Source organism: Cupressus sempervirens, chromosome 1 (assembly GCF_028749045.1).
Source record: "Cupressus sempervirens isolate cs-2001-9-10 chromosome 1, ASM2874904v1, whole genome shotgun sequence".
Taxonomy (NCBI): Eukaryota; Viridiplantae; Streptophyta; class Pinopsida; order Cupressales; family Cupressaceae; genus Cupressus; species Cupressus sempervirens.
In genome coordinates this window covers 312922588-312994676 of record NC_143118.1, presented here as the reverse complement: position 1 = coordinate 312994676, position 72089 = coordinate 312922588, and the positions used below count along the sequence as shown (strand labels likewise).

The following is a 72089-nucleotide window of genomic DNA, read 5'->3' as shown; positions in this document are numbered from 1 at the left end:
AACAAACAACCAAACTGTTGACAGTCATGAACAACATCTTGTCCCCTGTGGGGAGCTATGAGCACATCTCCCACATTATACAAACAAAGAGGGTGAGAAAAAAGGCTAGGGAGTCAAAAATAATGATGAGCATATAAGAGACGAGGGGTATAAGCAGACGGTTCCTTTGATCATCGTGTAGATGACGAGGGTTAGGAGCAGGGCTCGCTTCATTCTCTTTTTCAGGACTCTCACCACAGCCATGAGCTCTGCATTGCGTCCATCTTCGTAGGCTTTGTTTACCATGAGCCTCGCTTTCACGTACATTTTATGGCTCACCTTTGGTGGCCAGTACATGAATCGCTTGGGCTTCCCTCTAAAATCTCTGAGCCTTCTTATTGTCCTGAAAAATTCATGGTACTCCGTGGCCTCTTTGGCTATTTCAAACGGCATCTTGCCCTTGCTGTTGCAAACAAGCTTACTCACCCAGCGAACCTTCAGCAGCAATTTTACCATGTACACACCAAAAATAAGCAAAAAGAAAAGAAGGAAGGACAATTAGTTGTCTGATTATTTCTCGTTATAAGTTAGGCTTATTTGTGAATGTTCCATAAAACTATTAGACTTGTAAAACACAAAAATGCCCTAAAAAAATCATTAATAGTTAAACATAAGATTCACGTGTTCGAAACATTTTACATGCAAGAATTTATGTTAGGTGGGCAGAGGTACAGTAAAATATGAAACACAATAAATGTGTTGAGGCACAATATTTGATAATCTTTTTCTTGATTGATTAAAAATGAATACACAACACTCTTTTTATAGGCAAGTTTATATTCTCTAGAAATCTCTAACATTTGCCGACAAGACAATAATCTACAAGATTCTGGAAACTACTATAGCCGACAACTTAAACCTAAACTTCTAGAAACATTTAATGACGGGTTAGAGTAGAAATTATTAATTCTAACACTCCCCCCTAATTTCTACTATCATTTACAAAACTTCTTTAATATTTTTGTTCTTCTTTTTGAAAATTATTTCTGCCTCTTCCTCTTCCTCTAAATCCATCATTTCCTCTTCCTCTGCCAAATGTCATTTGTGTTTTGAATGCATTCTCCAGTGAATTACTATTACGCTTGTTCAACCTGTCTTCATGATTATACAGGGATCCGAAAACCTCATCTATAGACAATGTTGTTAAATCCTTAGATTCTTCAATTGCAACCACAACATCATAAAAAATTAGGAGGCAAACTTCTTAAAATCTTTTCTACAACTTTTGGTCAGAAAGCTCATCAACATTCATCCTTACTTGATTAACCACATTTATAACACGATTTGAAAATTGTTCTACAGAGTCAGACTCCTTCATTTGTAAATTCTTAAATTCTCTTTTGAGTGCTCGCAATTTGACTATCTTTACCTTATACCTTGATATGAAGTCTCAAGAATGTCCCAAGCTTGCTTCGCTATAATAGTTGGCTTAATTTTTCCAAAAACTGAGTCATCCAGAGATTGTCCAATAATCTGCAAAGCTTTCTTACTCTTCTACCTATTCTGATCAAGCTTTTTCTTTTGGTCAGCATTTAAAGTAGACTCATCTACAGGTTCAGCATAACCAGTTAAGATTATATCTAATAACTCATAGGAATCAAATATAAGCTTCATTCTAAAAGCCCAATCATCATAATTCTTTCCAGAGAACATAGGAATTGAAGCCTGAAAACTCCCTAAAGCCATGCTCGACGAATACTTATAAACAATATTCATAGATATAACAAACCCTAAATAGGGTAATAAGAAACTTATAGATCTCACAATAACTTTCTCTACTACAGTCCTCCTTATGTACAATCTTTCAAACACCTCTTCTTAACTTGGCTCTGATACCACTTGTTAGGTGGGTAGAGGCATAGTAAAATATGAAATACAATAAATGTGTTGTGGCACAATATTTGATTATCTTTTTCTTGATTGATTAAAAATGAATACACAACACTCCTTTTATAGGAAAGTTTACATTCTCTAGAAATCTCTGACATTTGCCGACAAGACAATAATCTACAAGATTCTAGAAACTGCTATAGCCGAAAACCTAAACCTAACCTAAACCTAAATTTCTAGAAACATTTAATGACGGGTTAGAGTAGAAATTATTATTTCTAACAATTTATTCCTTGCTGTGAGCTGCAGAGGTTTGTCACCTTGTCGAACAATTGGCTGGTCATCTTGGGTATCTGCGTCATTCGAGTTTTTCTCTCCAGCCCTCTTTTTGTTCCTCAAAGGACTTTGTGAAATCTTGCCTCCTCCACTGCCAAAAGTATTTTGGGGATATTTCTCCCCTGGATGATACTGATCCTCTTCATCAATTGTCTGGACATTCTGGGGTGGAACGATTACCTTCATTACGGCTTATTGAGAGGATTTAAATAGAGAATAAAAATGTCACAATAAGAAGAAATACACAACATAATATTTATCCTGGTTCACCACAATAGTGGCTATGTCCAGACTGCAGAATATTAGATTAATGTGTAAAAGTTAATTAGAAATGAGCAGGAGCAGCATATAAATGAGCTCCAATAATATTACGAATGAAGAGTCTTTGGAAACCAAGAGACTCGATTATTGGAGGGAACAATGACTTGATTGTTGGCCTTCACAATATCAACAAACTCCCACCTGAAGGACAACCAATGCTGCAACTAATCACCCAATACCCTACTCAAAGAATGATCTATCTTTTCTTCACAAGCCCAAGAGAAGTTCTAGCACATTCAAACTTCTCTTTGGCAAAAACCTTCATGAATATATTAGTTAGATTGATCTTAGTATCAATCTTGACAACATTCAGCTTGCCCTCTTCGACTGCATGATGAAAAAAGTGAGCATGTGCATCAACATGCTTGGAGTGACGTTGTGATGATTGATTATGTGCCATGAAGATCGCACTATGGCTGTCACAAAATATATTATATTCATTTTGATGAACTTTCAAGTCACCAAGTAACTGCTGAAGCCAAATCATTTCCCTTGCACCTTCGGAAAGAGCTAAGTATTTAGCTTCAGCTAAAGAAAGAGCAATGCAATGTTGCAACTGCAAAGCCCAACTAATCGTAGCTCTAGCAAATGTGAAGGTGTAACCTATGGTAGACCTTCGCTTGTCAAAGTCTTCAGAAAGATCAGCATTAGTGTAACCTTGTAGTTGAACTTTTTTTCCGCCAAAACATAAAACATAATATAAAGTACCTTTTAGAAACCTTAGTATCCATTTGACGGCTTTCCAATGAGCTTTTCTGAGATGCTCATGAACCTACTCACAACTCCCACCACATGAGCAATGTCGGGGTGAGTATAAACCATAGCATACATAACGCTACCAATGGCTGATTTGTAGGGAATTTCCTCCATAAATTCTTTTTTCTTTTCTTGTGTTTTAGGACATAATTCAGAACTTAATCAAAAAATTACCAGCAAGAGAAATAGGAGTTACTTTTGCATCAAACATGCCAAATCTTTCAACAACTTTGTCAATGTATTGTTTTTTAGACAAAGTGATTTCCCTCTTTTTCATATCCCTTGTGATTGTCATGCCAATAATCTTTTTAGCCACCCCTAAGTCTTTCATTACAAACTTGCTTGCCAATTTTTGCTTCAACACATTAACTATTCTTTTGTTTGTGCTAGCTACTAACATATCATCCACATAAAGGAGAAGGATGACAAACTCACCACTTGGAAGTTTCTTGAAGTAAACACATGGGTCTGATTCACATCTTGTGAAATTATGCTTAGTCATGAAGCGATCAAATTTTACATACCACTATCTTGGGGCTTGTTTCAGGCCATACAACCTCCAATTTAATCTGCAATAAAGATGTTCATGTCCCTTCTTTATGAATCCTTGAGGCTGCTCCATGTAAAGTTGTTCTTCTACATCACCATGTACGAATGTGGTTTTCACATCAAGCTATTCTAACTCAAGATACCACGCTACTGCTAATCCTAAAACAGTTTGGATAGTCATCATCTTGATAATTAGTGAGAAGATTTCATTGAAATATATTCCTTTTTCTTGATCAAATCCTTTTACCACCAATCTAGTTTTGAAGCATTTATTGCCTTCTGCTTCGTCTTTCACACGATATATCCACTTGCTCCTAAGTGGTCTTTGATTAGGTGGAAGAGAGACCAAATCCCAGGTTCAATTCTTGAGTAGAGAATCCATTTCTTTACGCATCGTTGTTTGCCATTTATCACTATTGACATCTTTGAGAGTTGCTTTGTATGTAGATGGTTCTAAAAATTTTGAAACTAGAATTGAAGGCTCTGTTTCTTCAACGTACAATAATTCATAATCTGAGTGTTTAGCTGGCATTCTCCTTTCTCTAGTGGATCTTCTCATTTGGGGTTCTATATTCTCTAGTTGAACCAATTCAAATGGAGAACTAGTTACACTAGTTCGTTGGTTTAAATTTTGAATGCCCTCTCTACTGCTGGAGAATAGATTATTATCAATTTTATTAATATGACTTTGGGAAATGATGGCATTTGGATTTGTGGGCTCTGAATTTCCTTTAACTTCCCTATTAGATGTCCCAGTCTCACTAGTAAAATCCCTTGAAAAAATGTGCATATTCTGTGTCTTGAGCGATCTCAAATTGTCATGGGAGCAAGTGTTACTAATGTTTGTCAACTATTGGTTCAAAGGCTTAGCATTAGTTGTTTGCAATCCATTGTGTTGAGTGTGCACATCATTGAGGGGTGTTTGAACACATTGAACCTGTTCATCAGAGATTGTGATGCCAGCAGGTGATTGCAGGTCTTTACCGCTATTTTGAAGTGTGGAATTGTAATTGCCCTACATTTGAGTTTGGTTTTTATTTTCCCCTTGCGGATTATGTGCAGGCTGCAAATTAGTTGGACCCTGTGAATTTCATGGCATATTACCTACACTCTGAAACTGCCCTTGTGTATTGCCAAGGATGTGGCCTATGTTCCCACCATAGCCTATGCTCCCACCGTGTATTGCCAAGGGTGACACATGTTCACCGTAATTACCCTGCAGATTAGTTTATATACCATGTGAAATGGCTCTAATGCCCTGTGTGTTGTTATTCTGCGAATCTAATTGCCTAGCTTGTGTTTGTGGATGAGCATTAAAATTGGACATATAGTCCCTCCCAATGCTATACTATAGGTTTTTAGTGTTGCCCACACTATGTTGTGCATCCCATTCATTGTTTGGGTGCATTTCTTTGGGAGTTACAAAATACTACGAGTATGAAGGGTCATCCCTTGACTAATAGCCCTGCGTAGTAAAAGGATCCCTTGAACTTTGGTTTGAAAAACTTTCATAGACTTGATCATGATGCAGAGACAAATTCCTATCATGAGAAGAGATATCTAAAAACTCTTGCGAAAAACTATCATCATATCTTGTATTCCTAGGAGTGGAAGAAGATGATAAATTTGGAAGTAGTAAAGAGGTGGGACTATATGAGATAGTCTTAGGAACTGTTTGTGGATTCAATGCAACATTCCTTTGTGCAGCGATTGGCACAAATTCTTTTTCAGACATTTCTTGAGAATGTAATGCTGGAAATGTTTTCTCATTGAAAACAAAATCTTTGCTTCTAATAATTTTTTTATTAGTCAAACTCCAAAGCCTTAAGCCAAATTGATCCTCTCCATATCCAAAAAATATGCAAGGCTCGGATTTAGGATCCAACTTGCTTCTCTTTTCTTTGGGCACATGTGCGAAAGATTGACAACCAAAAACTTTAAGATGAGAGTAAGAAATTCTTCTACCTTTCCAAAGTTCAACCTTGAAGAAGGACTTTGATTAATGAGATATACAGCTATGTTACATGCCTCAGCCCAGAATTCTTTGCCTAATCCTGTATTAGAAAGCATACACCGAGCTTTCTCCAGTATTGTCCTGTTGAGTCTTTCCACTACCCCATTTTCTTGAGGGGTGTAGGGTACAACTTTCACCCTACGAATACCATTATCTACACAATAATTGTTGAACTCCAATGAACAAAACTCACCTCCATTATCCATTTTTAAACATTTGATATTATGGCTCCTTTGGTTTTCAACAAGAGCTTTGAAAACTTTAAACTTAGAAAAAACTTTAGATTTATTTGCCATCATATATATCCATACTTTCCTAGTACAGTCATCAAGGAAAGTGACAAAAAATTTTGAACCTCCTAAAGAGCTTACCTCAACTGGACCAAAGAAATCCGAGTGTACAAGTTCTAATGGTTTCTCTTGAGATTATGTCCATCTTTCAAGAAGCTGGCCCACTTTTGTTTTCCGTAAAGGCAATGTTCAAAAAATTCAAAATTTTTTGATTGGAGACCCAGTAGTTGATCCCTTTTGAGCATTATCTCAAGGCCCTTTTTGCTCATGTAGCCTAATCTTTGATGCCAAAGTGTTGCATTGCTGCCCATAACTGTCATAGCAGCCCCTATTTTAGTAGGCTTCTCAAGGAGATAAAGATTACCAACTTGGCAATTATTCTTGAACCCTTGGTAACTTTCCAAGTATCCGGATATAAGAATGGATAATATCCTTGGGCAAAGAGTTGACTAACCAAAATCAGGTTTTTCTTTAATTTGGGAACATGGTGAACATCTTTTAACAACCATTTCCCTCCATCTTCCAGCTGTAACAAAATGTCACCTTTGCCAACTATTTCGCAGGATTTGTTGTCTCCAAGAAATACCTCTCCAAATTGACCTTCATGGTAGTTTGAGAAACAATCCATACATGAAGTAGCATAGAAAGAAGCTCCAGAATCTATCACTCAATAATCTAATTTTGTGTCACTTGTAGAAAGAACTAAAGCACTATCATCTTTCTCATAGGTTATATTTTCTTCCATGTTTCTCACATTTTCTTGTGCTTTCTTGTAAGCTTGACAATTTCTCTTTGTGTGGCCAGACTTACCACAAAACCAACATTCACCATTCCTACCTCTTGACCTTGAATGATTGGGTGACTTTGATCTTCGTTGATTGTAATTATTATTTCCTCTATGATCCCTTTGTCCTCTTCTCTCAGTGCTAACCATAGTGAGAGCATCACCATATGAGGAATCTTTGTTACTTCTTCTCATGTCTTCACTTAATACAGTGGCAACAACTTCATCGTAGGCCAGCTTTGACTTTGTAGAGTTTGAAGTACTTATAGCTGTAACTACGAGATCCCAACTATCAGAGAAAGAACATAACAAGATGATTGCTTTGGATTCATCATATGGAGTCATATCGACCAAGCTTTCTTGACATAATAGAGTGTTCAAATCAATTATATGATTTGACATTGCAGTCGCTTCCTTCATTTTCAGTTTGTAGAGTTTCTTCATAATGAAGATTTTGTTTGCAGCTGACGCTGTTTGATACATATTCTGAAGTTTGTCCCAAATGTCTTTCATTGACTTCTCATTTGAGACATTGAACAAGACTTTTTTTGCTAGTGAGAGAAAAATGGATGCCATCGCCTTCTCATCCATCTTTTCCCAATCTTCATCAGTCGTCGTAGATGGTTTCTTAGATTTTCCTTTGATTGTAAATTTTCCTTTGAATGTAAATTTCTCTATTTTCAAATCCTCCATCTTTTTGGAAAATTCAACACCGAATTCCCAATCTTCACACCTTGTTGCTCTGATACCCATTGAAAAGATTTAAACAAAGAATAAAAATGTCACAATAAGAAGAAATACACAACAACAGATTTATCTTGGTTCACCACAATAGTGGCTACATCCAGATTGCAGAGTATTAGATTAATGTGTAAAATTTAATTACAAATGAGCAAGAGCAACATATAAAAGGGCTCCAATAATATTACAAATGAAGAGTCTTTGGAAACCAAGAGACTCAATTATTGGAGGGAATAATGACTTGACTATTGGCCTTCATAATATCAACACTTATTGATAAGTTTTAACAAGTCTACTTCTCTCTCCTAATTAGATTTTTAATAATGCAGTGCAAGGCGTTTGAAGTGTAAGTGAGTGAGTAATAACTCTACGCCTTTGTATAACCCCAAACATACTTCCAATTTTAGTGGAGTTTCTCCCTCGTTATTGGCAATATCACACAAACTGCCATCCAAGTCAGCCAAAAATTTTACCAGCTTTTGGTAATCTTCCCTTACAGCCAAATGTCCTTTATCATCAATATTTTAAAAACTTTATTTGGTTGATGAAACCTGCAGGAACCACCTCATCAAGCAAGAAAAATAAAGTAAACAGCTTTTAATTTAAATAAAAGGTTGTAAGTGTTAATTTCCTATTTACAGATTAATTGCGCAATAAATTTAGACAAAGAAACTCAATCTGATTTATAACAATTATTACTCTAGGTTAATTAACAGAAATAAATAGTAAAAGACAATAGTAGAAATCAATCAGATATAGACAATAACATAGATATACCCAAGAAACCCCAATTTGGGGAAAAACTTGCAATCGCTGGATCTTCTATTCCACATCAGAGCAAACTTTTTCTTCCACAATACAATGGAGTTTTCTACATAAACTACACACACACACACACACACACACACACACACCCACCAACTGCTTTACTCAACAAGCGAAGAAAGAAACCTTCCTTGCTTTTTTACATAAAATCACTCTTTCTTTATGCAACCTCACAAGCTCATAATTATCCTATTTAAAGAATAAAAACTAAAGTTGTTGCTAAACATCCAACTCAAGTTGCTTTAAAGAAGCTCCACTTTTCAAGCCACACAAAAAAAAAAAAATCAAGATTCCATCTTAGTGAGAAAGGTGTTCTGCACAACACCCAGCTTATCCGTAAAGAATACAAAATTATTCTTCACCAAAGCTTTTCTCATGATGTCTTTTATTTGTTCTTCTATAGGTATGTGCCAAAGTTTCACCATCCCCTTCTCGGCACAATCTTTTATGAAGTGGTACTTGATCTCAATGTGCTTTGACTTGTTAAGAACCACTGGATTCTCAAAAATTTTGATGCAACTCTAATTATCACAGTAAATGACTATAGGATCTAGCTTCTTATCAAAGAGCCCAACTAGAAGTTTATGAAGCCAAATAGCCTCATATGCTCCCATACTCAACCTCTACAAGAATGTGTGCAACTAACTTTTGTTTCCTACTGTACCAAGAGACAGCTTCTGATCCCAAATTGAAGCTACACCCTAAAGTGCTCTTCTTGTCATCTGTACTGCCTACCTAATCTACATCAGTAAACCCCTCATGCTTCACTTCATCCTGTTGAACATATTTCAGCCCAAAATTAACTCGGCCTTAGAGATATCTCAAAACATGCTTTGTATCTCTACCCACTGCACACATTTAGGTTCCACCATAAACTAACTGAGAGAATTCACCACAAAACAAATGTCTGGCCTAGTGTTAACCAAATACATAAGAGAGCCTATCAATTGTCTATATAAAGTAGGGCCCACTTCTTCTAATTTAGAAGTATCAACCTTCCTCCAATTTTTCACAAGTGGTGTTGACATGGGCTTACAATTCTCCATCTTGAATCACTTCAAGATATCAATTAAGTATTTCCCCTGTCTAGGGAATATCTCTCCCTCTTTCTGCCACAACTCCAATCCCAGAAAGTAGTGCATCAACACCAAATCCTTCATCTCAAGCTCTCCTACAAGATCTCTCTTGCAATGTGATATGAGCCCCTCTACCCTTATAATAAATAATTCATCAACATACAATAATAGTATGAGAAGTTCACCCTTCACCTAAATATAGTACAAGTTTGAATCTACCTCACTTTTGATGAATCCCACACTATGCAAGTAACTATCAGTATGTGAATACCATGCCCTAGGAGCTTACTTGATTTCATATAGTGCTCTTTTCAACCTATAAACATGAGAATCCCTCCCATATGCTTCAAATCCTTCAAGTTTCTCAATGTAAATTTCTTCCTCAATTATTCCATTGAGAAATGTAGTTTTAATATCCATTTGGTAGATCTTCCACCCCATTTGTATGACCATAAAAATTATAACTCTTATAGAAGATTACCTAGCTATTGGAGAAAATTTCTTGTCATATTCAATTTCTTCCTTTTGAGAAAACCCCTTAGCCATAAAATGGGCTTTTAACTTTTCCACACTAGCATCTGCAACATGCTTAATCTTATACAACCATCTTGATCCCACAACAAACTTCTCTTTTGGTCATGGTACTATCTCCCATACATTATTCTTCATTATGAAAGAATACTCTTCCACCATATCATTCTTCCAAATTTGGTGCTTGGATGCCTCTTGGAAGCTAGAAGGGTCTACTTCAATTAATTCATTGATAAGTGCTACATAATAAGAATAGTGTTTGGAATCCTTTATTACTACCATTTCCCTATTTTAAATCACTTTATGAATCATAATCTTATTTCATTTCCTTGCCTTATTCTACATTCTATGGAAGATGATATTCTAAAAGTTAGGAAGAAAAGGCAAACTGGTAAATCATACACTGTGTTTCACCAAGCCTTCATGTTTTTCCTAGTGTATAATTCTCATTAGGATCTTTGTGTGCCCCACCCCTACCTCATTTCTGCTCAAGTCCTTCCTCCCAACTCTTCACCTTCTACTTCTACTATCCAAATCTCCATGGAAACTATCTTGGTTGTTGACACCAACTGCACCTCCTCCTACATCCTCCAACAAATTAAGTTGGAAAAGGATATCACAACTATTGATTCTAGAGGTCAAAGTGGGTAAAAGAAGATATCTCTAAGGCCTAGATAGAACTTGAAGAGGGGAAATCATAAGGTTAGGAAATATTTCCTTGTTATCTTAGACTCTACTAGTAATGGGAAGAATAACGAACCCATTAAAAGATAGAAAAGTAAAGTTAACATAAAGAAATGTATTAAGGATGTCGAGAGGATTCTTCAAGTAAGGGTCCTCTAAAGTGGGGTGATTTCAATCCTATGGATAGCCATTTGAGCCCCATTCCCTCCCATGTTTCTAAAGGTCTTAAAAATGAGACCCACATCCTAGAGGATACAAATGTTGGGGTGGCAATGGTGATTCTAATACTATCACCTCCCCTTGTCAACAACAACATAAGGATAAGTAAAATTTCAAAGATCATTGGAATAACCCTTAGGTGACTCTGGGAATCAGTATTTAGGGTTGTATTGAGGAGTCTTCTATGCTTGATGAGAACATTAAGAAACTCAGGAGGAGACACGATAACTTGGATCATATATTTGATGTGGTGCCCAACTTTTTTGTAAAGGCAATGCACTTGATAGATGTCACTTTGCATCTCCCTCATATAGTGAAAAGATGGGTTTATTGCCTTTGCTGGCATGGATACTACAAGTTCATTGTACCAATTTTTGTTAGATGGTTGGCTTCGTGTGTTGCTGAAAAGGCCCAATAAAGATAAGAAAGAGAGTTATCTCTCTATGTTTATTTTTTTACTTTATTGATGTGTTTTTTTACTTGCACACTGCCCTAGAGGTCTTTTTCTCTAGTCTTTAGTTTGACATAGTTTAGTTTTATTATTTTGACTTGGTAGATGTTTAAGTTTAGGATATTACTTTACATGTTGACTATAATAGTTTTAGAAAATAGAATACGTTGGTGTGGGGTTTTTTGGTATGAAGTGGGTTGTATGATACTGTGTTTCTAGTGATTTTGTGTTTCAAGTTTTTGTTTCTATGCCAGCCCCCATTTTCAGTTGTTTCTTAATATTAAAACAAATCTAACCACATATTACTTAAGTTTTGTATTGAATGACATGTACAATATTAATACATTTAAACATGCAAAAATTATAAACTTTACCCAACCCTCTCAAAGCTTGAATTTCACATCATTTTATTTGGTAATTCAATCTAGTATCATTTATATAAATCAATTTCAAGAGGTAAGCCCTTCAAAAAGAACAAGATTACAAGTCTATATTGGCAATCCTTAATAGAATTAAGTACATCATTTAGTTGAACATATTATAGGGTTTAACTATTTTTATTGAATCCTCCATGTTTTTGTCTTTTTCATCTTGTCTTTTCTCCTCTTACTTAACTAGTTTATTTGTGTTGTCCTTGCTTTCCTTATATTAATCCACTCTTATTTTCTTTGTGTTGTTTTTGGTAGTTATAAAATAGTTTTTTTTAGGCCCCTAAACTAGTGAAAATTCCAACTTTCCAAGTAGATTCTCTAGTTATCCTTTAGGCCCTAGCTTCTAATCACATTGTATTTTCATCACTTACAAGAAGGAATCACTTTCCTTGGACCATGGTCATGTTAGTGTAGTTTTTTATTTTTCCTCTTTTTCTAGGTTTTTCCTACACTTTTAATAATCTCGCTTAGGTTAATAAAGCATGTCTTATTAGGTGAATGGTTGTGAGGTGTCACCTTCCTACATGTGAGCATCAATTAGCTATCTTGGGAAGATACTTTGCTATCTTTAGTCCAATAGATGGTTGCTCCTTATTGGTTGGTGTTGCCATCTCCTCCCTCTTCCTAGCCTATATAAGCATGCTACCTAGCTTGTATTTGTATCTCTTATTTTTGCATCCTCTTAATGTTATTTTGCTTCCAGCATTTGCATTACTCTCTTGGAGACTAACTCTATGATGCTATTTTGATTTTGTATCATTTGCATTCATAGTTTAGATATTTACTCTTTGCACTAGTTTTCTGGGTTATTAATCTTATCAGATTCTAACATGGTATCAGACCTTTTCTATGTGCAAGAGTAGATTTTAGTTTTCTTATTTATTAGATTTTGGGGGGGGGGGGGGGGCAAATAAACTTTATTGTAGCTTTTTGAAAAACGAAGTATGCTCTTCTCTTGCATCTTTGGATGATCCTGAGAATCAGAAAAGTTTTGATAAAAACAATTTTTCTCTAGGGTTTCAATCTCAAATCTAACAACCAACTTGCATATTTGGAGTTTTCAATCAGTATTGCAGGTTCCAGCATGCCATTGATGGACTTAGGAAACTAATCTAGCATTTTCATGTCATATTTTGGTTGCTGGGGTCATTTTTTGATTTTTGGAGCCATTTTTTACTGTTAAAGGTGTTTGATTTACACTACAACAACATCTTCTATACATCAGCAAGAAAAACGCTTTCTGGGTTTTGTTCGCAGCCTCAAAAAACCATCTGGGTATCTTTTAGATTTTGCATGCAAGCTTTATATTTTGTAGAATCGAGCATGCAAAGCTATAGCCATACCCCTCTCCATTGGCAGTCGCAGGTTTGAACGCAGTTTTCAAATGTCTCATTCTTGCTCATATGGACTCCGATTTTGATGATTCTTGTTATGAACATGGCTATTTTTTTGTGCTTTATCCACTAGTGGAGTTGTTTTTTGATTTTCATGCATGAATTCTTCAGAAATTGCAGATTCTTAGTCATGACTGTGCACAGTTCTCGTTTTAAAAACTTCGGAGGATCATAACTTTCTCATACGACCTCGTATCGAGGCGATTCTTTTTTTGAAAGTGCATATTTTTTGAGTAGATCGCAATGGTGCTATTTATTTCCTTGATTATTGTGCCCAAGTTTCACTTCTAGTAAATGCTCTTCATGAGGCTTTGTAATGCATTAAAATCAAGACCACTAAGTATGTCTTTCTAATGGTAGTTGTAAATGCACTAGAATAAAGTGCCAAATCATATTTTTTTGGAGGGGGGTTCTTTGATTGAGTAAAAGGGGGGGGGCATTGTCATGGCTGGGTTCTCTTCTTTTTAGCATTTCTTCTCTGCATTTCTTCATCATGGATCAAACAAATATGCCCATCCTAACTCCATACAATTATTTTGAGTGGAAATCACGCATGACAATTCACTTAAGGAAAGCTGGATTAAATAGGATAACAATGGGACTTGAAACTAAACCTGCTAAAGATGAAGATAAGCCTAAGTGGTTTAACAAATGTGATGAGGCATTTGGAACATTGTGTTTGTCTGTTTCTCCTGACTTGCTATTTCACATTGAGTCTTTGGATACATCAAATGAAGTATGGACAAAGCTAGAAACACTATTTGGCACACAAGATTCAATGAGGGGTCATATGTTGGAAAATGAATTAATAAGTTTGAGTCCAGGCAATTTCAACACAATTCGAGATTTCTTCACCAAATTGAAATCACTAAGGCTGCAGTTAAAACAATGTGGAATTGAAAAGAAAGATGAACAACTGATTCTTAGTATTCTCTCTAAGCTAAGTTCAGAATATTCTGTGTTTGTCTCTACCTTCTATGCTACTAAGGGTGCACTTGGTACTCAATTCACCATGCCATCTTTAGATGATTTTGCCATCAATCTCACTCGAGAATAGGACAAGCTAATCCACATGGGCATTCTTAAGTCCTCTAAGTCACATGCCTTGGCTGCCAACCAAGGCACAAAAGAACAACAAGGAAAAAGTAGTAACAACAATAGTAAGGACAAGAAACAAAAGAATAGCGAGGAGAAGAAGGATCAGATGCTGGTTTCTTCAAAAGCAACTATTGATACACCATCTTCCAAGGGCGATAAGCCTAAGAAAGAAAAGGTCAAATGTGCTTATTGTAAAAGACCTGGTCATGATGAACATAAATGTTTGCAGAAACAACTTGATCACTTGACATACATTCTTGAGAAGAATAATATCAGTGTTCATGAGTCTATCAAACAAAGTTCTAACGAAGGGTCGAACAAGGAAGAAGAAAATAGCAAGGGGAAAGGAAAGGGCAAGGCCCTTTTTGCAGTTGCTTCCTCACCATCCACTTGGGTTCTTGATTCGGGTGCTTCACACCAAATGGCTTCATCTAAGGAGGAATTTGCATCTTTCGAGCCATGTACTATGCCTTCTATTTTGATGGGTGATAACACTCTTGTTGAGGTGTGTGGGAGAGGGTTTGTTGATGTGGGGGATGGTACATTCCATGATGTTCCTTATGTACCCTCATTGTCAACTAATCTCCAATCGGTACACCAGATCACTCACACAAGTTTAGGCAAGTGGGTTGAGTTCACTCCTAGTTCAGTGGAGATATGTGAGTTGCACAATGATTCTACAGTTGCAGTTGGGAGAGAAGATCATCAGTCATGACTCTATATGCTTTCTCACTTTGTTCCTAATCCTCCTTTGACTGTTTCACTCACTCTCTTTAATGATGTGAGAAAATTATGGTATGAGCGGTTTGGCCATCTTAACTTCCACTACTTGCATCAGCTTAACCAATAGAGCATGGTCACAAGGTTGCCTTCTACTTTGACATTGGAGTCACTTGGAATACATGATAGATCTTCTGATGGGTCAGATTCACTTGAGCAGTCTTCTACCTCCACTTTTGATGCAGAGAGTGATTTAGAGGACTCACCTCCTTCCTCTCCTAGTCATCATTTACAGGTTGATGATTCTCCTCTAGATTCTCCATCTTCTAGTCCACTTTGGGCTAGACAGACCTTGCAGTTTGTAGGTGATTGGGTTGGGGATCCATCAGACACCAAGCAGACTCGTTCACAATTCAAGGATGCTCTACATATCTTCATTGCTACTGCCTCAAATCCACAATCCTTTCATGAGGCTTCTGTTATTTCTGAGTGGGATATAGCTATGCAGGAAGAGTATAGTTCCTTGATGAGGAACCACACTTGGGATGTTGTCCGTTTTCCTAAGGGAAGAAAACTTGTTCGATGTAAGTGGATCTACCGGACAAAATTTGCAAGCTTTGCTAGGGGTGTGGGATGCTTCATCTTTTCGGGGGGCCTCTTCCTCTCACTTGGAGTCCTAATTTTCTTTGGGGAGTCTCTTTTCTCTCTCTTTTGGGGGAATTTTATGTACATGGGTACCTCATCAAGCTTGACTTGTCGGGACCCATTTCTACATCCACCTAAGCTTCGCTTATGTGGGGGTGTTAGTGTAGTTTTTTATTTTTCCTATTTTGCTAGGTTTTTCCTACACTTTTAATAATCTCGCTTAGGTTAATAAAGCATGTCTTATTAGGTGAATGGTTGTGAGGTGTCACCTTCCTACATGTGAGCATCAATTAGCTATCTTGGGAAGATACTTTGCTATCTTTAGTCCGATAGATGGTTGCTCCTTATTGGTTGGTGTTGCCACCTCCTCCCTCTTCCTAGCCTATATAAGCATGCTACCTGGCTTGTATTTGTATCTCTTATTTTTGCATCCTCTTAATGCTATTTTGCTTCCAGCATTTGCATTACTCTCTTGGAGACTAACTCTATGATGCTATTTTGATTTTGTATAATTTGCATTCATAGTTTAGATATTTACTCTTTGCACTAGTTTTCTGGGTTATTAATCTTATCAGATTCTAACAGGTCAGGGTAAAAGAAATCATCTAAAAAATGCTTCAACCAGGGTTTAATATGTGTCATTCCTATGTGATGTTGCGTTTCTACATTTGGTCATCTCTAAATAGCTAGGGTCTTTTTCTCCTTTGACTACCTGCTCATTTATTTTTTACTTTTTAATATGTAGATAATAAACCATTCTCAAATTGTCCTTTTTATAAAAATTGTATTGCATCTCTTGAATTTTTTAAAATGATATCCTGCCAATAGGTACTATTTTAGATTTTTCCTCTTTGATGTATATTGAAATTTCATAAGAATCTGATTATGAATTTACTTCAAATTCTTCTCATTCTTCTTCATAGACTTTGATGCACCTTCAATTTTATTGATTACTTGTGTAGTTTAATTGATTGAGACTTCATTCCTATTCTTTAGGACAATCACTACCACTCATGTTCAAAGGACATGTTTGAGGAGTTTACTTTCCTCTTTGATGGTAGCCAAATTGCACTCATATTTTGAAATCATATTCATATTTGAAGCTTTTTCAACATTATTCTTTGTATATTTCTAGAATGTGACCTACAATTTTGAATGGGAATATAGTTGATTCGACTATGGGATGATTATCATTTGTAGGTAAGAACGTACATGAAAAAACCAGCCAGACTATCACTCTTTATCATGCTTTAATCTTTCAATTCATTTCTCAAATGAGAAGTAATCATGTATGTGTGCCTTGTCTTACCTTTTCCTAACTAGAAACAAGTTATTTGTAAGAATCCTTTCATACTTTTTCTTCGAACACCTTGTCGCAAGAGATTATTCATTATGATGGTCTACATAGTCTCTTTATGCCCCTATTATGTAGGAGACAACAATTCTATCTTTGTAATGAAAGATTTTATGGGGGCATTCATGAGACATCCATACACCACTTATTCAATCACTATTAAATATGAACTACATTTGGATACTCTCTTTTTGGGTGGGGTTATTCTCCAACTAGGTTTTGTCCTCTCTTTTTCTTATTCTTTATTGTATTTGTGAGAGATCATTTGTACATGGGTAACTAACACGGCCTTGTTGTTTAGATCAACCTTTACATCTTGCATTTTTGCATAATGATTCTATCTGCCCATGTTTGCACATAAGAAGGGGTGTTAGAGTGAGTGTTGCTAGTAAATATTCAAAGTAGATTGTACCTTGTAATTGCCTAGTAAGAGGACATATTCACATGTTAACTTAGGTCCTACGCAACATTCTATTAGTTATAATAGGACCATGCTTACCTATTTTACTTCTAGACACATCACCATTTAATATTCACATTAGGCATTTATTTTCTTCCAGAGTGCATTTTGTCATACTATCCCATATCCCATATCTCAATCTTCAATAGAGCTCATTATCTTTCACATTCTTTTATGAAAAAGATCTTTGTTTTTGTTTGTGATATTGAGCTCGGACATTATTAAAATGTGGTCTTACAATGTCCTTCAACAATCTACATGTCCTTAACCTTCTACAACTATATCTAATAATGCTAGAAATATGTTAACAATTATAACACAAATATTATAACAATAATTCTTTTCAAACATTCTAGATAATACTCAATCATTAATCATTATTAACCATTAAGATAAAAGAGAAGGCAAACACATGTACAAATAAAATATTAATTCAGATATTACGTAAACATTTTATTTTTGAAGTATTAGATAGCAGCCAAAAGGACGGGGTGACTCCGGAGTACAAAAAGACCTAACAGATACCAGTTTTACACATAAACCCTTTGTTACATGATCTACGAAATAAACGTTCCTTCCAGACTATATAATTTTATACATAAACACTTTGTTACATGATCTACGAAATAAACGTTCTTTCTGACTATCAAAATCCATACATTAGCTTCACTAAGTCGGTGACCTCAGGACAGAGGTTAACTAGAGATGGAATTTACAAGCCACCTAAAAGGGAGTGGAAAAAAGTGCGAACAATGAAGTTCGCTAAACCGGTGAAGGAGAGGACGAGCCATCTTCACGACCCAGCCCAGAGAACTTGGCATGACCAGCGATATAATCACGGGAAACTTCATCGCCTGAACGGAATATCTCCAGAAGCCCAGACCGTTCTAAAATGCACCACACCTTTTCAACAATGTCATCGAAGAAACAAGACACACCGCACAGCCGGTGGAATCTCGCCCTCGTCACTACAAAATGTAGCGACTGACGGATAAATGCGAGAATGCCACACAAAGTAATAAAAACGAGACTTCCCAAAACCACCCAAGAGAGGGTATCAACTTCAAGAGCCAGCATCGCGTACACCGCAGCAATAAAACCGTAAGCGGTGAATGCAAAGCTCAGGCAAACCACTAAACTGTTGACGATCATGAACAGCATCTTGTCCCCCGTGGTGAGCTCCGAGCTCATCTCCCACATTATACAAACAAAGAGGGAGAGAAAGAAGGCTGTGCAGTCAAAAATGAGGAAGAGCTTAAATGAAATGTAGGATATAAGAATAGGGCTCCCTCGTTCCTCTTTTGCATCAGACTCCGAGTCAAAACCGCCAGGGACGGTGAAAGCAGCAGCACATGTCATGGCGGCCAACAGCGTTGCCACAACTAGTTCTGCATTGCGTCTCTCTTCGTAGGCGTTGTTTACCATCTGCCTCGCGTTCATGTACTTTTTATGGCTCACCTGTGGTGCGCAGTACATGAATGGCTTTGGCCTCCTTCTATAATATGCCAACTTTCTTATCATCCTAAAAGGTTCGTGGCAGTCGGTGACTTCTCTTGCAATTTCAAATGGTGTCTTGTCCTCACTGTTCAGCGCAAGCTTGTCCACCCCATCTATCTTCAGCAACAAACTCACCATCTACACCACCAAAAAAGTGAAAAAGGAAAGAAAGAGGGGGAATTAGTTGTCTAAGTATTTCAAAAGGAATTAGTTTCAATAGAAATCCAAAACACAGAGAATAGTGAGATTAAACCCCTAAAATAATCTTACGTGCTCAAATTTATTTCTTGCTGCAATGTGTAAAGGTGTGTCTCCCGCTTCAATTGGCTTTTCACTCTGAGTATCTATATCTTCATCATCATTAGTCCACTTTGTGGTTCCTCTTCCGACAGCCTGGTTATTGCTTCTTTCACCAGATGCTTCTGTGACACATTCATCTCCACCTTGATTTGGCTGGTAAGGCTGATTGATGAGTTTGGACAAGTCTATTTTTTTCTCAATTAAAAAACTGAACAATTTTGACTTGGTTGAGCTTCACAACATAATGGAGGGCGTTTTGGGTGTGGGTTATTAATAACTCCACAGCATCTTTGAATCTCAAACTTATTGCCAGTTTTAATGGAGTTTCTCCTTCTTTATTCTTACAATCACACAAATTGGCATCCATGTCGACCAACTGTTTCGCCAGATCCACGCGATTCTTTCTCACAGCTAAATGCAAAGCCGTCTCGCCTTTGTTGTCCTTCATTGTTATTATTGTGATTAAATCTGCATGAGTCACACAGTTAAACAAGTCAAACAAGCAAAACATAGCCTTTTAATCTAGAAAAAGATTCTAAGAAGATGATGACCTTGGAATGGTATCTTTGCTGCTAGCTCTCGTAACAAATCTGCAGTTCATAAATGAGGTTTAGAATAGCTTCTGATCAGAAAAGCAAATATGAATGAAGAGACAAAACAAAAAAAACCTGGGTCTCCTGCAATTACTGCCACATGGAATCATGTGCTTCCCTCCCACGGCAATAACAAGCTTGGTGGATCCGCAAGTTTTAGCAAGTCTTTCGCAGTTCTTGTATGGCCATTTTGACAAGTCACAAAGAAGCTAATTTCACCAGATTTATTCTCCATGTTAAGGAAAACCTTTCCTCAAATTCCGCTTAAGCCCGTTTCTTACTCGCAAGAAAATACAGCTGTCTGTCATAAACTCTATCTTTGCGTCTCCGTTCTGAGAGGTCCTTTCATTACCAACATTAAAAGCGACAGCATTTATTATGCCCTGTAAACGCCAGCTGAAGAACTGGAAAGTAAACCACAAAATACCATGTCCAGACAGGAGTCAAATGTCTGAAACCATTTTTCTTGTGTAAAATGTGGTCATTGCAATAGCTGTAGCCCCCAGTTGTCATTTCTCTATCAAATCGATAGGCCAATTTAAAAGTCCCATGTTTTTTCTGCCCCTTTTTTCTATTATTTGCAAACAAACATGCCATCACAAATCAACATCAATACCAATAGTCGTTCATTTTTATTTTTTGATTGCTGATTGGTCTACTTGTCCAATAAGTACTATAATGATTATTGGGGGGTCTAAGTGTCGGGTATTGGGCGAATGTTTTAAAACTAAACTTTTAGACCACTTCGTAGTCTATTAGTTCTACAAAGAGCTCCGTAAATGTGGGAAAGCCAAAAGGTTAGCTTTAAGTTCTTTAGTCACATACAGAGTTTCACAAAAAAATTCAGCAAATTTTGACATGTGAATTAGGAAATGTAGATGTACAAAGCTAATCTAGGCAACTACTAGGTCTTTTCCCCTATAGTCTAAGTGTTGTCCAAGCATTTTAAAAGAAAAACAAGAAGACGAAGAAGAAGAAGAAGAAAATGTTATGCAAAGTAGCATAGTCTAATCGTTACCCTACCAATACAAAGAGTTTAAAGAGTAATGAATTCAAAAGTATGTAAGCTCTTTGAAGTTATAAAATTGCACAAAATAAAAAGCTGAAAGTTGACTCATTAAAGAGCCCTCTAAATGGATCCTCCCATCTAGTCAAGAGTGACAAAAATTGGTTTCTTGGAGATTTTTGAAGCTCTTGATGGTTGGTGAGGATTGGACTCAGTTATTTCTCATTTGTGGTTGCTTATGCGTAAGTATCGAAAGGAATTAAAACATGTGCACACGTCAAATGTGAAAGCTGAATATGTGAATTTTTTTATTGGGGATGATTTATTGCCTCTCACAGGATCAATCTTAAAGTTTATTGTTTGATTGAGTCTAATGTTGCTTGTTAATAAAGAAATGCATGCCATTTATATTCCTTTTGTTGAGGCTATTTGTTGTGGTTCCACAACACACACACCATTTTTTATTTCGTAAATGATGGGGACCACATTTTTCATTTCTGAGGGACCTTGACAGTTGATAATTTCTAGGTCATGTTGGGTAGATTTTTGGGTCAAAGTGATTGGTTTCATTTTGTCTTGATTTCTCAGTTTTGTCTAAGTACTTTTTGCACTTGTAAAGTTATGCACTTGCGCACCTCCGCAATTGCACATTTCCTCCTTTTTTCTTTCATTTTGGTAAGTCCCTGTGTGTACTTGTGAAACTAAAAAAACTACACAGGTTTGAACCTTAGCAAGATGTTCAAGTTTGCAAAGTCCATGTATGCACTAGAGAGTTAGTTGAGTTTTAGTTGTTCTCTTCCATAGTTGTTCACATACCCAGGTCTTTATGTGCGCAAAGTGTGCAACTTGAGGTTTGGTCTAGTAGAGTACCAAGTCAGTATTTTTGGTCATTTGATTTTTTCCTCCATATTTTTTTGCGCTTGCACACCTCTGCAAGTTCACAAGTCCAATTCTTTCCTTTTGTTATTTTGTCTAAGTACATATTTGCACACATATGCAGATGCAAAGTTGCATATGTGCATAGAACCACATAGTCTATCTTGTGCATATGAGGGTTAATATGTAGTGTGTTAATAGCTTGCATAGTTCTGCACTTACAGAGGTGCATAGGGGTGACACCTATGCAGGTCTGCATGTGCTTTATTTATTGTTAAGTTCACCATCACATTTCTCATAGCTCCATTCTTGTAGAGGTGCAGAGGTGCGATATTTTGGGTTTTGCTATGTATTTTGGCATGCGAGTGCAAAATTGCACCTACAGAGGTGAACAACTTTGGGATGGCGCTTTTTGTTAGTTTCGAGTCAGCCTTATTAGTCATCTCTAAATGTTTTGGGACTTTAGTTATAGTTTTATTTATTTTTCTTATCTTTTTCCTATGTCATAGTAATTTTCATTTTTAAAGATCTATGGGGCATTTTGAAGTGAATATTGGTCAACAAGATTCTTCACTTGTCCTTTCATTTTTTTCCTTCAAATTTGGGATATATTTCCAATGAAGTAAACAGTTCATAATTTTGAGCTAAGGGGAAGAAGTTACACTTTTTCAAAGTAGACCTAAACTTTTATATAGTTTTCATAATTTTCTAACTTATTTTGCATAAAGTGTTGTTAGCATCTTCTATTTTATTTCCTAGAACATGACATTGATCCTTGCAATCAATTAGACTTAACATAATTTCATAATTTACATAATAACCATGTTAATTTGTTTAGATTAATTTATTGCTTTCAATAAAATAAATTGTTGACAATTCTATTATGTGCGCATATTCAACACACGTCTTCAAAGTTTAGATTGAGCAAAACCCATAAACCATTTTGAAATCTAAGAACTTTGATTTTTTCAAGGTAATTTTGACATTTTCAGTAGTCCACATGTATGCATCTCAACATGTGTACAACTCCTCATTTTCAAAATTTATGAAATTTCTAAGTGAAGTTCATAGTTTTCAACTCTGTACACAGGCAACTTCACAATTTTGGAATTTTGAAGATAAATAGTTAAGTGCCCAATTTTCACCTTCATAGATCCACACATCCGCAACTCCATAAATCCAATGATTTTTTTAAAATTGTAGTTACAATGCTAATTGAATACCAGTTGCTAAATTTAGTATTTTCATGCTTTAATTTCATATTTTTTGAGTTCATTAGCAATTAAGTGCCTTGGGCCTTGTCTCATAAATGGTTAGTCTGATAGGAAGTTTCAATTTCAACTACTTGTACTTCTTCCTTAAATGGAAGATCAACATTCAAAATATGGGGATGATGTGTGCAAAACACCCATCTCATATATCACTTCTTTGTCATAAGGTTCCTGCACACTTCTGGCACACTACAAAATTTATAACTATCATATTTAGGTGGTGGTAAAAGTCTTCTCTATGTACTCATGGAGAGTGATGAGACCATATTGCAAACTGATGGGTATGCATGCAAAATAACAAGAACATATTATTCATAAGACCCTAACGCTCTAGTTTCTTGTTGGAGATGTTTTCCCTCTTATCTTCTTCTTCTATTAACACATTTATGTCTCATGAAGGTGCACACACCATATAATAAAATAAAGGAAAATAAAAGTACATGCATAGCTAGCACATAGATAGATTATCGGTATGTACATAAATAGCTTAATTTTAATAGTTTTAGCATACTTTTTGTATGGGAAAAACCCTAGCTCCAAAAATCACATGATGGAGAGGGTTCCCTATAAATACAATGATGTAAGATTTATTCGAAGCAAGTATTTTGATGTAAATAAGATATGTTATTAGTGCTCTCAATCCATGTGTTGTGTTTCTTGCTAGAATGTGAGTTTCTTTTGTGAATTAATTTTTGCAACTAGCAATAAAGTCAATAGTCTTCTTGTGTTTTAATGCTTGTGCGATCATTTGTTTTTCTACAGTTTGTCATGTATAGCCACATAATACCTCTATAGTGACGAATTGGATAAGGGATGTTTTCTACGATACTTGCATCATGATTTGTCTTGTGTGTGCACACTTTTCGTGGCTACAATATTTGTTGAGTTGTGAAAAACATACAATTCTATTATGATTCCATTGACGATTGCCTCGATGAAGTTTTGGACATGCTCCTCTTGATTTTGTTAGTTTCCTACCACCCTTTGAAAAATTAATTCACAAAAGCATTGCCATTATTCTTATGTCCTTTTAGAAATTTACTTTTAGCAATTGTTTGATGTTTTTTGTTACCTTATCTCTAGAATCTACTTCTCAAAATCAAAGGTTAAATTAGGATATCATATAGTTGTATTATTAAAGAGTGCATTCATTCAAAATTCAGAAAAATAAAAAAATAGTGGGTTGCAATCACGTTTTTCATGTTTTATAGATTTACACATATACCAGCAAAGGCCTCCTTGTGAGCATAAATATTAGTCTTCACTTGAGTTAACCAAGTGGTTTTAAAATAACCTTTTGGAGCCTTGGAGTTGGTTATTTGATCAACTTTTCAAGAGAAAGATTCTCATGAATTTATGTTGCTATCATTGTGCAAAATGATTGCTCAACATTCTCTAATGTCATTCAAGCATTCGAAACCCCTAAAACTCAAAAATCTTAAAAAATCAAACATTCATTAGCCTAAAAATGCTAATAGACATGTATACTGTAAACTAACTAAACCAAGAATAATAAAAATTTGAGTAATGCTTTGAACTAACTGAAATAAGAATAATAACAATCTACTATTGAAAATCATGAATAAATTCTCTTTGAGTGTCAGATTAATGAATTACCTTACAGAAATTAGATCCATACATGTTATTGTGAATATGTTGTTAGGCTTTCTAAAGGGGTTTACAAATATAATGATTAAACATTGGGGGGAGAGAGAGAGTAGTCCTCAAAATATAAATCTTTACAAAGTCTAATGGCATTTTTTTCTAACAATCATGCTCCTCTTTATATGTTTTTAAAAAATTTGATCTTCAATATATTTTCAGTCTACCCATTACACACCAATTGCCTAATTAGAATCATCTATGAAATAAAAATATAAAATTATGAATCATTCATATATTAAACTATTCTATATTATTTTCTTTATCAAAATTTTAAAAACTTTTAAATAATTAAATTGTATATAATATCAAGACATACTTTATTAATAAGAAAATCTCATTAAGATTTATTATTTTATAAATTCAGAATTAAACACCACCTTAGAAATCAATTCTACCATAAAACAACAAAAGTCAATGCTTATCCTCTCCTCTACGAAAATATATAAAATGGTCCATGGCTATACAGCCACGAAAATGCACTTCCTTTACATTCCTTTACATTGCTTTTTATAACTTTTCAAAAAACAAATTCTAAGTCCTCTCCTTCCTAAGGAAGTGCATTTTCGTGGCTGTACAGATGTTGCCAAATAAATGTAGACTAAGTCGAAACTCAATGCTTATCGTCCCCGAGAATATATAAATGTAAAGTCGAGACATACTTTACTGAGGGCGACATCTCATCAACTGAGTAAAATACTACGAAACGAGATCCACGTTTACCCTCTTTCCGAGATGTATGCGACTGTCGGGTCACATCTCACCTAAAACCAATTATTATGAAACGATATGAGGTCAATCTTATCGCAGAACAATTTGTAAACCGGGAGCAGAAAAATCTTGGTATATCCTTAAATTAAATTAGTTCATTGATTTGATGTCTTGGAAATTGACAAGTCTGGTAGAAGTAGACGTCATGGTCAGTAAAATGTTGGGAACTGTTTTCTTTTTCACATTTTCAGTAGCTTTTTATTAGTTAGCATTGGCAGTGCAGAATAGAAACTGTTGACGGGCTCAAGCTGCAATCAGAGCATGGCGAACACAGATAATGTAACGGGATTCTTTGTGGCTTGTCGAAATACCGATATAATGACTGCAAAAGAGCTTCTAAAACATGTCGATCCTTCAAGCTTGTTAACGACATGGGAGGGAAGAACATGCTTTCATGCGGCAGTAATAGCACGAGACCCAGGTTCATTTATTCTCTTCATATATATTTTTTGTTTTATTTCATTAGAATCTATTCTTCAATTGTTTCTCACTTTTAACAAAGTTGATTCATGAAGTGCAGATTTGTTACGAGAGCTAGCAGCAAAGCTACCAGTCCAAGGTCATTCTCTTCTTTCTTTCTTTCTAAAATTTAAAAGGCTATGTTTTGCTGGTTTGTTTTGTTTAACTGTCTGATTCTTGCAGATTTAATCAAAACAATAACTACGAAGGACAACAAAGGCGACACAGCTCTGCATTTAGCTGTCAGGAAAAATCGCGTGGATCTGGCCAAAGAGTTGGTAGGCTTGGATGCCAATTTGTGTGACTTTGTAAATAATGAAAGAGAAACTCCACTGAAAATAGCAGCAAGTTTGGGATTCAAAGAAGCTGTAGAGTTTTTAATAACTCGCACATCAAACGCCCTGCACTACATTGTGGAGCTCAACCAAGTCAAACTTGTTCAAATTTTAATGGAGAGGAATCATGGAAAGTTGTCAGAACTTATCAATAACCCATACCAGCCTACCCCGAATGATCCCGATAGAGAAATCTGTGCTTCAAAGTCATCTGATAATGAAGGTAACTGTTCTACAAACAACCACCGAAACCACCCAATTGTTGTGATTGGGGACACGCCTTTGCACATTGCAACAAGGAACAGATATGACCACGTAAGATTCTTCTAGGGTTTGATGCTCACAGCTCTATTCTCTTTCAGGTTTTATGGGTTTGAGAAGGAACTAATTGTCCCTCTTGTTTTTCCCCTTTTTGCGGTGTAGATGGTGAACTTGTTGCTGAAGGTACGTGGGGTGGACAAGTTTGCCCGAAACAGTGAGGACAAGACACCGTATGAAATTGCGAGAGAAGTGACTGCATACCATGAATCTTTTAGGATTATAAGAAAGCTGGCAGATTGTGGAGCGAGTCCCAAGGCATTCATGGACTGTTCACCACAGGTGACCAATGAAAAGCGGGTGAGAGCGAGGAAAGGGGTGAAGGAAGCGTACAAGGCAAGGCGTGATGCAGAATTAGTTGTGGCGGGACTGTTGGCCACCATGACATGTGCAGCTGCTTTCACTGTCCCTGGCGGCTTCGAATCGGACAAGAATGCGAAAGACCTAGGTAGCCCTAATCTTGTGTCCCTCGTTTCTTTTAAGCTCTTCCTCATTTTTGACTGCGTATCCTTCTTTCTATCCCTCTTTGTTTGTATAATGTGGGAGATGAGCTCGGAGCTTACCACGGGGGACAAGATGTTGTTCATATAATGTGGGAGATGAGCTCGGAGCTTACCACGGGGGACAAGATGTTGTTCATGACTATCAACAGTTTAGTGGTTTGCTTCAGCTTTGGCTTCACGTCTTATGGGTTTATGTGTGCAGTGTACGTGATGCTGCAGCATAAGGTTAAGACTTTCTCTTGGGTTGTTTTGGGAACTCTCATTGCCCTTATATTTTGGGGTCATATCGCGTTTTTCCATCAATCAGCACAGTTTGTAGTGAAACGGGCTAGATTCCACCGCCTTTGCGGTGTATCTCGTCTTTTCGATGATATTGTTGAAAAGGTATGGTTTCAAGTAGAATGATGTGGGCTTCTCAGATGTCTCCGTTCGGGTGATGATGTTTCGCAGGATTTAATCACTGGGCATGCTATGTGTTGTGGTCTTGTGAAATTTCTTCGTTCAAATGATGATGTTAACACTAGTGGGCCGACTTCTGAATATGAGGTTCGCATTAACAACTACCCCATTAGTGCCTACGAGCTTAACTCCCGTTCTGCGTCACCGTTCCTGAACCGTACTTGGTAGACCTGCTCCCGGTCTTCGCCCTGAACTCCTTTAGCTGTAATAGTTCGTTCCCTTGTTTAGCTGTCGCGTGTAAATCTGTCACTCTGAAAACTCTTCGATTTCTGTAGAAGTGGTATTTATAATTTGCTTCGTCGGCTGCTTTTGTTTGCTTGATATATATGTAATTACGGGAAAGAAAGGCTCTGAAAACCCAACTAATTATGGTCGTATGCCTATATTGTAGGTTCTTGCACGTTAAAATTAAAAAATATAACTATTTGTTTGGATTCATGGTTGAAGGGTTTGATCATACATGGCTTGATTCTTTATTTGAAGGGCTGGAGGTTTAGATAAGCATATAGTCATATCTAGCTTCTCAACTGAATTTACAAATGGTTACTTCGTCTTCATGCCGCAAACTTTTTGGTTCTATCATTCAGGCATAAGTTTCAACGCTACATGAAGACTTTTATTTTCATGAATTCCAAGATCAAAGCTTTTACTTTCATGAATTCCAAGGTTGATGTAATGGTTTTAGACCAATTCCTTTGTTGATAAATGGATTATCCATAAAGAGAAGTTTCATAATCTTGGATATCATATTTTCTTTCTGATGCGGTTATCTTCCATCCAAACCGTACAGTTGACCAATTTTCAAAAAATTGAAAACATCATGGATTTTCTGAAAATTTCAATAGTTGATCTCATGATCTGCATAGTTTTTAGTTGAAAACAACAAAAAGAAAAAGAAAAAAGTCATTGTGGTTTCCTGAATTTAGATTAAAAAAAATTTAAAAATTGACTTGTTTTGTCTTCAGTGCATTTTAGATGGAGATTAGCCTATCCCTTTTCTTTCTAGACTTGTAGGTTTCTTATTGGCAAGTTGCTCTAGCCAAGTTTCATAATCTTGGACATCAAATTTTATTTCTAGACTTGGGCTTTCTGTTGGCAAGTTATTATTCCAACTTGTTTTGGTGGAAGCCCTATCTTTCCCAAGAAAATTTTAGTTGTGTTTCAGATTCTTTTCATGATTGTCATTTTTGTTGATCTCCATTTAAGATTGCTTATATAATTTAGAAAAAAAAAATCATTGTAATTTTATTTAGGCCTCAATAGAAAGTTACAAGGTTCTTCATTACATTGCTTATGAGTTTTGTCATCTCCTATGGGATGGTAGAGGATTGTGGCTTTGTATGTATAGTGTTTCACACTTAATGTCATTTAGATTATTCATATTTTTCACATGTGCAAATGAAGCATTAATTATCTTGATTTGACATCATATGTTATCTCTAATTATCATTCTAGATGAATTTCTTATAAGGGGAATTAGGTTTCAACCACCATTCTCTCCATGAAGCTTACATGTCATATTAAAGGAACTTTTTTCTTATGATGTGAGGCTTCAAAACCCTAGGTTTCTAGAATGGTTTAATGTTCAATGACAAGCTTTCCATCGACCAACAAAATATTGATTGGTTCCTTATTTTGTAAGATAAAGATGGCTTTTTTTAAAGGTTTCATTTTGTAGGCGCTTTAGATTTCCCAAGAAGTTAAAATTCAAAACTTATAGAACGTGTTCTCTAGATCTTTCATGACTAATTTATGGAATGAAATTAAAGACAAGTTTACCTCTCCACTCCATATTGGTATACATTTTATATAATTGTGAAGATGATTCTAATTGATAGGGTTCTCAAAATTTATATCAATATTTTCCAACCATGGTGGAAATATGAAAAATTGGGTCCAAAACCCATCTTTCACAATAAAAAAAAATCATAAAGATTGTTGGTTTTCTACCTATTTTCTCATGGTTTTTATGGTAGACTAGTAATGACATATGTGATTGCTAGACTATTCGTGGCAATGTAGATTTCGTACCATTTGGTTGATTTGTTTTCCTAATAATCATCTCATTTCCTTTGGTGTATTATTTTCCAAGGTGTACTTGTGGGATCTAGCTTATCTATTTTAGGCATATAAAACACTCTTTTTTCTTTACATAAGTAGTCAAACCTTTCGAAATTGATCCATGGTTTTTTCAAGACTTCTCAGTTAGAGTTTCTTGGCACATGTTCCTTTCATGGTATATGCATTATATCCATCATAAGTTCAACTACATCAATCACACTTTCAAGGTGGAGACTCTCTCCAATATATGGAAAGATTAAAATAATCAACACTATTTGGCAACCCCTTTATTGATCAATATATTTTACATTTTGTAAAGCAAACACTTCTTTAATATCTTATTATAGATCTCTGTGCAAGATAAAAAGTTATAATGTATGTTTCTAACTTATGAATGGTCCTCAACCACTATAGCAATTTCCTCATTATGCAACAACACGATTTTCTCCGGCTCCCTCCTAATAGGCCCTAGCATGAATGAAGTCTTTTTGCACAAGTGCCTATGATACTCACTCTTAGGCTTCCACTTAATTATAGGATGATATTAATGATAATGGAGTTGGTTTTATCTTTCTTGTTGATGCTTCACTTCTTCTCCACTTATGTGGGAACCTTCATGTGGCCTAAATATTAGTATACATTAAACATTGATGGCGCTTTTCAATGCAACCCTAATCAAGCTATAACTTTAACACTTGTAAGAAATTTAAGAGTAGAATCTTAGTGGCTACCATTAAAAGATTACTAGGTAATATAAATAATATGGTTACTGATGGGCCTTGAGTTAACTATTAATTAGAATATAATTGACCTCATGATTGAAAATACTATATGTTAATCATCAAAACTTTAGGAAAGAAAAGATTTTGAAATTAGAAACTTGAAATATTTATTCAAATGTACCAACTAATTACTAAATTTAGTAGCTGTGAAGTGATGTATTCTTACAAAGAATTCAACACCCTCAATGATAAAGTTTCCAACATTAATATAGGTAATCAAATATATTTCCTAGAAATAGAAAGTCTATCTTAGTAGAAATCTTATAAGCATTCATTCTTGGATGATTGGCTTTGTTTTTTAATAATTGTCTTATTTATGCTAATCCAATGCTTTTTATGTTTATGTATTATTGATTATGTAAGGGTTCTAGAATGATCCAAAACCTTTATAAATCATTAAAAAAGTATATAAATAAAAATAAAAATCTAAACAATAGAACAAGGAAATTACCAAAAATATAATAGATATGGAACACATTAGCATACATATAAGCTAAAACATCATCTTTGAGTTGGTTTTCTAACAACATGATTGGAGGAGAAGATACTTTATTTGTAAGACTACTTTTCCTATGTTGGCATATGTCCAAGTAGATCCATCATCAAAGAATACAATTATTTAATATGGGAGGAAGAATAAAATCTAGAATGAAAATAAAAACTATGAGTAAAAGGATAGGAAAGGGTTGTGTTAACCAAATTCATGGTTAGAGGTGTTGGATACAATTGTTAATTATGTATTGTCTTTGATGTTACAAAAATGTCATATCAGTTATCAGACAGAGTATATCGAGCTCAAATGATCAGCAAAGCAATTAATAGTGTCTACCGAACATTCATGAACATTACTTAGTAAAGTTAATGTCTACCGAGCTCCCAAGGTTAACAAAGGAAACTTAATATCTACCGAGTTCCCAAGGTTAACAAAGGAAAGTTAATTTCTACCGAGCTCCCAAGGTTAACAAAGGAAATTTAATGTCTACCAAGCTCCCATGGTTAACAAAGAAAAACCAATGTCTACCGAGCTCACTCGATTATCAAAGGAAATGCGGTAGAGAGTTAGCTTTTACCGAGCTCCAAAGGTCAGCAAAGGAAGGTCAATGCTAACCGAGCTCACTCGGTCTCCAAAGGAGTTTTGCAGGGATTATAGTGTTTATCGAGCTTCATTTGTTTAACACTAGTAAACCATTCTAGAGCAATGGTTACCAAGCTAGGTTGGCCAGCAAAGGATTTTACTGTTTTGATATTAAGTTTAATTATTTTATGCGGCCGACTGATGTAATGATTTTTTTATATATTGTAACCTATATTGAAGCTGACTTGATAATCTGAAAGGTATATATATAGATGCTCAAGATTTTGAATTGGTGTGAGAGTGAATAAATGGATAAGGATGAGATAAGCAAATATTGAGCGAATTCTGATGAAGGATTAGATATCCTGGAGGAGCTGCAAAGTTGTATTCGATCAGTAAGGATTTAGTAAAGCAAAATAGAGATTTGTAATCAGCAAAAGATAAGTTACATATCATTCAGGTCACCTCATTGTTGTTTTCTAATCATTGTAACAGTGAATCTAGAATCTCTTAACAGAGTTGGTTTAACAGCCATTTTGTAAATCCTCTAACAACGTGATAGTTTAGTTGAATTGTTCTCAAGACCTCTAAACAGGCCACCCCTAATAGGGTGATTAAATCCTCTAACAAGGTCACACCTAACAGTGTGTTTTGTAACCTTTAACAGGGTTGGCTCCTAACAAGGCTCACTTCAGAAGAGTGAAAATTGGTGACTAGTTACTTGGTGGTTTTTTCCATATTGGGTTTTCACGTTAAATCTGGTGTCTCTTGTGTTCATTTATTTTAATTTTTGCAAGCATATTAATAAATGCTAGATAATCAGTAATTAGTTACAGTATTCCTGCACTGTTTATCGAGTATCAACAGTAAGTAAAGACATCTACGGGATTTACTTTTGGAATTGAATTTTATGGTAACTGATTCACCCCTCCCCTCTTAGTTACTTCATCTATATTTTCAACAATTTTTATCAGAGCTTTTGGAGCTTACAGGACAAGATTTCAAGGATCTAAGCCAAAGATCAAGATGTCTTATAAGAGAGAAATTCCAAGACTTAATAGGGACAACTTCTCAGGATGGCAAGGGTTGATGAGACTTCATCTAGCTTCTATTGGAGATACAAGACTAAATACCTTAATGAAAAATATTGAAAAACAACCGGTACACTATCTATCAATGATATTGCTAAAAAGAAGACCCACAATATTATGATGATAGATATAACATCTGCTCTAAGTTATGAAGAATTTGATGACATCAAAGACTGCAAATCTACTTTTGAAATGTGGGAAAAGCTGAAAGAAGTCTATGGAGGAGATAATAATGTAAGAAGAGCCAAAGCAGAAAGTTTGAGAGGACAATTTGATGAAATGAGGATGAGAGAGGATGAAAACATTGCAAGATATGTTGAAAGAGTCAAAGCATGTGTCAGTATAATCAAAGCATCTGGAAGAAATATCAAGGAAGAGCTAGTTATAAGTAAAGTTCTTAGAACTCTACTTCCCATGTATGGAATCAGAGTTTCTACAATTCAAGAAAGAAAATGTGAAGCAAATCATAAGATAAATCTCGAGACCATAGTTGGAAGATTAACTGCATTTGAACTAGAGAACTTTGACAACTATGTTCCAGCTTCCAAAAAAATTGAGTCAGCATTTGAAGCCAAGCTTTCACTCAAGGAGAAAAGTAAAAAGAAAAAGGAATCTCACTTAGAAAGTGAAGATAAATCTGACCAAAGTTCAGATAGTGATCTTCAAGTGATTGAAGCTCTACTAGCAAGAAAATATTCTAGAAGTAGAGGAAAATATAAAGGTAAAGTTCCTCTAATCTATTTTTCATGTGAAGAAGTTGGTCATATTGCTGCTAGGTGCCCAAACAAGAAGAACAAAGATTACAAGAAAGGTTACAAGTACAATGACAATAAAGACTTCAAATCATTCAGGGATAAAGGTAAGAAAACATGTTTTATGGCTAAAGATTCTAATGATTCTAATAATGAAGAAGAAGATGAAATTGTCTACATTATTGTGAAAGATGAGTTTGATAATGATGAGGAAATGGCACTTATTTCTCATATGAGAAAAAATGGTACATGGATCATAGATAGTGGTTGTTCTCATCACATGACTAGTGATAAAACTAAGTTTGAATACTTTGAAGGCTATGATGGTGGCAGTGTAAGATTTGGAAACAATGAACCTTGCTATATAAAAAGAAGAGGAAGAATCTCTCTAACCAAAGAACTTATATGTGATAATGTCTATTGGGTAGAAGGACTAAAGCATAATTTATTGAGTGTGGCAGAGCTACTCAATAATGGATTCAAAGTAGAATTCATGCATGGAAAAGCAAGACTGCTGGATGGCAAAGGAAAATTGATTGGATCAGACATTCAAACAAAAGGTAACTTATTTTATCTTGAACTTGGTGAATGTTCATGTTTTATTGGTCAAGTTGAAGAAATTTCGTTATGACATAAAAGGTTGTGTCATGTAAATTTTGATAACTTGGTAAAGATAAGCAAATTCAAGAAAGTGAAAGGCATTCCTAACATAAAGAAACCTAAGGTCGGTTTATGCAAGAATTGTCAAATTAGTAAAATGGGAAAGATTAGTTTTAAAAGTAAAAACTATTAGTCTGAAGATATATTATAAATTGTGCATACTAATTTATGTGGACCCATTGGAATTGAAAGCTATACTGGAGAAAAGTTCTTCATTCTTTTTGTTGATGATTACTCAAGAATGATGACTATCATGTATCTAAGGAACAAATCAGAAGTATTTGACAAAATCAAATGGTATTTGGCTAGAGTAGAAAAGGAAACAGCAAAAAGATCAAAATGCTTGAGGCCAGATAGAGGAGGAGAATTCATTTCACATGAGTTCAATAACTTTTGCATTGAAAGAGGAATCAAAAGACAGGTATCAGCCCCCAGAACTCCTGAACAAAATGGAATAGCTGAAAGGAGGAATAGATTTATCATGGATTGTGCAAGAACCTTAATGATTGAAAAGAACATTGCTATCAAATAATGGAAGGAAGCTATCAGCACTACAGTTCATACCTTGAATTGAGTACAGCTTAAAAAGAACTCATTCAAAACTCCCTATGAGCTATGGTATGGCTATAAACTTAATGTAAGTTATCTAAAAGTATTTGGAAGTAAATGTTACATTTTGAAAGAATCTAGAAAAGAAAAATTTGTTGTAAAAGGTGACGAAGGAATATTTTTGGGATACTCTTGCAAAAGTAAAAAATATAGATGTTTGAACTTGTCTACTTACAAAGTCATAGAAAGTGCACATGTGAAAGTTGATGAGTTTTCAGAAAGGACTGAAGAAGTAAGCAAAAAGGAACTAGAAGATTATAGAAGGTTTGTTTTCACTGAACTTGATGTAGTACCAATCAATCAAGAATCTTCTACTCTTGAGTCATCAGTAATCGAGTTACAGGTAGTTCAAACCAAGCTACAGCAACCCGAGTTACATGCAAATGCTACCGAGCAAGTGTCTACTGAGTCTGAAGGACCTGAGCCAATATCTACCAAGCCAGAACAGCCAAAACCTAAAATTGAAGTACAAGAGGATAACAATGAAATTCTTTCAAATGGAAAGGAACCTGTATTAGCAAAATATGTTAGGAGAGATCATTCAACAGATCAGATCATTGGAGACAAATCTTATAAAGGAACCATGACAAGAAGCAAGTTGAAAGGTACTTGTTTACTTGCTGATTTTGAATCTAGAAATCTTAATGATGCATTGGGAAATGATAGTTGGATTGAGGCTATGAATGAAGAGATAGAACAGATAGAGAAAAATAAGACATGGGCTCTTGTACTTAGGCTTAAAGATAAAAATGTGTTTGGAACTAAGTGGGTATTCAGAAACAAGTTGGATGAAGATGGTAAGGTATCAAGAAACAAAGCAAGACTAGTATGCAAAGGTTATGCTTAAGAAGAAGTAATAGACTATGGAGAAACTTTTGCTCCTATCGCAAGATTGGAAGGAGTCAAAACCTTACTAGCATATGCTGCACACAAAGAATTGAAAGTTTATCAGATGGATGTCAAGTCAACATTCTTCAATGGTATACTAGATGAAGAGGTTTACATTGAGCAACCTAAAGGTTTTGTTGATCCAGATAAGAAGAACATAGTCTGCAAATTACACAAGGCATTGTATGGTCTAAAACAAGCCCCTAGAGCATGGTATGAAAGATTGCATAACTATCTTATTCAGATTGGTTTTCAAAGAACTAATGATAACAGTAGCTTGTATATAAAGGAAGGACCAGATAATAAGACTTTTTTGGTAGAAATATTTGTAGATGATACTATTTTCACAGGAAATGATGATCTATGCAAAGAATTTTCAGAGCAAATGAACAAGGAATTTGAAATATCTATGTTTGCTGAAATCAAATTATTTGTTGGTCTTCAAATTCAACAGAATAAAAATGGTATCTACATCACTCAATCAGAATACATCAAGGAAATATTGAAAACATTTGGTATGGAATATTGTAAACCAGTTGGGACTCCTATGTGTACTAGATTAAAACTTACCAAAGAAGATGAATCAAAAGAAGTAGATCAAACATTGTATAGATCTATGATTGGAAAGTTGCAGTATGTAGTTCATACTAGGCCAGATATTGCCCTTGCAGTTGCTATTGCAGTAAGATTTTCAGCAAAACAAAAAGAAAACCACATGATGACAATCAAAAGAGTAATGAGATATTTGAAAGGAATTGAAGATTATGGTTTATGGTACAAATTTGGAGGTAATCTAGATTTAAAAGTGTTTACTGATGCTGATTGGGCAGGAAACCTTGATGACAAAAATAGTACAAGTGGAGGAGCATTCTTTCTTGGAAAGAGGTTGGTTTCTTGGACAAGAAAAAAGAAAAATTGTACATCCCAATCTTTAGCAGAGGCAGAGTATGTTGCTGCAGTAGTAAACCGTTCTAATATTGTTTGGTTTAAACAATTGTTGGGAGGCATGAAGGTAGAAATCAAAGAACTAGTTGTTATGTTCTATGATAATACAAGTGCAATCAACATATCTAAGAATCCAGTGATGCATTCCAAAACCAAGCACATTGCAATAAAATATCATTTTGTCAGAGAATTGGTGCAAGACAAGGAGATCAGATTGGAATATATTCATACAAAGGAACAAATTGCTGACATATTCACAAAGCCATTACCTAAGGATGCATTCTTGTATCTAAGAGGTAAGTTAGGGGTCATTCCCCTATCTGAAGTTCACTAAAATGAAGTCTTAGTGATGCATCAACGCATACCAAGTTGAAGATCTATCAGTTGATGCATTATAATCAAGTAATATTGCATATGAATTAGTACTAAAGGTACATTAAAATCCATTTGAGTTGTGTTGTCTTTGGTATGTGTTGTCAAAGTGGGAGAGTTTTACTATCATATCTTTCTAAAATTTATTTGAGAGGAAGAGTTTGCTATGGAACTCCTTCACAGAAGGAGATTATTAAAAGAGGGAGAGTTTTTTATCTAATAAAGAAAGTTGTCTTGACAGAAAAAGACTTGTTAGACTTGTTTTCAAATTTCATTCTACTATGACATGTTGTGTTGTCATCAATGCCAAAGGGGGAGATTTTTGGATACAATTGTTAATTGTGTATTGTCTTTGATGTTACACAAATGTCATATCAGTTAGCAGACAAAGTCTACTGAGCTCAGATGATCAACAAAGCAATTAATAGTGTCTACCGAACATTCATGAACATTACTTAGTAAAGTTAATGTCTACCGAGCTCCCAAGGTTAACAAAAGAAAGTTAATATCTACCGAGCTCCCAAGGTTAACAAAGGAAAGTTAATATCTACCGAGCTCCCAAGGTTAACAAACGAAATTTAATATCTACCGAGCTCCCAAGGTTAACAAAGGAAAGTTAATGTCTACCAAGCTCCCAAGGTTAACAAAGGAAAGTTAATGTCTACTAAGCTCCCAAGGTTAACAAATGAAAGTTAATGTCTACCAAGCTCCCATGGTTAACAAAGAAAAATTAGTCTCTACCGAGCTCACTCGGTTATCAAAGAAAATGTGGCAGAGAGTTAGCTTTTATCGAGCTCCAAAGGTCAGCAAAGGAAGGTCAATGCTAACCGAGCTCACTCGGTCTCAAAAGGATTTTTGTAGGGATTGTAGTGTTTACCGAGCTTCATTTGGTTAACACTAGAAAACCATTCTAGAGCAGTGGTTACCGAGCTGGGTCAGCTAGCAAAGGATTTTACTGTTTTGATATTAAGTTTAATTATTTCATGCGACCGACTGATGTAATTATTTTTTTAGTTATTGTAACCTATATTTAAGCCAACTTGATAATCTAAAAGGTATATATATAGATGCTCACGATTGTGAATTGGTGTGAGAGTGAATATATGGATAAGGATGAGATAAGCGAATATTGAGAAAATTTTGATGAACGATTAGATATCCTGCAGGAGCTGCAAAGTTGTATTTGATCAGTAAGGATTCAGTAAAGTAGAAAAGAGATCTGTAATCAGTAAAAGATAAGTTGCATATCATTCAGGTCACCTCATTGTTACTTTCTAATCATTGTAACAGTGAATCTAGAATCTCTTAACAGAGTTGGTTTAATAGCCATTTTGTAAATCCTCTAACAAGGTGACAGTTTAGTTGAATTGTTCTCAAGACCTCCAACCAGGACACCCCTAATAGGGTGATTAAATCCTCTAACAAGGTCACACCTAACAGTGTGTTTTGTAACCTTTAACAGGGTTGGCTTCTAACAGGGCTCAGTTCAGAAGAGTGAAAATTGGTGACTAGTTACTTGGTGGTTTTTACCATATTGGATTTCCACATTAAATCTGGTTTCTCTTGTGTTCATTTATTTTAATCTTTGCAAGCATATTAATAAATGCTAGATAATCAATAATTAGTTACAGTATTCCTGCATTGTTTACTGAGTATCAACAGTAAGTAAAGATATCTAAGGGATTTATTTTTGGAATTGAATTTTATGGTAACTGATTCACCCCTCCCCTCTCAGTTACTTCATCTATATTTTGAACAAGAGGATCACTTTAAGAAGTTAGTGGATGAGTAGTAAGAACAACTATTTTAAATTGAGGATGATCTTTAGGAGCATTAAAATCAACTTCTAGTCATATGTTAATAAAAAATGGAAATAAAGTTTGAGCTACAAGAGAAAGAAGATACAGATGAGTTTCTAAAATAGTAGAATCATTATCCTAATTAGTAGAGTAATTAGTGAGACAATAAAAAAGACCATTCATCCACCAAGTTCAATAAGTTTACATAGAAGAGTTGTGAGGTTAGTTTGAGGCCATGTGTCCAGTAGCAAAATACTTCTGCAACAAAATGTAATGTACCCATAATCAAAGGATAGTGTCCAAGGAATTTTATTAAGCTTTGAAATATCTTTCAAAAGATTTTGAGAGATCAATATGCTATAAATTTATCATAAGAACTATGAGAACATATAGTAGTTATCAAATCCACTTTTAGTAAAGGATCTATAGCATCACCTATCCTCACATAAGTAGATTGTAGAGAAAATATAAGGGGAGAACATACACTCTCATCTAAATAGGAGAAACATTAGTAGACTCTTTTAGAGAGTTGAAAGAATAGGTCAATAAATAGATCCAAAATCTATTCTCATTCCCTATTAGCTAAAATTATTTTAATCATTATAAGGATGAAAACCAATAACAAGGAATCCTCTACCACTAGGGTAAATTTCTAGTTTACTCTCTCCTAGAGGCATCAAGTTTTATGAAATTCACTAGTGTATGTCACTAAGTGATGACCATAGATAACTATATTTTCATATCAAATTGTTACTTAAAAACAAAGACTCGTTGTAATTACTTTATGGCCTAGATTCACATTCACTCTAGAGAAAATACATAATCGTGTATCCTATATATTTCTTGCACATGGTTTATGTAAAAAGGCCAGAGAAATTCTTAGTTTACAATGTTGTCGTTCTAGTTTGGTTAAGGCAATGGTTACAAAAAAATTAGCAGAAAGAGGTTGAAGTTGAAATGGCACTTGAGTTGTATGAAATTCTAAACCAAGTCAACAACAAACAAGAGTATAAATGCAAGGCCAAAAATTTTGGAAAGATCATTAGAGGAGAGTTTGGATCTAGAATTTTTATAGTTTGTAGTGCCTACAGTCAATAAAGAAAAGGAGGCAATGTCACATAGTTCAATATGGGGCACACCTCTTAAGAGGTCATTGGGGAGTTTGAGGACTCTCTACATACAATGAAAGAAAAGATGAGGAAATTGGAAGGGAAATATCAAAAACTAAAAGGAAAGAACAAGGCCTTTTGTGAATATCAAAACAACATATCTTATATAGTGAGAGAAGAGAGCCAAACCTTTGTTCCTCCTACAGTTCTTCATGTTGAGTTAGTGGAGGGTATTGAAGGAATCAATCAAATTTCTTAGAATGTAGAAGGTTGGGTAGAAGACATCCAAAATAAGGCATACAAATTTGTTGAGGACTTGGTGAAAATTCACGAAGGGAAATTGGTCATTCTCTCAGGAGTATAGTTTATGGATGAGGCATGAAGGATGAACATATTTATCAAGATTAGGTAACCTAACATCTACAAGATTTAATGGAGAAAACTAGACATATTTTGGTCAATGGTGGAGAGGAGAGGCATATGACTTGGCCTAGTGTTATAGTGTAGCAATTATCACAAAGGAAATGTCTGAACATTTCAATGAGGAGTCCACTTAATTCAAAAAGGTAGTTAAGAACATCAAGCAATGGGTCTCCAGTGCAGTTGTGTCACTATTATCATTGAGATTGGCTAGGGATGAAGTAACCTAAATAGAAAATTGGAAGAGTTCTTTTGGTTAAATTGCTTCCCAAAGGAAAACTTTGAGAAATTCTTAATTTTGTCAAATTGTCATCCACACAACCTAGGGCTTGTTGAATTGGGAAAGTAGTTTGAAAAAATATGAACGAGAGATAATAGTCCTAGAATTCAAACAAAAATAAATGTCAAGCATTATTGTTGATGATTTGGGGATTGTGTTGAGGAAGTTCCATGGAATGGTCATGTCTAGAGTACGAAATAATAATTGTGCAAGCTCTCCAGGCCTTTACCAAAATCAAGATCCTTAGTTTATAACCTCTTGAATTCTGAGAATCCAACAAATTTGATTTGCATCTCTATCAATTTTTTTTTCCTTTGAATCAAGGCATCTACAACTCTATTAGGCTTCTCATTCATTTTCTTCAAAACAAAAGTGCACCTTCTAAAAAACTCAACCTATTTTAAAACTCTTTAATTCAACTTTCCTTACAATTCAATTATTATAAAGCTTGATGGCCAGTAAATACGACAAACCCTTTAGGTAAAAGATAATGTCTCAACTTCCTTAATGGTTGAGCTATAGAATAAAACTCTTGATTATAAACAAAATATTTTATTTTGGCATAATTCAACTTGTCACTCAAATAAGTAATGGGTTTACCTTCTTTTCTAACCGCAACTCTAATGGCATTGTCACTAACATCACAATGTGCTTGAAATAGCTAATTAAAATTGGGAGGGGTCAAAATATGTTGTTTTGTAACTTTTCTCTTTAAAAAATCAAAACTCTTTATTTCTCTAGCATTCCACTTAAACTTTTTTATATCACCCCTTATGTTTCAATTATGGGCCCACATTTACTACTAAAAAATTGCTTAACTTTTTGTAAAAGCTAGCCAAGTTAAGAAATGATCTTACCTCAATAGCACTCCTAAAGTGGGTCATTCAAGGATAGCCTTCACTTTCTCTAAGTCCATTTTAAAACCATTTGCTAAAACCAAAAACTAGAAGCACACTAACTCCACAAAATTGTGCTTTTTAAGGTTAATCTACAACTTTTCTTCCCTTAAGCTAAAAGACCATACAAATATACATTATATGCTCTTCTAATGTCTTATTGAAGATTAAAATATCATCTAAGTTCTAAAAAAAATTAAAAACTTACAAATTATTTCTGTAACAACTCATTTATGGGTCACACGATTGTGCTCCATGCATTGGTTAGCCCAAAAGGCATGATTAACCACTTATACGAGCCCTCCTTTATCTTGAAAAGTATTTTACATTCATCTCATCTATTTTGTCTATGGTAATATCCACTCTTTAGATCTATTTTGTGAAGTTATTAACTCCACTCAAACAATCCTTGATATCATCCATCCTTGGAAAAAGAAACCTATACTTGATAGTAATCTTATTAATAGCCTAGGAATACGTATACATGCTCCATTCTACATTTATCTCTAGTACTAAACTTTTAGTACCACACATGGACTCATACTCTCTCAAATAAACACCTTCTATAACAACTCTTACACTTGTCTATTCAATTCTTCACTCTTTGTTGGAATCATTTTATTGGTTGCCTTATTTTCCAAACTCGCCCTAGGGATCAACTCCACTTGATGATTAATATTTCTTATGGGTGAGAATCCATCATGTATACTATTAAATACAATATCCTAAAACTTATCCAAAAAATGTACAACTTCTACAAGGACATATTCTAGTTCCTCTTTATCAACATTTTGAATTAAAGAAAAATGCATATACACATGCTTCATGCCTTCTAGAAACTTCCTTCCATCAACTAAACATACTCTTGCACTAATGCATACAATTTCCTTAATTTCTTTCAATAGCTTTATCTTGTGTTAGACGACATTCTTTGTCAAAGAATAGATATTTGCATAGCCATCATGTATTTCATGATGATTAAATTATCATCAATCTTCCTCACAACATATGACAAACATCCACAAGCATAATATCACATTATGCCTTTGTTGGTAGTGTGCCAAAATGGTTAAACCACTTTGTGTGAATTTTGTAAGTATGTTGATTGTATTGGGCATTGATAGGCCAATCTATTGGTGCAATGATAATCATTGCCCCTAACAAGTGGTATCAAAGCTTAGTCACAAGTTTGAAACTACATAGGTCGCAACAAGTGACACTAGGAGGGGGATTTTTAGCATTGTGGTACTATCCCTTACAGGTTCCATGAAATGGTCAAACAAAACCACTTGTGATATCTATAAGTATAGTGGTTGCAACAGACATTGAAAGGTCAATTTTTTGGTGCAATAACAATCATTGTTTCTAACAACCTCTTCACAGTTTTCAATTTTGAAATGTATCAAACATTGTTCATTGAACAAAGCCTTGGGATCCTTTTACAACCAAGCAGTTTAATAGGAATTCAAATGCTTCCTTCTAACTTCAATTTGTGAATCATTTCTTTTGAAACAAGGTTATCAGTACTATCACCATCTTACCATTACAATTACATCTTTGTGAAACAAATTCTTCCTTTTTCACAAGTTCCTTCCCATCATTGTACAAGACTCTTCTTGTAACAAGCAACTTTCCTCTTTCAACATCTTCAAAAAAATGACAACTATAGTGCCTGCCCCTAAGTTACATTTTTGCTATCATTGCCAAACTCTTTTAGGCCAATTTTATGTTTGATGATTAGTGGTTTTGTTTTAAGATTATCAAATATTGTTTTACATTCAAGTAATTATATGATGAGGTTACTTGGTACTCTATATTTCATGTATGCATGATGGTTATTCAGTGTTTTTAGTTATTGATGATGATTAGTAAGATAGTTTATTATAACATGTGTTTTCTTATGGATACTTACCCCATATTGCATGTGTATGGTGTGCATTTTTATTTTCTTTATGTATGGCATTTTTGATGTGGTTAAGGAAGGGAGTCGTAGTCACCTGCTAGTCAAGTTCTACATGATGCACCACTTCCTGCCATTGCCTATTTAGCTTAGAATATTGTGTCTATACATGTGTGAATTTTATGCAAGTTGCAAGTACCAGGTAGGATGAGCTTACCCTATCACATTATCTCAATGGTAAGAGAGGGGAGAAAAATTCTTGAGTCCAAATCATAAACCTTTAAGCCATTTTTCCTCATTGAAAATTAGGATAAGTATTTAAATTCTGTACCCTCCGAATGCATCTAATGATGTTACTTCGTGATTATAACCCTTTGTTTGATTTAGTATGTGTTTCGCGATGATGGGTTTTTGTATGTTGCTTTATGAGTCTTTGGTGTATTTTCTATTAATTAAGTCTAATTAAAAAAATTAAAATTAATGATTTAATTTAATGGAAAATTATTATGATAGTTGAATATTTAATTATATTTAATTAATTGAGAGATTAATTAAATAAAAAGAATTAAATTTGAAGATAAAAATTTTAAGTATAAATTTAGAACGTGATAATATTTAGTTAATTTACTAACAATATATTTAGAGTTCATTTTTAAATAAATGCGAAATATTATATTATTTGAGTTAATAAATATTTTATCAATTAAGTTTCTAAAATGAGTTAAAAAGTGAAAAGATATTAAATTATTAAAAAGATTCTAGATCGCATGATGCGTGCATGAGTTGAAAATAGAAGAAATCAATTCAAAGGATTAAACATGTGGACTTAATAAAGATATTTTAATTTTATAAAGTGTGCTTGAGATTAAAGTTAATAAACTAATTAAAATATAAGTCAAGTGGAAAATTAAATAAAGTAATTTAATAATCCATTTGAAGTGCATGAAAATATAAAAGATAAGGTAAATAAAGGTCAATTTTAGAGTTTAACTCTTGTGAGCAAGAAGTCCTCTCAGGTGAATGCACAATTAGTGTCCCGATTTGAGGAGAAAACTCCTTATCACAACTTTGAGGTTCATTTTCGAAGGACCGCAAATTTTGGAAGACGAATTTAAGATGCAAAATTTGGAAGCGAATTTTAAGAGAATTTTGGTATAATTTTTAGAGGAAGGTTCTTGAAGAGGAGCGTATATATGTATGTAAGTATATATACACACACATATATACATATATATGTATATCTATATACATATCTACATATGTATATATGTATATATATATGTATATATGTATACATATGCAGATATGTAGATATGTATACATATATACATATACAGATCTATATATGTATATATGTATACATTATATATATATATATATCTATCTACACACACACACACACACACACACACACACACACACACACATATGTATGTATGTATACAATTACAATTATACATACATACATACATACATATATGTATGTATGTATGTATGTATGTATGTATGTATGTATGTATGTATGTATGTATGTATATATATATATATATATATATATATATATATACATGTATACATACATACATACATACATATATATAAACGTGTATATGTATGTATACATATACACGTATATATATGTATGTATGTATGTATGTATACATGTATACATACTTACATATACATATATATACATGAACATATATATTCATATATATATACATGTATATATATACATATATATACATATATATATATATATATGTATACATGTATAGATATATATGTATACATGTATACATATATATCTATATATGTATACATATATACATCTATATATGTATGTATGTATACATATATATATATATATATATATATATATACATGTATATACATACATGTATATGTATACATATATATATATGTATATATATATATGTATGTATATACATGTATATACATACATACATATATATATATATATATATATATATATATATATATATATATATATATATATATATATATATATATATGTATGTATGTATATACATGTATATACATACATATATATATATATATATATATATATATATATGTATACATATACATGTATATACATGTATATACATATATGTATACTAAATTGGGGTAACATTTATTTAAGTTTTTTTTAAAATAATAATTAAAGAGAATTTTTTTTAAAAATAATAATTTAACTTACCTTCTTACTTGTCAATGGCTTCATATATGCCTACACCTGCATATTCGTAGTGGGCATTTAAAGCGTGGCCTTTTTTTTCAAAGGAGGCCACACAACTACATTGAAAGCCAATGGTCCTTTATATGTTGGGTTATGTTTAAATGTAAGTTTTTTTTTTATAATAATAATAAAAAAGGGGATTTTTAACATTTATTATTATTATTGAATAATAATTTTATATAAATTTTAATATAAATTATAATTTTAGTAATGAATTTTAATGTATTAATTTTATTATTACTTAGTAATATTTTAAGGATAAGTTTTATAATATTTATTAATCGGGATTTAATTCAAAGATTTATTTATTCATTCATTGAGTTAATTAGTGATATAAATATATACATATATATAATGTTTATTAAAGAATTTTGTTTATAGATATTGAATATTAATTAATTATTAATTATTAATTTAGAAAGGAAAATGGATATTGGAACTAATTGGAATTAATGATAAAATCATGAAAATTATATTGATTATTTATAAATTCAATTATTAATGAAATTGCGTTTATTTTAATTTAATAATCAATTATTATTATTATTATTATTTAATAAATGATTATTAATACTTTTAAGTCATGATGTGATTTATTTTATTATCAGAACGAGATAGGGTTTAATTAAACCGATTAACTGAGGAACTCATAGTAACACTGGAAACTTAAACTTTATTGTTCTTCTCAACTTTGTATTTTCAAATCAAACCAGCTGATCAATTATGATGTTTTCTATGTATTGTTTATGTTTTGGGGTTGATTAGATGTTGACAAGTTTAGCTTGTTACTAGAGGCTCGGGGGTTATGCGATTGTAATGATATGATGATTTGTTCTCGATCTTTCTAAACCCAACCATGGTGATGTGTTTAGTATGCTCTATGATGGATGTATTTACTGATTGTTATTGCTTTCTAGTCTTCTTGTGTGAAGCTAAGGTGTATGTATATGAGACCATTTTTGAGTCATCGATCAATTGCATTTGATTTGCCTTCTAGTCACTTTGAGAGGATTGAGATGTTTTGGATGATTTGTTTAAGATGATGTCATGTTGTGACTTGTTTGACTTGACCATTTTCAAGTTTTTGATCAGTATTATTTGGGGATGCTTTCCAGTTGCTCGTTGAGAACCATTGGATATTATGATTTATCATTGATGGTTCAGTTGCTGATAGAGAATTATTGTGATTATTATGATTATCATTTGATGCTTTTCAGTTGCTCATGGAGAACTGATGTGATTATTGTGTCTTATCTTTTGATGCTTCACAATCGCTTGTATAGGGCTGAGGTGATTTTTGTGATTTGTGATTTCATGAGCCTAGGGTAGATTATCTATGTGTAGTGTTGGGAAGTGGCTTGCAATGGGGGATGGGGGGGCCCTAAGAGGGTCTGGGGATGACTCATTGTGATTTTTTTTTGTAATTAGTGATAAAATTACACTAAATACTAACTTAAATGAACCTAATAAGATAATTTTATGTTCTCACGCATGCATCAAGTGCTAGTACAGACTAGGATGAGGTAGGGAGAATGCTTGGTTATGACCTTGCATTTCATAGTATGCCTCATTAGTACGAGAGGATACTAGTGGTCACGAGATCACTGGGGACCCATAATTCCTAAGGGATTTCTCAGGTAACTTCCAACATGATTTTTGTGATGACACTTCCCCGCTTGCATAGTAGGTTTCCTATGTGTCTTTGTGTGCCTCTAATTCTAGATGTTGATCTATGTGTTGGAAACTTTGAGTTAGTAAACTTTTAGGATTTCTTGGACTTAGAAAGTATTTGTGTTATGTGATTTGATATCTTGTTTGGGACTTGAGACTATCTCCTCAGTGCAGTGGGAGTGGACCATTTACATTCCATGCGGTTGGGTGGTAGTGCTTTTTCACTCTTACCATTTAAGATCTGTCCATACTCACCATGGTTGGAGCTTCTTAGTATGCTTGTTTATCATGTTTAGATGGTGCTATTTACTTATGCTTTATTCTAGTATGTTAGATCTCTTTATGCATATGTTGTAGCATGTTTAAGTGTGACATCCCTATTATGCTAGTACTGATGATCTCTTTGGTGGCTTGGGATGTTATGCATGGGGGATGGCTAGTTACCACGATGGTCTAATGATGCTATTGATGATTGGGAGGAACTGCACACTTAGTTAGATGTATTTTATGATGTTATATCTTTATGATGGATAGATGTATCATGTATGCCATTAGTTTTCATTTACTGTATTTTATTTGCATCATGGATCTGTAGAGGATTATGTATTTCTATTCTTACATATGTATATTCTTTTAGCATTTCATACCCTGTGACATGTACAGTGGATGATTGTGCATTCTGAATATAATTTTCCAAGAGGCATTTGAAACAAATGTATATTATGGACATTGGAAATTTCATTATTCTTTCATCTGGATATAGTAGTTGTTAGACTTAGAATTAATTAAATTTAAATGTGACTCAACATCTTGGGATCTTTAAGGAATGTAACTTGTTATGTATGTTTACAGTCGATTTTATGTTATTGCTTCTGCTACTATGTGTTGATGTGTATGATTATCTTTCTTGTAAAAAAAAAAGTTTAGAAAACTTAGTAAAACTTTAGGTAATTTCTGTTGGATCCTTTGGTAGGGCGTTACATCTAGTATCAAAGATCGAGTTTCTTCATTGGGAGCTCTGGGTATATTGGAATTCCATTAGTGTTGATTTAGTTGAACTAAAACATAACTTAAACTATTAGTTGTATATTTTTTCATACTTCAACACTTAGACTTCAAAACTGAAATTATACTTAAACCGAAATTATAGGCAAAATAATAATTGAAACTATTCTATTTGCAAAATATGTGTCTTTTATCTATGCTTTTCAATTGTATGTTTTATGGTTATTATAGTATCTTGTTGTAGGATGGAATTTGGGGTGTGGTCTTCCATTAGAGGTCACGGTAGGGTCCATGGACAAGGCAGAGCTATCAGCGTCCATGAGTCTGTCCATGAAGAATACCTTAATTAGGAAGAGAATAGGGAAGAGCATGTCAGTGAGCATTAGGAAGAGAACCATAGAGAGGAGCATGCTAACTTGGAGGAGGTTGATATGAGGCAAGTGATGCGAACCATCATTGATTCCCTACCTCATGTTCATGATCAGGATATAACACATCGGGTAAGACATGAGCATAGACCCAAGTCTAGGAGCCCTCGAAGCAATCGACAAAGATCCATTGTATCTTCGTAGATGAAGGACCATCAGAGGTCCAAGGTCAAGCCCTTTAATGGGCAGGGCTTTGGGTATGTAGCTGAGTAGTAGCTTATTGCCCTTGATAGTATTTTTGCTATGCAGAACTTTGATAGCAATTTCAAAGCGAGGTTTGCTATTACCAACTTGGAGTTCTTTGGGGCCACTTGGTGGAAAATCAAAGAAAAGAAGTTGGGCTTAACCACGAATAGTGTCACATGGGAGTTATTCTTAGAGAGCTTTCGTGAGCGATTCCTACTAGAGGAATGGAAGCAGCATAGAGAAGATGAGTTCCATAACCTAAGATAGTACACTATGACCATTATAGAGTATGAACGTAAGTTCTTTGAGCTCATATCCTTTTCAAGATTTAGTAACAACCTAGCACAATTGGCACAACATTTCTTTAGATGTTTGAGCAACCATTTAATTTGAGGTGTTAAGGTGTTTGAACCTAAAACCCTCAAAGATGTGGTACATCGAGCCATCCTTGTAGAACAAAGTGTGAACCTATGACATGGGTGTTTTGTAGGAGCACCTTCAGCATCAGGATTGAAGGGTAATCAGGGATTAGGTGGCAATAGGAAACCTCCTTCTAGGGGTAATCAGTGGCAAGAAGGAACTTATTGTTAGATTGTGGTGACTGATCAGGAAAGTACTGTACATATTATGGCCGACATATGGCCGACATGTTATAACCCTAAAGTGGTTTAATAATTGTATAAAAGGGCTTAGGGTTGGGTATTTTTCATAATGTTGTGATACAAAATTGGTTCTTGCGGCAGTATTGAGCTGTAAGGGATTATGGATTGTAATCAGGTTGTAATCACTGGATTGTAATAAGATCGGACTTGTTGTTTGGTGGACGTAGCCCAGGGATTGGGTGAACCATGTTAAATCTTGGTGCCTTGTGTTCATTTCTGTGTGTTCTATTATTTTCTGTTATTGTTTATATTTGCATGTAGTTTTTATTTCTGCCTGTGGTTTATCCTAACAAGTGGTATCAAAGCAAGGTTGTCTTTCAGTTATCCTCTACAGGAAAGTCTCACGATTAAGTTGGAGTCTCACAATTGAGTGGGAGCGATGGCAGATGAGGGTAAGTTGAGGGTTGACAGGTTTAATGGGCAGAACTTCTAGTTATGGAAGATGCAAATGGAAGACTATTTATATTAGAAGGATTTATGGAAGCCGTTGGAAGGAAAAGCCAAGAATCAGGGAACTATGTCAGAGGTTGAGTGGGATCTTTTGGATAGAAAGGCACTCAAAAGCATTCGGTTATGCTTGGCACCATCGGTGGAATTTAATACTACAAAAGAAAAGACGATAGAAGATTTGATGAAAACCCTAGCGACACTATATGAAAAGCCCTCCGCTTCAAATAAGGTATTTCTCATGAAGCATTTATTTAATATGAAAATGGCAGAAGGTGGATCTGTTGCAGATCATTTAAATGAGTTTAATACTATTACTAGTCAATTATCTTCTGTGGGTATCAATTTTGATGAAGAAATTAGGGCTCTCTTGATTTTGTGTTCTTTTCCTGAAAGCTGGAATGGCTTGGTAATGGTGGTGAGTAATTCTGTTCTTGGATCTAGTACCCTAAAATATGATGATGTGATCGATGTTATTTTAAGTGAGGAAACTCATAGAAAATCCTCAGGTGGATCTACATCAGGAAGTGCTTTAAATGCACAAAGCAGGGGCAGAATGACTGAAAGAGGAAGTAACTCTCAAAATCGTGGGAAATCAAGAGGAAAGTCAAAGGGGAGGAGGTCTCAATCGAGAGGACCAAATGATTGCTGGTACTGTGGGAAACCAGTGTACAAAAAGAAAGATTGCTGGAATCGAAAGAAAAATGAAGGAGATAAATCAGATGGAGATGAGGCAAATGTGGTAAGTAACAAATCCAAAGAGGATGCTTTGCTTCTGTCTTTAGAGAGTGTTGATGATTCATGGGTTTTAGATTCTAGTGCTTCATTTCATGCTACACCTCATAGAGGTTATTTCATTGATTATGTCCAAGGGGATTTTGGTCTTGTTTATTTGGGGGATAAGAGAAAAATTAAGATTAAGTTGCAGAATGGGAATCATTGGCTACTACATGAGGTAAGATATGTTTCAAAATTAAGTAGAAATTTAATTTTAGCAGGGCAACTCGGTGATGAGGGTTGTGTAGTTACTTTTAATGATAAAAATTGGAAGGTTTCAAAAGGTTCCCTTGTAGTAGCAAAAGGTGTGAAAGTAGGCACCTTATATCTTTGTACAGGTCATATTGTTCCTTCTACTTTGATTGTTTCAAAGAAAAATGAATATTCAGGAACAATTACTACAGTTGAGCAGGGAGAACAAATAGCTGTTGTAGATTCTGATACAGCGTTGTGGCACAATAGACTTGGGCACATGAGTGAGAAAGCTATGAAAGTACTTCATTCAAGGAAAGTTTTACCAGGTCTAAAATGTGTGAATATGGATTTCTGTGAAAGTTGTGTGTATGGAAAACAAAAGAGAGTGAGTTTTGTAAAGATAGGGAAGGAAAACAAAAAGGAGAAATTAGAGCTTGTGCATACAGATGTATGGGGACCAACCCAGGTATCTTCCCTTGGTGGCTCTTACTATTATGTTACATTTATTGATGATGCAACTAGAAAAGTATGGGTTTATTTCCTTAGATAGAAATCTGATGTATTTCAAACTTTTAAGAAATGGAAATGCTTGGTTGAAAATGAGACTGGTAAGAAATTAAAATGTCTCAGATCTGATAATGGTGGTGAGTATTGCAATCATGAATTTGAAGATTATTGCTCCACTAATGGTATTCGTAGACAAAAAACTATTCCAAGGACTCCACAAGAAAATGGAGTGGCTGAACGCATGAACAGGACTATAATGGAGCGCGCAAGGAGCATGAGGTTGCATGCTGGGTTGCCCTTACACATGTGGGTGGAGGCTGTCAATACTGCAGTATATTTGATTAATAGAGTTCCCTCTACTCCTTTGGGTTGTGGTATTCCAAAGGAAGCATGGACTGGTAAGAAGGTGAGTTATTCTTTTCTCAAGACCTTCGGTTGTGAAGCTTTTGCTCATATAGACTTTGAAAATAGAACCAAGCTAGAAGCTAAATCAAAGAAATGTGTCTTTGTTGGATATGGCATTAATGAATTTGGTTATAGGCTTTGGAATTTTGAAAATCTTAAAATTATTAGAAGTCAGGATGTCATATTCAATGAGAAAGTGTTGTACAAAGATATGTTGCAGCAACATGAGAAGATAGAAGATGATTATGTAGTGCTGGATGATACTCCAAAAGCTGATGTTCCAGCCATTCCTCATGATGTGCAACAACTGCAACAACAAATACCACACACACCAGTGAATGTTAGACAGTCAACAAGGCAAATTAGACCTCCACAAAGGTTTTCTCCCTCTTTGTATTCTATTTTACTTACTGATGCTAGTGAACCTAAAAGTTATGATGAAGCTGTGCAAGTGGATACTAAGATTCAGTGGGAGTCTGCAATGAAAGATGAAATGGACTCTTTGCTGAAAAATTAGACATGGGATTTGTGCAAGTTGCCTACAGGTAAAAAGGCTTTACAGAATAAATGGGTTTACAGGTTGAAAGAAGAGGAAGGAGGTAAGAAAAGATTTAAGGCTAGGTTAGTTGTAAAAGGATTTGCACAGAAAAAGGGAATTGATTTTGATGAGATATTTTATCCTGTTGTTAAAATGACTTCTATTCGTATTGTTTTAAGTCTTGTGGCTACTGAAGATTTTCATTTAGAGCAGATGGAGGTTAAAAAAACCTTTCTTCATGGTGATTTGGATGAAGAAATATATATGGCTCAGCCACAGGGTTTTAAGGTCAAAGGTAAGGAGAACTTAGTGTGCAAATTGAAGAAAAGTTTATATGGCTTAAAGCAAGCACCTCGGCAATGGTATCTAAAATTTGATAGTTTTATGCATGAGCATGGATATAATAGGTGTCATTCAGATTACTATGTTTATTTTAAGAGGTTGGATGATGATAGCTACATTATTTTATGTTTATATGTTGATGATATGCTTGTAGCTGGGTCTAACATGGATCATATTAAGGGGCTGAAACGCCAATTAGCACATGCATTTGCTATGAAGGAGATGTGTCCCAAGACACAGGAAGAGGAGGATAAGATGTCCAAGCTACCCTATGCTTCAGCTATAGGAAGTTTGATGTATGCTATGGTATGCACTAGGCCAAATATTGCACATGCAGTGGGAGTCGTTAGCAGGTATATGAGTCATCCAAGATTTGAGCATTGGAATGCTGTCAAGTGGATTCTCAGATATTTGAGAGGAACATCCAATAAGTGTTTACACTTTGGGGGCTCTACTACTGATTTACAGGGCTATGTTGACTTAGATTTGGTTGGGGATATTGATACCAGGCAGAGTACTACAGGTTATGTCTTTACTGTTGGTGGGGCAGCTGTGAGCTGGGTTTCTAGGTTACAGAAGATTAATGCTCTCTCCACTACAGAGGCAGAGTATATTGCTGCTACAGAGGCAGCCAAAGAGATGATATGGCTTCAGTTCTTCTTGGAAGAATTGGGACATCCTTAGAAGGATAATTATTTGTTCATAGATAGTCAGAGTGCCATTCATCTTGCTAAGAATTCAGCTCTGCATTCTAAGACCAAACACATACAGTTGCGGTACCATTTCAATCGATCAATTTTGGAGGATGGATAGTTAAAGCTGGAGAAGATACATACCAATGACAATCCAACAGATATGTTGACAAAGGTTGTAATAAGGGAGAAGTTGAACTCCTCTTCAGCTTCGGTTGGTCTTTTAGACTGCACATGAATAAAAGAACAGTAGAGTCCAGGATGGTTTGATCCAGTGGGAGCCCCATGTGGTAGTGGTATTGCTACCGGATCAGTCTCCAAGTGGGAGATTTTTGTTTAGTGTGGAGCCTGATCAGTCCCCAAGTGGGAGATTGTTATATTGTGGTGACTGATCAAGAAAGTACTGTACATACTTCATAAATAGTGGGGTTCGAGGCATCGCCCTAAATTTTTTTTTTTGGGCAGTAGCCGACATATTATGGCCGACATATGGCCGACATGTTATAACCCTAAAGCAGTTTAATAATTGTATAAAAGGGCTTAGGGTTGGGTATTTTTCATAATGTTGTGATACAAAATTGGTTCTTGCGGCGGTATTGAGCTGTAAGGGATTATGGATTGTAATTAGGTTGTAATCACTGGATTGTAATAAGATCGAACTTATTGTTTGGTGGACGTAGCCTAGGGATTGGGTGAACCACGTTAAATCTTGGTGCCTTGTGTTCATTTCTGTGTGTTCTATTTTTTTTTTTTATTGGTTATATTTGCATGTAGTTTGTATTTCTGTCTGTGGTTTATCCTAACACTTATTCTCCAGTATAGAGTGGTGGCAGTGGTTCCAATGCTAGGAACTATCACAAGGCATATCACAACAAGCCCAACCAGTATGATCGGCCATCTAAGAGTGTTCAATCTTATCCTAGTGGGGGTAGTTTTCAAAAATCTAGTGCACCTAGAGTTCAGAGGAGCTTCGATGGAGAGTGTTTCACATGTGGACAATGTGGACACAAGTCATCTCATTGCCCTCAATGCAAAGCACTGTTCTCAAGCTAGGGACCTGTAGCTTCTGAACCTATAGTTGGTGACATGGGTAGAGCCTAGAGAGTGTACATAGTGGAGTCTTATCCTCCTACAGGGGGAAAGTGTCCAATGGGACCCACACAGTGAGTCCTTAGCTTTACTTTCTTATATGCTTCCAGGAGTAAGCCTAAGTCTAGTTGGAGTGGATGTAGTGCCTACCCCTAAGTTACATTTTTGCTATCATTGCCAAACTCTTTTAGGAAAATTTTATGTTTGATGATTAGTAATATTGTTTTAGGATTATCAAATATTGTTTTACATTTAGGTTATTATATGATGAGGTTACTTGGTACTCTATATTTCATGTATGTATGATGATTATTTATTGTTTTTAGTTATTGATGGTGATTAGTTAAATGGTTTACTATTACATGTGTTTTCTTATGGATACTCACCCCATACTGCATGTATATGGTGTGCGTGTTTGTTTTCTTTATGTATGGCATTTCTGATGTGGTTAAGGAAGGGAGTCGTAGTCACCTACAAGTCGGGATCTACATGATGCACCACTTCCTACCATTGCCTATTTAGCTTAGATTATTGTGTCTGTACATGCATGGATTTTATGCAGATTGCAGGTACCGAGTATTGACTTCCCTGAACTGCTAGGATGAGCATACCCTATCATATTATCTCAATGGTAAGAGAGAGGAGATAAATTCTCGAGTCCAAATCCTAAACCTTTAAGCCATTTGTCCTAATTAAAAATTAGGATAAGTATCTCAATCATGTACCCTTTGAATGCGTTCAATGATGTTAATTCGTGATAATAACCTTTTGTTTGATTTAGTATGTGTTTTGCTATGATGGGTTTTTGTATGTTGCTTTATGAGTCTTTTGTGTATTTTCTATTAATTAAGTCTAATTAAAAAGATTAAAGTTAATGATTTAATTAATTAGGAAATTAATTAAATAAAAAGAATTAAATTTGAAGATAAAAGTTTTAAGTATAGATTTAGAATGTGATAATATTTAGTTAATTTAATAATTATATATTTAGAGTTCATTTTTAAATAAATGCTAAATATTATTATTATTTGAGTTAATAAATATTTTATCAATTAAGTTTCTAAAATGACTTAAAAAGTGAAAAGATATTAAATTATTAAAATGATTCTAGATCACATGATGTGTGCATGAGTTGAAAATAGAAGAAATCAATTAAAAGGATTAAACATGTGGACTTAATAAAGACATTTTAATTTTATAAAGTTTGCATGAGATTAAAGTTAATAAATTAATTAAAATAGAAGTCAAGTGGAAAATTAAATAAAGTAATTTAATAATCCATTTCAAGTGCATGAAAATATAAAAGATAATGTAAATAAAGGTCAATTTTAGAGTTAACTCTAGTGAGCAAGAAGTCCTATCAGGTGAACGCACAATTAGTGCCCCGATTTGAGGAGAAAAATCCTTATCACAACTTTGGGGTTCATTTTTGAAGGACCACAAATTTTGGGAAAGGAATTTTGGATACAAAATTTGGAAGTGAATTTCAGAAGGAGAATTCTGAGAGAATTTTCAGAGGAAGGTTCTTGAAGAGGAGCGAATTCTCTCACAGTTTTTGGGGATTGTGTATTAGCATTCGGGTCAGGTAGGGTCTTGTGTTTTGATCACTGATTAATTACATAATTATGCTTCCTATCTTCTTTGTGTCTATGGATTGTAAATCTGAATTCTCTATGATGAAAGTGTAAACATTTCAACATTGTGAATTATTAAATGCTTGTCATTAACTTCTGTATAGGGAATAGAAAAGTAATAAGAAACCCTCATTTTTCTATATTAAAGAAATTAGGATTTAATTGTGGAAGGGCTTTGAATTTAAAAATGAAGATTTTAGATTAAATTTTTTTTGAATGGTTAATGGAATTTTCTCTATCAGATTATAATTGTAAATGTTAGTTTAAAAAAAGAGGTTAGTGAAAAATAAAATATTATTATTAGAAATCTAAAATGAAATAAATTACATGTTCAGGCAATTGGAAGGGGATTGGTTTTAAGATTTTCTTTAAAATCTGAAACAAGTAGAAATAAAATAAAATATAAATATAAATATAAATAGTGTTTGAATTTAATTCTTGTTAACTCTTAATAAAACTTAAATTTAAAATTTATATGTTTAAAAAAAGAATTGACGTTGATTTTAAAAGAAATTATATATATATATATATATATATATATCTACCAAAGTTGGGTAATGTTTTTTAAAGTTTTTCTTAAAAATAATAATTTAACTTACCTTCTTACCTGTCAGTGGCTTCATTTATGTCTGCAAGTGCGTATTCGGAGTGGGCATTTAAAGCATACCCTTTTTTTTCAAAGGAGGCCGCATGGCTAAATTGAAAGCCGACGATCCTTTATATGGTGGGTTATGTTTATATGTAATTTTTTTTTAATAATAATTAAAAAAAAGACTTTTTAACATTTATTATTATTATTATTTAATAATAATTTTATATAAAATTTAATATTAATTATAATTTTAATAATAAATTCTAATGTATTAATTTTATTATTATTCAATATTATTTATAGATTTCTTAATCATGATACCTCCATTTCCCACCACCTTAATGGCATTTGGTATTGTTCCTTTTCCTCCTCTGATTGGCATAAAGTGTTTGATAAACTCTGGAAAGCTCCTATTCCGCCTAAAATTCAATGCTTTAAATGGCAGCTCTGGTTGGATAGGCCCCTCATTAGAAACCAGCATGCCTCTCTTGATATTTGTTCTATATGCAGAGTTCCTGAAACTATGAGACATATGCTTTTTGACTGCTCCTTTTCTCGTGAAGTTTGGGTCATGTTTGGTATTTGCATTACTCACTATGTTTATACTTTGGATATTATTACTGGTTTTATTGAAGGACTTAGAAAAGATGCTAACTTATTTTGTCAAGTTCTTTCTTCTCTTACCCTTTGGCATATATGGAAATTTAGAAATGATTCTAAGTTCCAAGGTGTTACCAGATCTCTTACTGGATTTCATAGAAATCTTATATATTTCAAAATTGTCTCACAGGTCTACTATGTGCTCAACCTAGATAAAAGAAACCTACTCAGATTTTTGCGTGATGGCTGGGCCACAATGTTTATTTACGAGATGTCGAATGGGTACAAGCTTGCTACTACGATGGACAATCAGATGGTGTTTGATGAAGCCCTTGCCAAGCTCCTGCAAGAAATTAAAATCAGCAAAAGCCCCTCTGTTGATAATCTTCATGTCTTCCACCAACTGATGGCATAGAAAAAAGCTATATGGATGGAGGGACCACTTGGTTGGACATCCTGGGTCAACAAGTTTGAAGATTTCATCCTTCAGGATTAGTCCTTTTGTGGTTGCTTTGCTGACTCTCTTGGATTTTTGTACTACTCCATTCTATATGTATTTTACTTGATGGTCCTCTTTGCTGGACCTTCTTCTCTGATACTCTCTGATTAGCTGGTCGAGGCCCTACCTCCATCCTTTTTGGTGCTCTTTTTTGATCCCTCGATTTATAATATTAAAAATATTTTAAGGATAAGTTTGATAATATTTATTAATTGAGATTTAATTCAAAACTTTATTTATTCATTAATTAAGTTAATTAGTGATATAAATATATACACATATATGATGTTTATTAAAGAATTTTGTTAATAGGTATTGAATATTAATTAATTATTAATTGTTAAATAATTATTAATTATTAATTTAGAAAGGAAAATAGATATTAGAACTAATTAGAATTAATGATAAAATCATGAAAATTATATTGATTATTTAAAAATTTGATTATTTATGAAATTGAGTTTATTTTTATTTAATAATCAATTATTATTATTATTATTATTATTTAATAAATGATTATTAATACTTTTAAGTCATGATGCGATTTCTTTTATTATAAGAACGAGACAGGGTTTAATTAAATGGGTTAACTAAGGAATTCATAGTAAGACTGGAAACTTAAACTTTATTGTTCTTCTCAACTTTGTATTTTCAAATCAAACTAACTGAGCGATTATGATGTTTTCTATGTACTATTTATGTTTTGGGGTTTTAGGGTTGATTAGATGTTGACCAGTTTAGGTTGTTACCAGGGGCTCAGGCTTTATGCAATTGTGATGATATGATGATTAGTTCTCGATCTTTCTAAACCCAACCATGGTGATGTGTTTAGTATGCTTTATGATGGATGTATTTACTGATTGTTATTGCTTTCTAGTCTTCTTGTGTGAAGCTAAGGTTTATGTATATAAGATACCTGACTTAACCATTTTTGAGTCATCAATAAATTATATTTGATTTCCCTTCTAGTCACTTTGAGAGGACTAAGATGTTTTGGATGATTTGTTTAAGATGATGTCACATTGTGACATGTTTCACTTGACCATTTTGGAGTCTTCGATCAGTATTGTTTTGGGATGCTTTCTGGTTGCTCGTTGAGAACCATTGGATATTGTGATTTATTATTGATGGCTTCAGTTGCTGATAGAGAATTGTTGTGATTATTATGATTATCATTTGATGTTTTTCAATTTCTCATGGAGAACTGATGTGATTATTATGGCTTATCTTTCGATGCTTCCTACTTGCTTGTATAGGGTTGAGGTGATTTTTGTGATTTGTGATTTCATGTGCCTAGGGTAGGTTATCTATGAGTAGTGTCGAGAAGTGGCTAGCAATGGAGGACAGGGGCCCTAAGAGGCTCTAGGCATGACTCATTGTAAGTTGTTTTATAAATAAGTGATAACATTACACTAAATACTGACTTAAATGAACCTAATAAGATAATTGTATGTTCTCAACCATGCCTTGAGTGCTAGTATAGACTAGGATGGGGTAGGAAGAAAACTTGGTTATGACCTTTGCATTCCATAGTATGCCTCATCAGTATGAGAGGATAATATTTGTTGTAGGATCATTGGGGACCCGGGATTCCCAGGAGATTGCTCAGGTAACTTCTAACATGATTTTTGTGATGACACTTTCCTGCTTGCATAGTAGGTTTCCTACGTGTCTTTGTGTGCCTCTGCATCTACATGTCAATCTATGTGTTGGAACCTTTGAGTTAGTATACTTTTAGGATTTCTTAGACTTAGAAAGTATTTGTGTTATGTGATCTGATATCCTATTTGGGACTTGAGACTATCTCCTTAGCGCAGTGGGAGTGGACCATTTAAGTTCCATGCGGTTAGGTGGTAGTGTTTTTTCATGCTTACCATTTGAGATCTGTCCATAGTCACCATGGCTGGAGCTTCTTGGTATGCTTGTTTATCATGTTTAGATGATGTTGTTTACTTATGCTTTATTCTAATATGTTAGATTTCTTTATGCATATGTTGTAGCATGTTTAGGTGTGACATCCCTATTATGATGGTACCAATGATCTCTTTGGTGGCTTGGGATGTTATGCATGGGGGATGGCTAGGGCCCATAGCGGTCTAATGATGCTATTGACGATTGGGAGGAACTGCACACTTACTTAGATGTGTTTTATGATGTTATATCTTTATGATGGATAGATGTATCATATATGCCATTAGTTTTCATTTATTGTATTGTATTTGCATCATGGATTTGTAGAGTATTATGTATCTCTATTCTTACATATGTATATTCTTTTAGCCTGTTTTGCTTAGAATATTGTGTCTATACATGTGTGGATTTTATGTAGGTTGTAGGTATTGAGTATTTACTTCCCTGAATTGCCAAGATGAGTGTACCCTATTGCATGATTTCAATGGTAAGAGAGAGGAGATAAATTCTTGAGTCCAAATCCTAAACCTTTAAGCCATTTGTCCTAATTAAAAATTATAATAAGTATCTGAATCATGTACCCTTTGAATGTGTTAAATGACGTTAATTTGTGATTATAATCCTTTGTTTGATTTAGTATGTGTTTTACTATGATTGGTTTTCATATGTTGCTTTATGAGTCTTTGGTGTATTTTCTATTAATTAAGTCTAATTAAAAAGATTAAAGTTAATGATTTAATTTAATGGAAAATTATTATGATAGTTTAATATTTAATTATGTTTAATTAATTGAGAAATTAATTAAATAAAAAGAATTAAATTTGAAGATAAAAGTTTTAAGTATAGATTTAGAACGTGATAATATTTAGTTAATTTAATAATAATATATTTAGAGTTCATTTTTAAATAAATGCAAAATATTATTATTATTTGAGTTAATAAATATTTTATCAATCAAATTTTTAAAATGATTTTAAAAGTGAAAAGATATTAAATTATTAAAAAAATTCTAGATCGCATGATGCGTGCATGAGTTGAAAATAGAAGTAATCAATTAAAAGGATTAAACATGTGGACTTAATAAAGACATTTTAATTTTATAAAGTTTACATGAGATTAAAGTTAATAAATTAATTAAAATAGAAGTCAAGTGGAAAATTAAATAAAGTAATTTAATAATCCATTTGAAGTGCATGAAAATATAAAAGATAAGGTAAATAAAGGTCAATTTTAGAGTTAACTCTGGTGAGCAAGAAGTCCTCTCAGGTGAATGAACAATTAGTGCCCCAATTTGAGGAGAAAACTCCTTATCACAACTTTGGGGTTCATTTTCAAAGGACCGCAAATTTTGGGAGACGATTTCTGGATGTGAAATTTGAAAGCGAATTTTAGAAGGAGAATTTTGGGAGAATTTTCAAAGGAAAGTTCTTGAAGAGGAGCGAATTCTCTGATAGGTTTTGGGCATTACGTATTAGCATTAGGGTCAGGTAGGGTCTTGTGTTTTGATCACTGATTAATTATGCAATTATGCTTCTTGTCTTCTTTGTGTCCGTGGATTGTAAATCTGAATTCTCTATGATGAAAGTTTAAACATTTCAGCAATGCGAATTATTAAATACTAGTCATTAACTTACGTATAGAGAATAGAAAAGTAATAAGAAACCCTCATTTTTCTATATTAAAGAAATTATGATTTAATCGGGAAAGGGGTTTGAATTTAAAAATGAAGATTTTAGATTAAAAAAAATTGAATGGTTAATGGAATTTTCTCTATTAGCTTATAATTGTAAATGTTAGTAGAAAAAAAAAAGTTAATTAAAAATAAAATTATTTAATTATTTAAAATATTATTATTAGAAATCTAAAATAAAATAAATTATGTGTTTAGGCAATTGGAAGTGGATTAGTTTTAAGATTTTCTTTAAAAAATTAAATAAGTAGAAAATTTTAAAATATATATATATATATATATATATATAATTTTTTTTTTAATTTTTTTTATTGTATTTTAATTTATATATATATATATATATATATAGTGTTTGAATTTAATTTTTTATTAATTATTAAAAAAACTTAAATTAAAAATGTATATGTTAAAATAAAAAGGATTAACATTGATTTTTAAAAAACTTATATATATATATATAATATCTACTAAATTGGGGTAACATTTTTTAAAGTTTTTTTTAAAAATAATAATTAAAAAAAAATATTAAAAATAATAATTTAACTTTCCTTCTTACCTATTGGCAGCTTCATATATGCCTGCACCTGCGTATTCATGGTGGGCATTTAAAGTGTGGCCTTTTTTTTCAAAGGAGGCCGCACGACTACATTGAAAGTTGGCGGTCCTTTTATATGGTGGGTTATGTTAATATGTAAGTTTTTTTTTAATAATAAAAAAGGGTACATTTTAACATTTATGATTATTATTATTTAATAATAATTTTATATAAATTTCAATATTAATTATAATTTTAGTAATCAATTTTAATGTATTAATTTTATTATTATTCAAAAGTATTTTAAGGTTAAGTTTTATAATATTTATTAATCAAGATTTAATTCAAAGATTTATTTATTCATTAATTAAGTTAATTAGTTATATAAATATATACATATATAATGTTTATTAAAAAAAATTGTAAATAGATATTGAATATTAATTAATTATTAATTATTAAGTAATTAATAATTAATAATTTAGAAAGGAAAATGGATATTGGAACTAATTGGAATTAATGATAAAATCATGAAAATTATATTGATTATTTAAAAATTTGATTATTAATGAAATTGAGTTTATTTTTATTTAATAATCAATTATTATTATTGTTATTTAGTAAATGATTATTAATACTTTTAAGTCATGATGCCATTTCTTTTATTATAAGAATGAGATAGGGTTTAATTAAATAGGTTAACTAAGGAACTTATATTAACATTGGAAACTTAAACTTTATTGTTCTTCTTAACTTTGTATTTTCAAGTCAAACCAATTGAGTGATTATGATGTTTTCTATGTATTGTTTATGTTTTGGGGTTTTGGGGTTGATTAGACGTTGACTAGTTTAGGTTGTTAGAAGAGGCTCAGGGGTTATGCGATTTTGGTGATATGATGATTTGTTCTCGATCTTTCTAAATCCAACCATGGTGATGTGTTTAGTATGCTCTATGATGGATTTATTTATTGATTGTTATTGCTTTCCAGTCTTCTTGTGTGAAGCTGAGTTGTATGTATATGAGATACTTGACTTAACCATTTTTGAGTCATCGATCAATTATATTTCATTTGCCTTCCAATCACTTTGAGAAGACTAACATGTTTTGGATGGTTTGTTTAAGATGATGTCATGTTGTGACATGTTTGACTTGACCATTTTGGAGTCTTCGATCAATATTATTTTGGGATGCTTTCTGGTTGCTCGTTGAGAACCATTGGATATTATGATTTATCATTGATGGCTTCAGTTGCTGATAGAGAACTGTTGTGATTATTATGATTATCATTTGATGCTTTTTAGTTGCTCGTGGAGAACTAATGTGCTTATTGTGGCTTTTCTTTTGATGCTTCCCAATCACTTATATGGGGCTGAGGTGATTTTTGTGATTTGTGATTTCATGAGCCTAGGGTAGGTTATCTATGTGTAGTGTTGGGAAGTGGCTTGCAATGAGGGACGAGGGCCTTAAGAGGCTCTGGGGATGACTCATTGTAAGTTGTTTTTTTAATAAGTGATAACATTACACTAAATATTGACTTAAATGAACCTAATAAGATAATTTTATGTTCTCACCCATGCCTCGAGTGCTAGTACAAACTAGGATGGGGTAGGGAGAATACTTGGTTATGACCTTACATTCCATAGTATGCCTCATCAGTACTAGAAGATACTAGTGGCCATAGGATCACTGGGGACTCAAGATTCCCAAGGGATTGCTCGGGTAACTTCCAACATGATTTTTACGATGACACTTTTCCACTTGCATATTAAGTTTCCTACGTGTCTTTGTGTGCCTCTTGGTCTAGATGTCGATCTATGTGTTGGAAACTTTGAGTTAGTATGCTTTTAGGATTTCTTTGACTTATAAAGTATTTGTGCTATGTGATTTGATATCCTATTTGGGACTTGAGACTATCTCCTCAGTGTAGTGGGAGTGGACCATTTACGTTCCATGCGGTTGGGTGGTAGTGCCTTTTCACTCTTATCATTTGAAATCTGTCCATAGTCACCATGGCTGGAGCTTCTTGGTATGCTTTTTTATCATGTTTAGATGATGTTTTTTACTTATGCTTTATTCTAGTATGTTAGATTTCTTTATGCATATGTTGTAGCATGTTTAGGTGTGACATCCCTAGTATGATAGTACCGATGATCTCTTTGGTGGCTTGGGATGTTACTTGTGAGGGATGGCTAGGGCCCATGATGATCTAATGATGATATTGATGGTTTGGAGGAGCCACACACTTACTTAATTAGATGTGTTTAATGATGTTATATCTTTATGATGGATAGATGTATCACGTATGCCATTAGTTTTAATTTATTGTATTGTATTTGCATCATGGATTTGTAGAGGATTATGTATTTCTATTCTTACATATGTATATTCTTTTAGCCTTTCATACCCTTTGACATGTACAGTGGATGATTGTGCATTGTAAATTTATTTTTCCAAGAGGCATTCAAAACAAATGTATATTATGGACATTGGACTTTTCATTATTCTTTCATGTGGATAAGGTAGTTGTTAGACTTAGAATTAATTAAATTTAAATGTGACTCAAAGCCATTCGTTCCTTAAGTAATGTAACCTGTTATGTATATTTACAGTTGATTATATGTTATTGCTTCCACTACTATGTGTTTGATGTGTATGCTTATCTTTCTTCTTTAAAATGAAAAATGTTTGGAAAACTTAGTAAAACTTTAGGTAATTTATTTTGGATCCCTTGGCAGGGCATTACAACAACTCAATATTTTCATCTACATATGCAACTCATACATTTTTTTTGTTTTTTATTTATTCTCCCTTGATATTGGGAACAATCATAAGCTCTATTTGCTTTGTATTGAAAATACATTCCACAAAACCTCCTTTCTAGGTCTTCCCCTTTGATTATGAATGCTACTAGAGTGGTAATTCTTATTTTGAGCTTCATTTCCACCTTTATGAGACCATCCATTAGGCTTTCCACCATGACCTCTTCCACTCTGCTTATATTAAACTTCTTGTTTAGTTTTTATTCTACCTTCAAAGAAAATTGTTATGCTTCTTCAATGGTAGACATTCTTACAATTATCAACCATTCTTGAATATTTGACCTCAACCCATTAATGTGCAAACTTCTCCTTGTTAGCTTCAAAATGACCCATTCTGGTAAGGGCTCAAAAGAGCTTTGGGAATGAACTATCTCTTTAATTTCCACCATCCTATCTTGTCTTGATATCTTCTCCTTCTATCTTATTTCTCTCCAACTGAACCTCTTTCCACCAAACCACACCATGACCTTTCATCTTGACCTTTGTAAAAAATTGACCATTTCAGGATCTTCTACTTCTTCATACTCAAACTAATCCTCCATATCATTGATCCAATTGATCAAATCTTCAAGACAAAGATTTCCAAAAAATGTAGAAACTTCATTTTTTTGGTCTCTTTCAAATATTAGCATCGACCCTCACAAAATTAGCTTCATTAGGATCTCTAGCCACTCCTTTCTCTACTTCAAACTATCCTCCTTCAACTTCACCTTCACTTCTATCTTTTTCCCTAATATGGTGAATTGCAAGGCGGGAGATGTCCTAGTCCCCTACAAATAACCACATAGTAGAATATAAATAATAACACAAAGATTCAGATCCAAAAAAAAGCTAATTCTCATAATTTAATCACAAAGATTTACATTCAACATGCCCAGTTGTAAGGGCTTATGATTTAGAACCAAATTCAAAATAATTACAATAATGTTTATGCAAGACCTTGCAAGATCCAACCACTAGCTAGCCTAGACCCACAATCTGGTATAAACTCCAAGAAAAATCTAAACTTGTGCTTGCATGCCACCAAGCAACCTTCTTGTTTTCCAAGCCCACACTTAGCTACTATCTCTGCTAAACTTCACTCCTCTCAACTACTCCATCTTCCCCATGTTGGATTCTCTACTATAGACATCACAAGACCCTCTACTTATACTCAACCAAGCCACAAGTTGACCTATCATAATAGACATTAAATATACCCTCAAACCCCAAGTTGGCTTGGCAACAAACATTAAATAGAATAATTAAATACTTAGGACAAGCCCCAAGTCTACAATGCATAAGTAACTCAAAAGACCACATAACACTACACACACTTAGACATAGGTCCACATACCATCCAATGATCCAACCAAGAGCTCACATGCCAAATACCTTGAAATGAAGCTCACAAAAATAATCTCCAAAGTATGCCAGTAAAACAAAAACACATTACTAGTAGCCACCAAGAAGGTTCTAACTCTGAGACAATTACTCCAAACTTCATGTGCACTTAGGACAAGGATGCCCAATATGTCTTGAAGATAGCCCCAACTGCATGAACCATAACTCCACAAATCCAAGCTCGATACATGTTGAGAACATCTTTCTTTGCACATGGGCACATGGGTTGTCTGATGTAGGAGCATCCTAGGGTAATTTGAAATCTTGTATGTAGGAGTATCGAGCAGAGATTTTTGGAGTTTTTCAAGGTTCAACACATAAACCCTAAATTGGTTCTTCACATTCATGTCCTCTACATTATCAACTTGCATACTCTTGCGTTTAATCCACTTTTGCAACTCTTTTCCTGCAACAATCATCTTTACATCTATCCTTATTGTGCAATGGGTATGTTTTCCATGTTGATCTCTAACACTTTGAGAAATCTTCAACTCAACTTGACTACCAAAAATTAAGTTCCTCCTACCAAGTTTTGCATTCTACAAAGGAATCAAGTAATGCTTCCTACAATCCTTCTCAATAATAAACACATTCTTTACACAATCATGCATAGCTCTATATTCATACTATCAAGGTCTACCAAGTAATATGCGACAACTACTCATGCACACAATATCACACAACACTTGATCAACATATTGTCCAATCAAAAAATTAACAAGACCTTTCCCATTTACTTTGAAAGCATGTTCATCTTCCAACCAACTAATCCTATAAGGACAAGGATGTCTCACTCTCTCCAAATCAAGTTTTTGAACCATCCCTTCAACAACCATGTTATCAGCACTACCATCATCCACAATTACATTCCAACATTGACCTCTAGACTTACAATACATTTTGAACAAATTTCTCCTTTGACAAGGTTACAGTTTCTTCTTATCAAGAAATACTCCTTGAATCAGCAAATTATCCTCCTCTACCTTAGGCTCATTTTCTCAATCCATATTCTTATTCACCACATCAATTCTTATATCATTGACCTTCTTATTGGGATATTCAAAAGATCTATGTCCTCCTTCACCACATTTGTAGCAACCTTAAATGTAGTTATGCTTGTTCTTTTCCTTTTTTCAACAAGTTTTGGTTCATCTTCAATAATTTTTTTATCCTTTTCAAAGTGTTCATTATTTTCCTCACCTCTAGAATTACCTTCATGTCTCCTCTTCAACTTTTCTTCTTCCCTTGAAGCTGATAGCATCATCAACCGTAGCAATATTCAGTATACCAATCTCATCCTGAATATTGAATCTCAAACCATTAATATACCTAGCCACATTTTTCTTTAGAAAGCTCTCTATGCCCAAATTGAATAGTTAACTTATAGAATTCATTAGTGTAATCAGTCAACGTCATATCCTTCTATTTTAGATTCTGCAATCCCTTAAACAACTCAAGTTTATAATCAACATGAATGAACTTATCCTTCAATTTAATCACCATCAATTTCGACCTAGTGATCTTCATTTCACCCCTTTCTTTTCTGTCTCTTTGCAATACTTTACACCATAAAAGCATGCCCTTTCAACTTAGTTTATGCCAACCTTACTCGAAGTGGATCTCCAATATCCTCTTACTCAAAGTAGTCTTCCAATTCATGAATGCACTCAACTAGGTCTTCAAGATTCAAAGTACCTAAGAAATTAGAAACATCCATCTTCAACTTCAACTTCAACTGAGCTCCAAATCTATCCAATTAGCTAGTTCTAACTTCTATAGGTCTCTCCATGCAATCAATTATGCCTTCACCACTAGATCTAGCAACCTCAAAGTCTTTAGCAACTTCCTTATAACCATCTTTAGTACCCATGTTCCTCGGTACACAAGAAATAGCTCTCAGTATCTCAATGAGTGTATCATTCTTCATTAGCTCCATCTCATATTTGAAATCTAATCTAACCTTGTCTAAAATAGACAATCCTAGTCTCTAGAGCATCAAAAAGATCATCAATTGCCTTAGGGTCTAATCTTCTTGGAGGTCTAAAGAAACAAATCCACAAGATCAACAACTCCACCAGATAAACTAGCTCTTCAAGATCAACTACCATCACAAGATCAACCAACTTTGATAACACTTAACGCAGTGCAAGGCAGGAGAGTCTCCAAAGGAGATGTCCTAGCCCCCAACAAAGAACCACACAATGAAATATAAAAAATAACACAGAGATTTAGATCCAAAAAAATGCTAATTCTCATAATAGAATCATAAGATTTACATCAAACATACCCCAATGTAAGGCCTTTCAGGTTACAACCAAATTCAAAATAATTACAATAACAGTTCTGCAAGACCTCCCAAGATCCAACCACTAACTAGCCCAGACTCACAACCTAGTGAAAACTACAAGAAGAATCTAAACTTGTGATTGCAAGCCACCAAGAAACCTTGTTATTTCCCAATCCCACACTCAACTACTAGCTTTGCAAAACTTCACTCCTCTCAGCTACTCCATCCTCCCCATGGTGAATTCCCTACTATAGACACTAGAAGACCCTCTCCTTATACTAAACCAAGCCACAAGTTGGCCTAGCATAATAGAAATTAATTAAACCCTTTCATTAAATACACCCTGAATCCCCAAGTTGGCTTGGAAACAAACATTAAATGAAATAACTAAATACTTAAGAAAATCCCCAAGTTAACAATGCATGACTAACTCAAAAGACCACATAAGAGTAGTCGTACTTCAAAATAGATCCACATGCCATCCGATGATCCAAATCCAAGAGTGCATAAGCCAATTCTCTCAAACCAAAGCTCACAAAAATAATCTCCAAAATCTTCCAGTAAAACAAGAACATGTTATAAGTAGCCACCAAAAATGACTCTAACTTGGACAAGAATGCCCAATATGTCTTGAACATACCCCCAATTGTGCAAACCATAACTTTGCAAATTTGAGCTTGATGCTCCTGCATATAGGATTGCAAACTACCCTAGCATGCTTCTACATGTATCATAATATTAGTTCTTCTTGCAATGCTTGCATTTGTCTTTGGAGGGCTTTAATACCCTCTTCTATCACACCAATGATCCTTCCACCATGGTTCCATCATGGAGACATTTTGCTACTTATGTCTCAAACCTGCAACCACAATTATGAGGCAAACTACTTTAGAGTCATTTTCCCTACTTATGTCTCAAACCTACGAATACAATCATGAGGCAAGCTACTTCAGATTTAGTGGTCTTTTTAGACACTCACAAACTTTTTCTTTCATACCACTTAAGGAAAGATACTCCCCTTATTGACCCCAACTCACAACAAACCAAAGAAATAAAAAGAAAATGGCAAGAACAAAAACACCTGCTTTATATTATCTTCATTGAAGTGACATTACAATATTCAAAAAATAACATGCTACAGCCACATGGGCATTTTCATTACATTAATTTGCAACCTAAAGCTGCCATATCTAACCTCAAAACTATGTTGAGCAACCCCGATTTGTCTTCTTTAGATTGGGAAGATTAGTTGCCCTAGAAAGTTTTTAAAATTCTCACCTCCCTTCTAAGGTCGACCATATTTATATTATTTTTTCCCACATTGCAATATTTCAATAACATATCCCCAAATGGGGTTCAACTTTCAACACTCATTGAGGTATTTGAAGGGATTTTATATTTCTTCCTAAAGTAATGCAACTTTCAAAGGCCATATTTTGGCAACAGTATATATGATTCTCTATAATAACCACTTTTCAAAAACCTCTTCAAGTGCTTTAAGAATTAGATAGTTAAGTGTGTGTCTACTCTTACATCACTAACCTAATCCTAGGATGTAAGAGACTATGAATTTCCATGCAAATCTAATAGACCTAGTTTAGAAATTGACATCAACCAAGCTTGTGTGATCTCCTAAGGTAGATGCAAGACATTCAAACTATAATCAATCCATTAGCAATGTGCATAGAGTATTATAATTTGCATCTAATAATCGAAGTAAAGTTCATAAATATGGTATTTAACCATGCAAGACGTACTTACTAATAGCAAGCAACTAGTGGCTTGGGCCTAAGTGAGTTCACCAAAGATGCATCCAAAATATCTTCTATTCAACTAAACACTATTTATAATAGACATGAAATAAAATCATCATCTAGGTGGGTAAATGTAGAATCATACCATACTCCAAAGCAACACAAGTAATCCACCATCAAGATCAACAATGAATTAGCAATTAATTTGGTAACATGCAAAAATTTATCCAAGTCTCTCACTTAGCTAATCTAATCCAATTGAGTTAAAAATGAGGCCTAGGTATTTTATAGTCGTTCATTACAATGAAGGGTCCATCTTTGGCAAACAAAGCCCTACTCCAACTTACAATTGCACACATTAAATGCTTGCCCAAGTAAATTAAAGTGTTTCCCTATGGGCCACTAGAAAACAAGCATTACTTTCAATAGACAATAAGAAAATAGGTTAGGTGTAATCAATAGATAAAGGAGCAGCAATAAATGGACGAATCGAGATGAAGCACCTTCTTTTGGGCCAATAAAAATATTACAATGCTTATCATCCAATCAACAAATAGGTTACTGATGTAGAAGCATCCTTGGGTTGTTGGAAATCTTACATAACCCCACAATATTTCCTATTGGTTAGTTTGTTTAATCTTCATTTGGAAAATTTCATGTTGTTTTAGGTTGTGATCGATCTAGTTGGCTCACTATCTTATGCGAACCTTTGTAATGATCCCTTTTTATGCATTTGACCTATTATCATAATAATTTCCAATTAGAGCTATTTTTCTTATGGGATCATTAAATATTCAATTATTAAATTCTAATCAATTGAGTTTATTGATTTAATTTAAATGACTTGTGTGAAAATTGTATTACTTCATCTAATTACTAAGGTCATTCTTAGATGGTAAATTTATCATGCAAAGGTTGCATGAAACAAACTATATGCAACATCCCTCAAGGACTTACCCTAGTATTGGGATAATTTGTCATGTGCCTGAAATTACTTCACCTTTATCTTCCACAAACTCCCTATCTAGAAGTACTTCAATATGGAGTAAGAGATGGAAATTTTCATATTTAAACAATATGGTTCTCATTTCAATAGTAAGATAGAAGGGACCTCTAATCCCACTATTAATTCATTTATAAGCACTCATTAGAAGTCATCATATGTTAACAATAATTTACAATGATATTGGGAAGCACTAATCAGAAGTGATCATATGTTAACAATTATTTATAATCATATTGGGAAAACCCTTTTATAATGATTCATAACCATATTAAACATTGATCATATTGATAATTTCATTAACAAATAATTGATTATATTACCCAAGATAATAGCATCATGATTTAATTATGTTTCTTTAATATTTGATATGAGATCTTATTATTTCTATTACTTTAATATATATAATTATATTTTCCTAATATAAATAGTACAATGTATTTGAAAGCAAGATTGTCTAATAGCCATTTTCCATAAATCTAAGGGGAGTCAATATTTTTTAAGTTTCTTTTAGTGCTCTTCTTATTTATGCCATTGAATGAGTGATACTTTAATATCAATCATTTTAATATTTTTTCTGCTTTTCAAAATTTTGCTTGTCAATGGTGGGTTCATGTACTTAAATTCTCCTCCAATTTTGCCTGGTATTATCTCTTTTTGGCAATGTGGGGATTATGTTTCAAAATTTGCCATGATGGTAGTGGCATTTTCATATCACCTTTTTAACATGGGGTTTGACCAATAAAGGTGTTGTCATTGTTCAAGGATAATCTTTTTTAAATAGTTTTAATTAACTCTTCCTATAGTTGTCCATTTTTACTCCATGATCATCCTAATTTTCTCATTATTTTCCTCCTCATCTCTTCGTATACACCAGTGATGGATCTAATTATTTTTACCAAGTGTATAATTGATTCTTAGGGAATTAATTATTTTC

The 72089-nt window shown here is 33.9% G+C and overlaps 1 protein-coding gene and 1 pseudogene across 2 annotated transcripts; one reads left to right on the top strand and one right to left on the bottom strand.

Moving 5' to 3' along the window:
* Nucleotides 1-18101: 18101 nt before the first annotated feature.
* Nucleotides 18102-20360, bottom strand: LOC149577364 (uncharacterized; annotated as a pseudogene). Its single transcript, XR_016365001.1, has 4 exons — nt 20014-20360; nt 19897-19935; nt 19316-19813; nt 18102-19183 (listed from the first exon to the last, which is right to left on the bottom strand). The product of XR_016365001.1 is annotated as an uncharacterized LOC149577364 (transcript).
* Nucleotides 20361-25754: 5394 nt separating this feature from the next.
* LOC149577363 (uncharacterized) lies at nt 25755-28036 on the top strand. Its single transcript, XM_089832458.1, has 4 exons — nt 25755-25945; nt 26045-26083; nt 26167-26633; nt 26742-28036. Exons 1-4 carry the CDS (start codon nt 25786-25788, stop codon nt 27225-27227), a joined length of 1152 nt encoding a protein of 383 aa, XP_089688584.1. The 5' UTR covers nt 25755-25785; the 3' UTR covers nt 27228-28036.
* The last annotated feature ends 44053 nt before the right edge of the window (nt 28037-72089 follow it).

Excerpts from the sequence above, each read along its gene's own strand:
- LOC149577363 (XM_089832458.1), top strand. The coding sequence starts at position 25,786 with ATGGCGAACACAGATAATGTAACGGGATTCTTTGTGGCTTGTCGAAAT. Across the intron at positions 26,084-26,166 it reads AGCAAAGCTACCAGTCCAAG|ATTTAATCAAAACAATAACT; the intron begins GTCATTCTCTTC and ends TGATTCTTGCAG. Across the intron at positions 26,634-26,741 it reads CAAGGAACAGATATGACCAC|ATGGTGAACTTGTTGCTGAA; the intron begins GTAAGATTCTTC and ends TTTGCGGTGTAG.